Below are 72,089 nucleotides of genomic sequence, written 5' to 3' on the forward strand. Positions count from 1 at the left end.
TGGTGGGGACAGGCTTGGTGCTGCCTGTTCGACCAGCGCTGCTCTGGAGCAGCTCCCTGACAAGAGGAGTGGGGTGGGAGGTGTGCTGAGGTCACCTGAACCACAGTGAGGTAGCCCTGCCCCTTCCCCTGGAGCAGAGGCACAGGCAGAGTCCCTGTGCTCCAGACATCCTGCTGGAGCTCCCAAGGGCAGAGGCTGCTGCCCCTCCGGGCTGCTCAGTGCTTGGCACCATCACGTGCACTCCACCTGCAACCTGCCTCTAGATTTTCAGCTTCAAAAGTTAAGCTTGGTCAGACATGAAATTCAACTTTTAGTGGCTTCAGAAACATTATTTTTCTAGTTTGTCAGAATTGCTTGGTCCTGATTAAAATCCACAAAATATCCCCCAAAATTAAGTGTCTTGGTGCAATGCAGGAGGAGTTCAGACAGAGAGGAGCCTCCCAGTTCTTGCCCGAAGCTGGCCTGGCCTCTGACACTCTGGACTGAAAACATGGCAAGAGGCCAAATGATATTTTGTGAAAATATGCAAGTCCTTGGGAGATGAGATAAACAACCTTTTATATTAGATTCCAAAACAGCTTCCCTGGAGAAGTGACAAAGAGAGTCCCCATTTTGAAGAGTGGGGTATAAAAGATAACTTCTTGGAGGTCTGTGTCAGCCACATTGATGAGAGGAAGATAAATATAGCTGCAGAAATGGCTGCTGTACTCCAGCCCATCAGATTGGCTGTGGAAACTCTGCACAGCCTCCCTTCTGTCGTCTCAGAGATGATGTTTACAAGGAATAAAATACATAATTAGGCAAGCAGTTGGCAAAAGACATAATTTATCATATTAAGCAATTAAGCAGCACTGGACCGATTTGGCTGCAGCTCTGAAAAATCCGTATAATGAAACAGTGGCACTTGACATTAAAGTTGAACTTTCCTTAGGTCTAATTTTGACTGCCATTCATAGAGACAAAGTTTTTTGGACCACTCGAGTTGGGAACGTGGGCAGCACAGCTGCAGACCCTGGCTGTTTGTCTGCTCAAGCTGCCCTGGCTGCAGCAGGGCTGTGCCAGCCTGGAGCAAGTGCCAGGGCAGCAGGGAGGGCTGCGAGCAGGAGCAAAGCAGCCCATGCTGGGCTGTGCTTGCAGGGCTCTGCCACCAGCATAACTCTGATTTTCAGGGCCTGGGGAGGTCCCTGTGCAATCACCATTCCCTGCTATGGGGTGCTCCCTTCCTGGGGTCCCTCCCTGCAAGTGCCTGCTCACAAGCCTCTCAGCACACAGGGTGCTGGCGTGGATACTCCTGGGGATTGACTTTGTGGCAGTGCAGGGAAGAGGGAGGGCAAGCCATGGGCTCTGCTGGCCCAGCAGCTCTGGTGGGGGACTTTAGCTCTGGCTCAGCAACAGCCACCCCAAAACTGCACAGACATTCCCTGTCACTGCACACCACTACACACCCGTCATGTTTATATCCACAGAGGCAAATTGACCCCACCTTAAACGGGCCTGAATCCATCTTCTCCTAGTTTAGGGAGAGAGAAGGACACTAGCTAGGACAATGAAGCACCCAAAGCATCATAGCAATGCATTTGTAGTTTGCTTTCTATTTTTGTTGTTTCAGTGAACACCAACATTGGACTCTAATGGAGCCATTTGACTTCTCTCCATGATCCTTCATGATTTTGGAGCAGAGAGAAAGAGATCAAAGCACAACCACAAAGTTGCATACCCGCCATTCATGCATTCAGGTGTGCTGCCAACTATTTCTCTTTTAAAAAAGATACCAGCTTTGATGTCTAACATCCTCTAGTTAAAAAATTATCCATTAAATATAACTTTCTTATAGCTTATGCTGTTTAACTCCATCCAGTTTAGTTGACTGAAGTTCTTTGCCTCCCTACACCAACACAACAGTTCTTTGCTTGTAGACTCCAGTGTTGCAAGCTAAATATTCAAATAAACTGTTCAAGCCTGGAATTGTTAAATGTTTGAGAAGTCTTCTGTACACAAGAGAGCTTGAAAACCTTTATAAAAACAAAATGTGTCATTATTTTAATCAATAACTAGCTAGTAATGGGAGGAATTTTTAAAAGCCAGTGTTTATTTCATGAGTCTGACTTGAGATGCTGTAATGGGCTTTCAATTACAGGAGCTTTGTATTAGGTTTAACTCCACAATCACTCTTCAGGTTCCCTGGTCATTACTGCTGAGGTGAAATGCTGAGGAGATGGGGGATCCCCTGTGTTTTGCCTGCAGCAGGTATCCATTATCAATACTGCTATTATCCCTACATACACAGACAGAAAGGATTTTTTGTGCTGTCAGCAATCTGCACATCAAAACATGCTCAGTGCAGAATGAAAGTTAATGAGCTGCCTCCTTTGTGCAATTTTATCAGAGATCAACAGACCTGGGTATATGAAAAGCCTTTATGTAACTGAAGGCAGCAATGGAAAATTCAGATTTTGTGAAATATCATGAAATTGTTTTTTTAAGCAACACTTCTGCTGTTTGGGTTTTCTTTTCTAGCCCTTTCAGAGCTGCTTAGCCAACATAAAACCTCTATTTTTATCTTAATTTCTACTTTTTTCCCCCTTAGAAAAAAGAATAAAATGAAGGCCACTCCAGACAAACGTATTTTTTTTTACATATTTGTCTGTAAATTCCTTCTCAAAGCTCCCCTTGCTATGATGTTTCCAAAACATGACATATCAGTCACTGATACACCTAAAGCAAACTTGCTACTTGCTATTCCTAGAGTTTTGAACCTGTTGTCACCACTGTTTGCAGCTCTGCTGCCCAGCATGCCAGATGTCTGACCAACAGGCTGTTTCTCAGGGTCGAAGTGCCCTTGCTTATGGAAATGCAGTGTGAGCTAACCACCCTGGGACTGCTTAACCCATGTCTTAAAATTACACCTTGCACTATTTTGTTTCATGTAAGAAACATACCTGTGCACTCAGGTATGTTTCTTACATGTCCCTTTCCTTGGGTGCTCAAGAGCAAGAAGAAGAGGGATGGATGGTGGGGGGATGTTCCCAGTGATGCTGGGTGCTTGGCAGGGCTCCTGGGAGCAATCAGAGCCAAGGTTGTGTTCACACTATGGGAGGATGCTGGAAAAAGCCATGAAAGGGAGAAACGTCCCACTGGATTCTCAAAATAATACTGATTTTTTTTGCAGCAAATGTCAATTTGGGTTTTTTTTAATAAGAAAATAAAATAATGATTCTGAAATATTTGTATAGCTCTGAGATAGCTTAAAGACTCTTCTCAAAATAAATATGATGCAGTGCTGATTTTTTGCTGATACAAAAATACTGATTTATAGGCTAAAAGGTTATGTCATCTAGTTTGGAGCACTTAGACCTCCATGCATGCACTTATTCCAGGAAATAGGAGTCAAGGCTCAACCTGAGAAGAAATAATCATGTTTCTGCACTTACTTGATCATACAAGACTCAAAAAACATATCTTCTTTGGAAAAATATGACCTCATTTTGTTCCTTGTGTCTTACAAATTGACTCCACCTTACAGCAGGTCTGGAAGCTAATGAACACCATCTTCTTGTAACTATGAGAAACTCTTTCCTCCATGGGCCTCTTTGCAGTAGGCAAATCTGTTGCCTGGGATGTGAGACTAAATAACAGCTCTAGGCTGGTGCCACTGGAGGGATGTGCAGTTTACAGCATGGATGCTTTTCTGCCTTGGCTTTCTGTGCCAGCTGCTGGGGTGTAAGATGCACCAAAAGGAGGAATTTATCCCCTAGCAGAGGGTCCCAAAAGGCAGGCACAAAGCCTTCAGACACCCTGATGCTTGCCTGCATCTAGTCAACACAGTGAGATGTATCTCTACACATCTATCTCCCTGTCATTTCCTGAACATATGTAACCCTGCAGGCAAACCCACAGCATGCTGTGGCCAAAAGATGAGGTTATCATCTGCAAACCCATATTCAAAAGCTCTGGTCTCTCAGAGACACTCAGACAAATGCCTACTGCTTGCAATTAAAGTTATTTTCTTCGTGACCATCTCCAAAAATTTGAAATAAAAAGCCAGCTTGTCCTCCAACAAATACCTCCCAGGCCCACACAGGTCTTTCACTCATGCTGGTGCAGCTGGTGTAACTCCAGGGATTTATGCAGGGTAAACCACAGATCTGGATCAACTCCCCTCTGTCTCAGCAAGCTCTCATTACTAACAAGACTAACCCACTTTTCACTGCACACGTGGCCAATGCCTCTGCTCCTCTGTGCTGTCAAGTCTACACTTCACTGGAGTTTATCACAGCACTAAGATTACAAAACCCTGCAGCTCCATGATATTGTACTGGGATCCCCCCTGGCCTGGCCTCCACGATCTTCCCCTGCCCTGCACAACTGTTCCATCTCCTTTTTTCCCCCTCGTCATAACCTTTGCTTCTATTTTGCTCTTTTTTAAGGGATCTTTAACCTTTCCATTGAAGCCATACACATTTTCTGCCCTAATCAACCTGGATGTCACTGCTTCTTTCCCACCCATTCTAGTGTGTATGCTGGAGATGTGGTTTAGGGATCTTATTTGAGAAAACACTCAGCTGAACCTGTGCATCATTTCCACACTCGTAGGAGCCCCTTTCATCCTAATGCATCACCATCGTGAACAGTTAATTAGGATGTGTGTGTATCTAAAAGGTGGAAACCTCTTTTTCTTGCAGAGTGGCAGAACGTGTGTCCCTTATTTCAGTTCCCCGCCATGGTCCTTGTCCATTTGCAGATTTTTGGCTCTGTGCTCCCCACGTGTTAGTGATTAGCTCTGCTGTTACACCCAAGCTAACAATTTCACTGTTAAGGCTGAGATCTTGTGGGTTTGAGCAGTGAACCAGGATGCACTAGTAAATATATGCACCAGTAAACTAGCTAACCAAGACTTCTTAGTTATTTGTTCAAAACCAGAAAATCAGACATGAAATGAAGTAGTTAATTAACATTTGGAACATATTTTTACCTCCATCTGGCCTAAGGATTAGCCAATAAGTGGGGTCTTGCCAGGTTGTTTCCACTACAATACAACGGATGATCCTTCAAGCATATCCTTGGTGCAGCAATGTTTATTTATCGTATGAGACATACACAGAGTCTTGTTTCCCTGAACACAGAGGGCAAACAAACAGGAGCAGGTTCCTTGCTCAGCAGCCCAAGCCTGCCTTTCCAGGGAGCACTGTGCCCAGAAGAAGCTCTGTCTCTTGGCTCGCTCCCAAAGGCTGCTCCTGGATCTCTTACTACAGCCTTTAAATGACTCCATAACAAATACATTCCTCTGGAAAGTTGCAGAGCTATTTTTAAAACCCCTCACACACAGCTGTAATCAATCCATCGCCTGGCCCTGCGTTTGCCAGGACCTCTGGGGAAACCCTCCACCCACACAGCTTGGCTTCTGCTCAAGCCTCACAGGCATGGCCAGGTGCTATTCTCTGATTACACAGAGGTGTGTTAATTGTGGCTATTACTTAGCCCACGTGTGCCCAGATAAATGCTTGTGGGGCTTTCAGCAGCCTAAGAGATGAAGGGTGTGGTGAACACCTTGCAGGGTGAGGTGCAGACAAGGCACCAAATGTCACACACTCAGGTGGGTCTGTGCTCCCATAAAGAGTGTGTGAGGACAGAGCAGGAATTCACAGCTGATCTCCAAAAGTACAAACCCATATTCAGTTCTGTGGCACCTGGGCCATCACACTGCTGGCCCAGCAGGTGTAGACAGCCAAGTAGGGGGTGCTTGCTGCCCCTCCTATTGTACTGACTCCTACCTTGATCCTTAACCCTCCACTTACTTGCACTGCTCTGCAGACCCGTTGCAGACCCTTCATGGCTGTCCAGCCAGAAACACATCTCTTTAGATTTAGATGAGCCTGTGCTTGGTTTTATTTCTGCAAGTCACATAATGAGAAAGTCAACTGTGGCCTTCTCTTTGCTATTTTTAATGTTTAACAGAGCAAATTAATGCTTTAAAGCAACTTCATAGTCAAAAGTCTTGAAGGTCCCTGAGAAGACAAAGTGTTCAAGAAAATAACAAAGATTTTGGAGTCAGGATAAATCAGTAAGAAGACACTGAGAGACCACTGTAGACCTGCCTGGGGAAACTGCATGTCTCACACAGTGGGAGAAGGTGTGCAGGGGCTGGAGAACTCCTCCATCTGCGTTCCAGAGGAAAGCATTAAAGTCACTGACCTTTCCACTCACTGCAACAATAACATCTGAATGTAAACATTTATGGAAAGAAATCACGTCTGCAAGAAAGGAGGAGCTGTGGTCCTTTGGGAGGGACCAAGGCTGCAAAAGAGAACTCAGTCCAGAACAGACAATAACACAGCTGCTTAAGTACTCATCCTTGATACTTTAAACCAAGAGTCCAAAACTCTTATTTTAAGCTCTCCTCCAGAAGGAAATCCTTGTGTTTTCATCAGAGAGAGCAAAAATCGGCACCATGTCTGCAACAAGGCAGATGCCAGCTTCCTCCCCAGCAGGCATTTCTCCCTCCTGCGCCATCACCTCCTATTCCTGCCCCACCACCCCTTATTCCTGCCCATCCAGGGCTGGCTCTTGCACAGCCCAGTCCAGAGCCAGAGCCTCTGAGCCAGCCTGAGCAGACCTGTGAGCTTGTGGGGCTGCAGCAGTGTAGGAAAGAGGAAGGCAGGGAACGAAGCCACCATCCCCTACTGTGAACCTTACCTAAGCAATTGGTGGCTGTGTGGGCACACCATGAGCAGAACTGGCAGCACCAGAGGCTCAGCTACAGCTAAACTGAAATAAAGGATGATTCTGTTCCTTGAAGCCGCAGGAGAACTGAAATCATATTGTCTCACCACCAGCCTCCACAGGGAGCTCCTGCTCCCCTCCAGACAGTCCTACTGGTCCCCCAGCCCTGCCATGGGAGCCAAGAAGGGGCTGCTGCAGGAAAGACAACTTGTACCCACTCCTGGAGATACTCCACCTCTCTTTGCAAGCAGAAATCCCACTGAGATGCAGAGGGTCGGCTGCTGGCTGAGTTACTCCTAGAGTATTTCCAGCCTCAAAACACACACAGTGCCTTTAGAAAGGGGGAAGAGGATGGTGGACTCCCTGCTGCTCTGTGACAGGGCAGGCTGTGCTTCTCTTCAGCACCAGCTGCACTCAGGCAGGCTATTAATTAATTTTATAGGCCTTTAAAATTTGTTATGAATCAGAAAACGGTTTTCAGGGAAAAGCAAACACACCCTGTGCTTTCTCCCCAATTAAAGCTGATGAGCTACACTGGCTCAGCCAAGACATAACAAAACAATGAAAACAAGGCAAAAGGTTTCAAAGTGCAAGTGGTCAAATCAACAAAGAAGTGTTTTCCCACGTAACAGAAGAAAAATAATTAAATAAAGTGTTGCTCTTCAGAGCTATAGAAGGAAATGAATGTCTAAAGATGGAGACGTGGCAATGGTAAAATACTAACCCACAAGCAACAGAACATCTAGGTCTAAGAGAAGGATGTATTGACTACAAAATCAGTGGTCAAAAAACTTCTCTGCAGCAAAGACCATTACAAGGCAATTGCCAAAAATATCCAAACTCCATATTTTAATACTAAACAGGTATGTTTAGGGGCAACGGAAATTTTTCTAGTGTCTCTACACATAAGAATAATTATTGCCTGCAGTAGCAGGAAGCTTCATGAAGAATTTGATAAATAAAACTGCACAAAACTAAAGCCAAAGGAAAACATCAGTGAAAAGATCCCAGTGCAAGAGACCCCAGATTATGCAACTTCATGACAAGTGCAAGAGAAGAGCCAAGTTATGAGACTGAGTGATTCAAAGTCAAAAATACCCCTAAGGACAGATCCCAGGGGCAATGTGAAATTTGATGATCTTGCTGGGTCTAAGACAGGAACTGAAATATCAGCAGAGATAAGGTTGGCCTGTACAATGTCCAGCACTGGAATAACCCACGGTTTCCATTCAAAATTGCCAAAGCCCCAGAGAGGAAGATATTTTCACCACTGTATGCTGGGGTGTTTCACAGTCCTCCCTCTGATTTTGCACAGATGGAAACTGGAGGGACGCCAGGAGGGTTGCAGCAATAGGGGAAGAGAGATCATTTCCCCCATTGCCACTGTCCAGAATTGCTGCTCCTACTAATGCTCAATTTCTTCCAGTGCAAAATGACAAGAAAATCCTTTCTAATTCAAGATCCAGCAAGGAATAAAGAGTATAGGTGGTCAGGGCTGATGATTGAAATCATCCTCTAAAAATTCAAACACTCAAGTGTTCCTGTTTTGGGCAGCCACTTACAAAAAGCAATTGGAGTCTGCTGCGGAGTAACCCTGTACGCCTTCAGACCCAAACCCCCAAAGGCACAGGAGGGAAGGGAGCAATGTCTGAGGGGCAGCTACAGCAACTGGGATTGTGAGCCTGCTCACACCCAGCACAGTGTCTTCTACAGACACAGAGAGAAAAGGATTGCAAAGGCTGATTTTGAAAAGAAGGAACCAGTGCTTTATAAATGTCATGTTTTACAGCAGCACAGGATTCCTCAGCACCAGAGCCTTGCCTTGCCAGCCTTGGGCTGGAGCTTTGGGAGCACAGAGAGAGCAAAAGCTGCAGCTCTGCATGAGAAACATCTTGTGCATAAAGACCAACTGTGAGGAAATGCAAATCCAGACAGGCTCTCTGCAGGGAAAACTTAAGAATATTGACTTTTAAATTGATTTTTTATTATGTGGCATTCCTAGCAATGTGACTTTTATCCTGGCCCAGCAAATTAAAGAGATTATTTTTGGATGATTCAACCACAAAACCCATGTGGCTTAAAACCTCCCATGCTTTTAAACATCCAGTCTTTGGTTTCTCACCAACATTTACACCAATAATACAATGTGGAAAACTCAAAGTGCTCTCGTGCCTTCCTTCCTCTGCCAAAGCAGACAAGCAAGCCCTATTCCTCCAGGCACAGAGGTGATGGGAGGAAGGCAGGTGAGGATGAGGAACAGGCAGATGCTAAGATGAATATCAGCAGTGCAAGTCCCAGGAGCACAGCATGGGGTTGGACATGGTTGAGTCAGGCACAGGCAGAGCTCTTTACACACCCACTTCAGATTCTGCAGGGACACTGTCAGGGGTGGGTCACAGGTACCTGCTGGGAAAAGCTACAGTCTGAAAGATTTGCAAGTGACTGTGTGTGAATAGTCTTGGACAGCCAACAGACCATCCCTGCAGCTCCAGCACATAGTGGTGCCGAAGAGAAAATATATCTTTTTAATTAACACCCCATCCCCTAGAATATAGATCTGCACTGCACAAATTCCCCTAGAGCTCCATTAGTAACTGCTAAGGCTTAGAATATAATGAATAAAACCCAAGAGGCTGTTTATCCTCTTCCTTTTCTCTTTTAGGGGTCATTCCTTCTTTCTATCGCCCCCAGCTATTTTTTTCCTACGTATCAAATCATTTTACCATGCTGAAGTTGTTCCAGTACAGATGCTTTGCCTCCTACTGCTTAGAGCCCATCACACTGCTCTGTGACCACAGCCACTGAAAGGAAATAAACCTCGGCAGCATCTCAGTGGAGGAGCATTTGGAAGCTTTTAAAGAGCAGCAGTGCCTGTGGCAGAGCAGCCTTTCCCACTGCCACTGACAGATGGAGATGGAATAGGCTTTCTTAGTCTCTTTTTAGAGAACTGATGTAATGGCAACAACAATTTGCAGAGCAAATTGCAACTGTCTTCCCTAGTTTATGTCTCAGCTCCCATCAGGCAAACCCCTCCTGAAGGAAGAATCTTGGTCCAGCCCCAGATATCCACATGCAGGTGCCCTGCTGAGATCTATTTTCTGTCATCCTTACCATTTGGCTCATTTCCCACACTGCTCCAGTCACTCCTTCGTGGCATCATCTTATTCCAGCAACAGCCCTGGCCAGAACATTTTTGTAGGCAAATTTATCCCTGCCAACAACCATCCCTCAAATGTCAACTCTTACCCCATCTGAAAGGATGTTTGAAACCTTTGAAAACAAAGATCAGAGAAGGAACTGTGACAAAGAAAAGTGACTTCTTTCTTCTCCATTTCAATCAGACTTACTGTCTATGGTAGCAGAAGACATTTCAGGCCAAAATGGGATTTGTTGAAATTTACTAACATCTCTATGTGTCCTTTCATTCCCACGAATAACTCATCTTCCTTGTGGCCTTACTATACTCTTGAAGTTTGCTGTATCTGCAGACAATTCTTCCCTAGATGAGCCAAGCATGTTTGTTGGTTGTGAATATACAAACCCTTAGCTTCCTCAAATATTTTCTCATATTCTGATACAAAGTGAACACAAGCTTTTTTACATACATAGTGGTGTGAGTCCTGGAGGGGTCCTGTGCAGGGCTAGGAGTTGCATTGTGATAGTCCTTGTGGGTCCCTTCCAGCTCACTACATTCTGTGATTCTATGATTATTTTATGTATCTTTATTATCTTTGATTCAAGACATATATATAAAATTTTACAATTTTCTGTTTTACTGCTCCCCTTTGTAAAAGAGAAGCTTAACAGTCCACCTGGGCTCATTTCTGCCCATTAATTATTTATATCCTTTCCAAGAAGGGCTGAGCAGACTTGAGCACTGTCAGGTAGCTGCAGCACACTTCCAGGTGAGTGCCCACATTCCTCCATTACTTATCTTTCTGCAAAAGTGCTGGTTGCCTTTTAAATTGCTGCTGCAGTGTGAAGCAAAGCCTGTCCTGTGCACACAGAAGGACGGCCAGAAATTTGTCCTCCCCAGCACACCTCTCCCCAGCAGTACCTATAATTTAGACTTCAGAAAAGGATGCAAGTATTTCACATTTATTCCCTAAATAGGGCAAGCAGGGATTGTCTGTCCTTTCTTCAACTCAGCAGTAAGCCACTTTAGTACATTTACTGACAGCTAAAAATAGACTGCCCATGCCTCTGCTTCCTCTACTGAGTCACCAGCGGTTCTCTGACCAATCCACAGTTGTACAGCAGATGGTTGGGCTCCAGTTCAGAAGGTGGAGGGTGTTTCGGCATTGGCACAGCCACAGACCTCATCCATTGCCTTACAAGGGTGTGCTCCTTGGGAAATGATAGACAATGCTCTTCCTAACAGAGACCCTGGGCATCAGGGAGCACCAACATGGGCTCTGCATCACCTGCAGGGCCGGTAAAAACAACTCCTCAAGTCCTCACATCTGTGCAATGAAGCAGAGCCTAAAGCGGGAGAAAGTCTGCAGTCCAGGGAAGGGGGGAATTCCCAGGATGCAGAGAGGGCACTTCCAGGCCTGAGCTCGGGGACTCCTGCTGGAATGCAGCCAGTTTTTGCACAAGGCAGCTATAAGCAAACACAGCCAGCACTCTCCAAAGAGCTGAGCAAACAGAGCACTGTGCAAGGCTTTGTCCCAGTGCTGCCACAAGGCAGAAATGTGGCAAAACCGCCTCACCTGAGTGACTGTGTCTCCACAGCCAGCAGCCCGAGGGATGGGAAGGGTGCCTACAGGAATAGATGCTGTGAAATCACGCAGTGCCTCGTCCAAACCTCTAACCTGCCACCCTCAGCTGCCCTTAGCTTTGATGCCTTGGTGGTACACCTGCGTTTGGCAGAATGAGGGGCTGGCATGGCGTGGTGACCCAGCAGCAGCTCCTGGTGCCCTGCACAGCCCTTCACCAGCTCCAGGGATTTCCACAGGATGTGCAAAACCCAGGGAGGCCCGAGGCAGCACTCTGCTTTCCACTCTGCTTTCCACTCTGCTTTCCACTCTGCTTTCTTTCAAACAGCTGACAAGCCACAGCCATGTCCCTTGCCCATCCCCTGCACCAGCACAGGCCGATTCCTGGCACCTCTCCTGGGAAACTGAGGCAGGGAGTGCTCCTGGGCAGTGATGAGGCCCCGGTGCCATGCACACATCCCTAACATGTTAGCACAAATGTCTAACAACCTCCTTTAAAACAAAATGTTAATTAGATTTCTCTGATGGGACAGCATGTTTTACTGGCTGGAACAGGAGACAGGATTTCTGGCTTCCTTTTCAGGATTACCCAAAATGAGTAATTTTCCCAACTTTCTCTTGGCTTGAGAATTATTTTTAATATATTTGTTTATTTAAAGTCTCTTCAGATTTTTGTTGTTGTTTGGCCTTTCTGGCCTGTTTTTTAAATTAATTGAGTACACTTTCTTTTTCTTTTTATTTTTTTTTAATCCCATTTTAAATATTCCAGGCTGGTCTCAGTTTGACAGCAAGAAGGTGGGTGTGGGGATGTCAGAAAAGTTATTTATATTGGGTAACTTTGTTGCTAACTGTTTCTTCTGGGAGTTTCAAGAAACCAGTTAGCCATAGGTTGGTATTTTTATACGGCATTACCCTATTTAAAGGAGGAATGAGTTCAGAAAAGTGAGACCTGGGCTGCCACTGGCATGGAAGAAGAGTGGTAACACACACTGGGTCCAACATCTACTGCAGGCTGGAGCAGAGGCAGTGCACCCAGGCTGTGTCCCAGGATATGATAGGGAATGCTGACCCCATGGCATCATGCACCAGAAAACTGCCCAGTTTCACCATGGTGCAAATGGGTTGTTTTTCAGGGCCACGGGATGAGGGAGCATGGAGAATGTTCTGGCTCAGGGCAGAAAACATATAAGGTAATCACTTGTCTCACATGATGCTGTAAAATCACGAATAAATTGGTGCAAAAAAAAAATTTCTTTCATAGGATGGAGCAGGGGGTCAAATCTCCAGCCTTGCTCCAGCCTGTGCAATAAACCTGATTCCCCAGCCACTCACTTTGATTTTTCCACCACCTGCAGCCTGGCAAGGAGAAGCAGATGTTAAGAAGACACAGGATTTCAGAAGGAAATCTGATTTCTCTCGAGTTTACCACTTCTCCCTCCTGGCTCTGCTTGTCTTTTTGGCAGCCAGCAGCAGCTCCCATACATGCAGTACACTCCCCTCATTTCCTAGCTGTACCAGGAGCTGTTGTAGTAGGAGGTTCAAATAATTGTTTTTGCAAGAGCTGCTTTCCATAGATCCTTTTGAAGGTCGTGCTGATTATTTCCTCCCAAGCAAGAAAAGCACCATGTAATTATTGCAAATGTCACCTGGTGAAAAATCACTTCCAGTCAATCATCTCATCCTGAAGATAACTACTTCAGCTCTTTGCTACTGCAACAAGTCAAACAGAAGTGATGAGGGGTCTCACATCTCTCCTGTCAAGGCTTATATTTCCATGCAAACACTATAAATTGGTTAAATAATATTCATGAGAAGCCAGTCCACAGACTCACTGCTCAGCAGGATCTGCATGCTGGTGAATCATGCAGGATTTTGCTCTTGCTATGGCTGTTCACACAAGACAGAGCAGGTTGTGTCTTTCTAATTCAAAGTGCAAATAGATCCTGTAAACCTACTGCCTCACAGCTGCTGCAGAGCAGGTGACTCAGTGACAAGACACCAGTCTGGCTCTGTCAGGACAGTCAGGAACAGGAATGCCACTGGTCCCAGCCTTTTCCACACTATTAGAGTCCTAAGCCAAAAGCAGGGAGTTTATGGCATTATATAATGATGGTGCAGAACATTTTCTGCTGTATAGCTCTGGTTCTAGTTAAACTTTATTTGTGATGGTCACTATCTGGGACAAAATATTTCACACTTAGTTAATGCTTGAATATGTGATTGGTCTTTTTAAAAAACAAAGCTTAAGAGCAAAGGTGATTCAGTAACATCAACTGCAATTAATGTGTTTAATAAACATGGAGGCCTCAAATCTATATAATCTATCTATATCTATATCTATATCTATATCTATATCTATATCTATATCTATATCTATATCTATATCTATATCTATATATATAGATATATATGCTTATCTGTTTCAAGCATCTTGGAAAGACAGCATCTTGTTTTATCTAAAAAAATCAATTGTTATTGAAAAAAATTGTTGAAAATGAGCACTTAGCACACAATAATTATGAGCACTGATCTAAACCTCTCAACAGTTAAATCTCCTGGTTCTAAAAGCAGATGTTTAGATGTGCCTGAGACAAGGTACAAGCCTCATATTTAAGTGAGCAGAGAGGAGACTGAACTCCATACACAGGCAACTATCAAGCCTCTATCAGGGATGCAAGGCAGAGCAGAAATACATGAAGCAAATTAAGTGTGCCTTGTCAGAATTACTGGCAGAAGTAAAAAGGACACAGTTGACTAGAGAAAAAAAATATTAATGGCATCTTAATTTACCAAAAGATTGAAAAAAACTTGTAAGGGCTTCACAAGGGACAAAATAGAGAAAAGAACATGAGTGCTGTACTGTGCCACTCAGCTAAGGGCACACACCCAAAAATGGGCTACTGCCATTACTCCCATTCACCAAATCAGCAAATACAGCACACACACAGATATATATATATATATATAGATATATATATATATGTGTGTATATATATGTTTTAAATACTTTGTTTTGGCATTAGCAGCTGCAATCTAAGAAGTAACAGTGAAGTTCTCTCTTACCAGAGCTTTGAATAAAGCTGACATGAAGGGGAAGGATCGTTCTGCAGAAATGCTGGAGGAAAATTAGTTGGCACAGATTCTGTCTCCCTAAGTCTAAGCAGTGTTCTGGTCCACTTACTGAAGGTCTCAAAGAAAACATAATTCACAGATGCTAAAAAATACAGTCCTAAGCACCAGCCTCACACAGCAGGACAGCATCAGAAATAAATGCCCTGGCACCCACATGCTGATTCATGACCAGGCTGGTGTTCTCTGCAAACTGCTTTAATGTAAGTTCCATCTTCATCAACAATTTTAATAGGGATATGAGAACAAAATCAGATGTGTTTAAAAAACCCACCATTCATTGGGCAACTCAACGGCCATAGAAATCTTGTCAGAACAAAGCATGTACTGGAAATCAATACAGGCATTTTACCTATGGGAAAAAAAATAAGGACTTGTGACCAGCTGCTGTGAAGTCACAGATCTGTGACCTGGTTTGGAACTGGTCTGTCACAAAATGTGGAATAACCAAAGAAATCTTTAAGGAAGTTCTTTGGTATTTTCTAGCTGGCAAAGGACAGGCAATGGAGCAAAGTTTCAGCACAGGGTTAAATCCAGCCTTGCCCAGAAGCTGTGTCACTCACAGATCAGTATGTACATTACCTGGAACATGCAGGGTTCCTAATGGCATGGAGCTGAGATGCAGTAGGATGCCTTGTCAAAAGCAGTGTTCTTTTGGGGGTCAGTGTCAGAAATCACAGAAAGTTCAAAACTGCCATGCTTCAGGATTCCAACAGAACCATTCCAGAAGACTCCGTATTTCTGCTCTGACCCAAGGACTCTTTGGTAAGTGACTGTTCATGACACACAGCTGGCATCCTGCAATACTACAAACAACTCCTGACACCAACTATGATGTGACCTAAAGCTGGTGCTGGGTTTCCTTGTGGAGGGCAGAGGGCTGCAGGGTGCTTTTCTCTGCTGGCCAGGTGGGAAGTGGGGTTGTCCTGGGTTACAATGCAAAAATGTGTATTCTATCACCATCTGTTGAAAAGGGGGAGGGGTGGCGATCCCTCTGCTGATGTGCCATCTGATAAAATCAGGGGGAAGGTCATCTTTATCTTTTCCACAACCCATCCTTCCTCAAGAAGATATATTCCGTTAATGGGCCATTCAGTCTATTGTGTGACTGATAAGATTACATCATCCCATTGGGAGATGCTCCAGCCAGGGGCAGGAGCCAAGCCTTTCCTACCTAGATAAAAAACTGGGATTTGGGATGCGAAGGCAGCCCTTTCCACTGGGTCCCAGAGGAAAGTCGGACCTTTTTCCACATCATCGCTGGACCTTCGGAGGAAAACTGCACCTTCTACAGGAGCACTGCTTCACCTGAACCACATCTGTCATCCAGGAGGATGCAGCCACCATTTAATGGGACTGCTACCAACACCCTGACTGACAGGGTGTCAGGCTGTATTCTGACTCTGTCGGTGGTTTTTCTTTTGTATTATTGCATGTATTTTATTTTTTCTCTTTCTTCCTATTAAATTGTATTACTGACTTGGAGTCTCTTACTGGTTTTGCTTTCAAACCAGTAGAGAGGTCCCCTCTCCCCCAGCACTGATGTGTCCCTTTCCCTTCCAGCATCCTTCTACCTCAGGAGATGAAGCAGCGTGGTGATGGGTGCCTGGGGCTCCGACAGTTTATTTTTAGATCAAAGGAAGACAGATGTTCATCAGATAGAAGGCAATTTCACCTCTGCAAGATGCAATTTCAGTGTTGAAAATTATGAGAGTTTAACAGAGCCCTTGAGGATTTCAACATTTGTCTGAAAATTGGTTGGCAAGTCTTGAAGCAACAACATTGTCTCAATGTATCCCAGACTCTGATAAGATATAACCTTAGCAAAATTCCTTATTTTTAGAGGAGTGTCCAGAACTTGGTCATATTGACCTGAACCATATTTGCCATTTCTGCTTTAAAATGAAGACTACTGCTTTCACCTGGTCTGTTTTCCAAAATGAGTTTTTGATACTGATCTTCTTGCTGAATCAGGAAGCAAGCTGTGCATGCTTAATCACCCAAAACAAAATACTCCCTAACAGACAAATTATATGTTTTCAAATAATTCTCTCAATAATAGCTAAGCTAGTTTGTGTTTGCTTTTGACTGGGTAGCATTTTTATTAACAATTTGATAACTATGTAGCTGAAGAAATATTCCACAGACATGTAAATCCTCGGCAGAGGATCCACTGTACATTACTTTGGAAGATGCAATAAATCTCATTTAAGAGCTTCAGTGCTCAGCAATACTTTAAAATGGCCAGGAGAGAGCTACCAGTTGCTATTGAACTCATTGGTCTTTTCTCTCCTGGAAAAAGACAGAAGCCTAAAGATGTCATCAGACATGAAATCTGGTTTTCATCTCAGACTTATTCTGGCCTCCTTATATACATTCTTGCTTCAGATTAGGTTTTTTGCAAGTATAATTTTTGGCCTCTGGGATTTAATTCCCACAGCTGCAAATTCTCACTGTCACCTACAAGTCAGATCAACATCTAAATTATTTTTAACTCTGCTATAAAAAATAATGGATCTTATAACAATATATGGGTTGGTTTTGGGGTTTTTTTTGAGAATATGATTTGTCCCAGAGCATTTCAGATTTCATTTTTTAAGATGATTTTTTTCTTCTGAGGTGACAGGCATAAAAACTTCACCTTGGTAGCAACCAGCTCTTCAATTATATACATTCAATTTCTTTTCAGACAGAAGTGAGTAGACCACAAGGTAGAAGTGAGCACGTTGTAGGATGGAAATGAGAAATACTGCAGGCAGCTGCAAGAAAAACAAAATCAAAAGGTCATCTTCCCCTTTGCCTGCTCACATCACACCACAGGTTGCAGTAACTCTATACTGCAAACAAGCAAATATTCCATGTCCTCACTTTGTCCCTCAGTGTCCCAAAGGTGTTTCCTCTGCAAACACAAACACAGAGGTGTGCTCAGTAAGAGATCTTAAAAAGGATCGCTGGAAAATCCTACCAGGATTTGTCTCTTACACATATTAAGGATCTGGGGATTTCACCTAGCCAACATTTGTTTTTAATGTGTTTCCAGGAGCATTTACAATCCTACTGATGTCAGAAATCACTGAGTACCTATCCCAGTTCTCTGGTAATACAACTTTGGTCGGCTCAAGGTCAAACTTCCAAGCTGTGAGACTGGTAAAATGTCTCTAAGATCAAAAGAAAGCAGTGTAAAGAGCCTGTGACCTGAGTTGGGAAGGCAGTGGAGCGCCAGGTGTGTGTGTTAGCTCTTCTAATCATCAGCTGCTAACAGGAAAGGACTAAGGAAAATGCACTGGAGGAGCTAGATTTTGTCAGTCTCAGAAAGGCAATACTGTGGTGGGCACAGAGGAACAGGTCTCTGCACAGTTTCAAATAAGTTGCATTTTCTGCAGTGGCAGAGCAAAGAGGACATGCAGGTTTACCCCCAGAGAGGGCACTGGGCGCCTCCAAGGCACCTCAGCTGCAGGGACTGACCACCAGAGCAGTGATGCAGCAGAGGCAGAAGGACAGAGGAGAATGCCAGGGAAGGAGCTGAAGTCCCTGGATTTGTTATTTTGTGCCTCCTCAGCTCTCACTGTCATTATATGAATGTGGTGGTGGTTGTGAACCTCCTCCAGTCCCAGCAGGCACTGTTAATGGCACAGCCTGGGTGAGAAAGGGTCCCTGAGGCCCAAAAATGAGACAATTTAGAAATTGATTCAAAGCAAAGGTTGCTACTCAGATTCCAGAGTCAGTGATGCTTGACACCTCACCAGCCCACCAACAGCAATGGCCAAAACACAGCAAAGAAATTATGTTTGGAAAGTGATTTCAGCACCACTATCAAAGCAATTTTGGACCCAAAACTGGGGATCACAATGATTTCAAAGAGCAAGTGGGAGGGAGCATTGAGGCAGGTGAGTGTTAGAGTGGGACTTGAGGGATGATGCCTCAGCTCTGAAGTGTGACCAGCGTTAGGAGAAATGGCAGGCTTGTACCAGTAATTCTTCAGGACCTCTTTAAAAAATTTGTTGATCAGGAAAGTTTTCTGCACAAAGGATCATTCTGCAGAAGTAGAAGCAAGCCGGAAATTGTAAGGAATTCAGCCAAAAAGTCTCCCCAAAAACCACTAATGAATGTGTTTAATTAATAGAACTTATTTTCCCTAAATAGAGTCTTTCAAGCAAGAAATCCTTCCTACCCACTTTTACCTACCTAGCATATTCTGTAATTTACCATACAGCTTTAGAGAATGTTCCAAGCAATCTGCATTCACAGAGACACGCACAAAACACACATACACACTTATCCCTGCCATTTGTTCTTAGCAGTGGGTAGGAGAGAGTCTATTGCACTTCCTCACTGCCAGTAATGCAATAATTGGATAAACTATGAATGCATGAATGGGCAAGGCTGGACTGACAGCACAGCCAAAGAAGCTGACAGATCAAAAAGAAAGAGAGGAAGGCAAGAGCACATACAGCCTTGAGAACAAGTCCTTGGGCACTCTAATGATCTCTCTTTCTGTTTTCTTCCCCAGCTGGGTTTGATGCAGTATTCAGCACTCTTACATGCAGTAGATAGAATTAAGTAGCACATTCAAGGGTGCATATGTCTACTCAGAGAAATAAGACTTAGATTTTCCATTGGTGCTGCATCTTCTCAGTATCCTCTGAAATAATCTGCATCATTGCTACTTTCTGGTGGTGGGCATTTGGGTTGAACCCTTGATGACAGCCCATAGCTGCCATGGTCATATCTGCATTTGTTTCTGGCTGGGTGCAGTACTGAAGTTCTCCAAAATCCACCAAGCAGGATTTCAGCCAAGATATAGTCATGAGCAAACAGGAAAGAAAACCAGAAAGAACAAGAAAAAACTTATTGACAAACTCATCCATGCTGGCAGACTGTCCAGTTGACTTGATAATGGCATTTTTTATCTGTATTAGGAAATAGCTCTCTCCTACACCCAGCATTGCTCTGGGACATTGCCCACACCGAGCAGGATTACAGCAGATGGGGTGCACAGGCAAGGGACAGGCTGCATGTTCAAAGCATGGGTGCACAGGAGGAGGAGCAAAGGAGGCTGGGTACTACCTGTGGTGCTCTCTGGTATCTGAAGGCTCAAAGCTGCCACCTTTCTGCCACCTGAAAGCAGTTATCAACCTCACCCAGCATACAGGGAAGTGGGAAGGCAGTGACTGAAGAGCTAAGCAGGATATAGGCTGGATGCTGGTGGTGGGGCAGAACCAATGAACACCAGCTGGGGTTGCCCTGTCTGTACTTTCTGTTTTCTCCTTTGAAGAGTACAGCCCATTCTGCCCCAGGTGGGAAGGACAGGATGAGGAGCAGCAGTTTTTTTGAAAGTCCTGGAAATAAAATCAATGCACTGGTCTGACTCGCTGTTTGCTATCTCCTGCACCTCCTTCAAGATCAGTGCCTTCCTTCTGGCACTGCATGGTGTCTGGGAAAGGAAGAGTCAAACTGCTTCTCCTCTTTTGTTTCAGGACTCTGGGGTGCCCAGAGCAGCACAGTCTTAATCACTGTGCAGTCCCAAAATTGGGCAGGTGTCCATCATAATTGAGAAATCTCAGATGCTTCAGCTGCTGGAATGGGAGTGCGGGCACAGGCTTGGTCTTATTTGAGTCCTTGAGCTGTGGCAGGCAGAAAGCTGCTCCCTGACACATGGTGGAATGGCAGAGATGGAGACCTGGCTCCCAGAGTCAGGTTCTAGGAGCCACACAGAGGAAACTGTTCCAGAGTTTCTTGGATGGGCAGCTCACCTGAGTTCTCCCTTTACCTCATTCCTTCACAATAGGAACACATTTTTTGGCTGAAATTTTTTATATTATCTCAGCCTGAGACAACCACCTGGTATGCAGAATTTTGGCCCCAACAGTTGAAAACTGGCAAAGTCAAAAGAAAGAGAAACTTTAGTGGGAAGTGTTAGGCAATGTTAACACTCTACCACAGTTTCAGCTGTGTCACTCTCTGGTTTGGGATGCAAACCCACAGGTCAACCCAGTGTGTAGTTATGTCTCTAAACAGCCACAGAGATTACTGATATGAAGTTGTCAGTTTTGCCCTAGGACTGGATCTACAAGGAGATATGCAATTACAAAGATCTTATCTAACTTACCCACTGGCAGTGTTTTCTGTCTCATTAAGATTTCTTAGTGTAAACTCCAGGCTTTCTGTTCCCTGTGCCATTGTTCTACCCATTGAACTAATTGGCAAAAACCAGATGTTTTACTTCATCTGGATTTTCCCAGCTTAAACACAGCTCAGCTGGCTCCTACCCAGCAGTGATGAAACCTGAGGTGGGAGAGGTGCCCACCTGCCCAGCATGGTCACTCATGGGCCAGCATGGACATCTTCAGGTGTGCAACCTGAGGATGTCACAGGGAAGAGTTTGCAGAGGGGGACACAGTTTAGCAGAGCAGGAGGTCATGTGTCTCTCTGCAGCTGGTGTACCAAGTCTCAGCTGTGCCAGGATTTAAGCCTTTTGTATCCTATCCACGAGCACCCACAATGCCAAGTCCTTGGGCTTCTCAGCTGATCTGGGGCCTCTCTGCTGGATGCAGCAGTGCAAGCCCTTGTTTGGTGCAAGCGGGTACCAGCTCTGCAGCAGTCACATAGATTTAGGTCAGATATAAACCTTGACTGATTTTATTGACATACACTGGAGAGTGAAGCAGTTGTTGCTAAGTCAGCTTTAAAAAGTTAGAGCTAAGCTTCTGTCAGTGATCCCTGCTGCCTGCAGCAAGCTCCCAGCAGCATGGACCTTGCTGGGCTCCCTTAGCTCCACTGCACAGCAGGCAGGGGCAAGCCATGGGCTCCAGCACCTGGCACAGACCCCGGGCTGTAGCACACACTTTACATCACCCATCCTCCATGAAACAGCCCAGTGAAGAAACCTGCTGGACTTTCAGAAGCCACTGCAGGGTACTGAGCACTTCCCAAGCCCACAGAGGCAGTGAGGGCACTCAAAACAGTGAAAGAAAAGTTCCAAAGGGGACTTATTTGAAAAATTAAATCAAATTGGTCCATGGGGATGATGCACCCAGGAATGAATACCCATGTTGTGTCCTTCACCAGGGACCTCTTTCTGTTTTAAAACTAGTCAGAAATAGCATGCCTTTTTCTTGCTCATATGCTGCTGGATGTTTCACAGGCTCCAGGGAGGGAAAGTACAGCTCTGATTTATGTAAAGGAGAAAAACACATTGCTAGATCATGTGGAGCTTATAAGCCTGGGTTTGCATTCCTAAAATAGCTCCGTTTTAGTAACCCTTGAAATTTAAGTCCCTGTAGCAAAGACACACCAACTATCACCTTGGGGTTTCATATTTGTGAAGCTCCATGCTTTTGAGTTAGATCACTACCAGGAAAAAGGTCAAGCATCCTCCTAGCAGCTGGTTTCACAAGAGAAAATGTAAACAAACTCGGCAATCCAATATGCAGTAACTCTGGTCTCCAGACACTGCCAATATTTCATCCCCTATGTAAAAAGCAGTGGGCTGGTATTACTTGTAAAGGAAGTCAAACGAGCTGATATAAATTAAGGCTTTTTAAAGAAACAGGAAGCCTACCATCATATCTACACTTATAGTCTAGGCTCTAGACTAAGCCCCATCTTTTAACCATTTAGGATTCTGGCAATAACTACCAAGAGAATTTTAAGTTGGTATGTAAACACTTAAACAAATGTCAGCAGTTCTAATACAGTGAAATAATGTTTTTGTGACCAAGAACACATAGATATTAAAACCAACCCCAACTTTTCCACTGACTTCTCATTGCAGATAGGACTAGAGAATTTCTTTACATCATATGCATACTCTGAACCTCAGGTAAGGTCACAGACTGTGTCTGTGCACCTGTTAGAAAGAAACTTGTATTTGGGGAAGAGAGCCCTAGTTTGGCACACAGGAGAGGGAGATAGGATTCCCAAAACATTTGTGTGACCTTGCTTTCTCTTCCTTCTGGCCAGGTTGTCTTTAACTTGCAGGGACCGGCCTGGCCCTTGTGCAGCAGCAGCCAGTGTGGTCTAGTTCTGATACAGTCATTCAATATTAAATCAAATAGTTGCAAAATAATTATTAAATAAATTATTCAGATCAAAAAACTATCCTGAAATATTGTAAGTTATCTTCATCTCAATTTCAGAGGAATTAAGAGCTCAGCACCCTGCACCATTGCATCCTGGAAGAAGGAAACCCTCTCACGGATAACATCTGGTCTCACACAATGCCACCAAACACTGTCTGTCACCTCTGCTTGCCATCTGGCACACAATACAGGTGGCATACAGAGGTATGTAATAACAAGACAGGCACCTAAAGCCCGTGGCCAGGCTGTAGCAATAGCTGGTTGTGGCATGGTCAGAGGCAGGACACTCCCAGTCTTCCCAAAGCATGTAGAGCACTGTGCTCCATGGCAGGGGCATTCATTAGCCACATACAGGAAATCCCAAATCTTCCCCTGGATCAAGGAAATCCCAAATCTTCCCAATAGACCAGGTTGTATCTAACTTGCCAATCTTACACACAAGTGCTTGAGTGGTGCCGTAATGGGCTGTGATGAGGGGGTCCCACCAGCCATTGTCCCAGCAGGAAACCTCAGCATGCCCTTCCCTGCAGCATCCTTCACCCCTGCAGAACACAGGAAATTGTCCAACAGCCTCAGGCTGGTGGTTTTCTGGGAAAAGATTTACTTAGTGATGAACAGATTTTTCTTGCCAAGAAATTTTTTGGCATTTCCGTCTCTGGCAGTGACTTCAATATTATCTAAAAATTCATTTCATACTTCCTCTAATTATTCTTGGCAAATTAGAAGTCAGTATTTAGTACTGTTTAGCTCAAGGCCTTCTGCCCCAGGCAGCTGCAGACACAGGTAACCATGGTGGCTCTGGTGCAGAACAATCTAGAAGACTTCTGTGAGCAATATTTCCATGAGGGATGAGTGGATGTAGAAGTCATAAGTTCAACAATGGCTTTCTGTACCCTCTTAATGTTCAGCCATTGTGCTTCGTTTCACCAAACAAAACATCTTGCCCACCAAACAAAAAAAATCCAGTCCTCAGAGATGTGCCTTCAGGAGCCTGAGCTTTCTGCACCTTCCTCTCACTCAGATTTATCACCAGAAATGTATCTAAATAACAGCTTTGGCTCTGACAAGCCCAAAGCCTTTCCTTCATTTCTTATTTGTTGAGGCAAGGGTACAGTTCTTGACATCTGCAGCCATGGAGTTTTGTACCTGGGCCTCATCCCTGCCACGTTGTATGTGCCACCACAGGGTCCCAGCCCGACCTCTGTGCCTGCCCCTGGACCTCCACTCCAGCAGCAGCAGATTTTATTTACACTCACTCATAACTTCAGGAAGCAGTTTCAAAGCTGGCATCCAAGATCATCTCATGAATCCTCCCACTGTAAGCCAAGAACAGGTTTGGGACCACTTGATGAAATTGAATAGCCCCAAGTCTGTGGCATCTGATGACATGCATCCTGAGGACACTGGCTGATATAGCTGCCAAGCCTCTCTCCATCACCTTCATGTCATGGTGATCAGATGAAGTCACTGGTGAATGGAAAAAGGAAGGAAAACATCAATCCTATTTTTAAAAAGCAGAAAACAGAAGATATGGGGAACTGGAGACTGATGAGCCTCACCTCAGTGCCTGGCAAGATTGTGGAGCAGATCCTCCTAGAAAAATATGCTGAGGCATATAAAAGACAAGGCTTAGGGTTAGGTGAACTGAGGCAGCCAGCACAGCTTTACTAAGGGAATATTATGACCAATCTGGTGGCTTTCTATGATGGAGTGATGGCAACAGTTGACATGGGAAGATGGCACATGTCATCTATCTATGCTCTGTAAGGTCTTTGATACGGTCCCACATGGCATCTTTATTCTCAAATCAGATAAACATGAATTTGATTGATTGACTATTCATCAGATAAGGAAATGGATGGATGGATGGATGGATGGATGGATGGATGGATGGATGGATGCAGCCAGAGTGTTTTGGTCAATGACTCTATGTCTAAGTAGAGGCCAGTGACAAATTGTGTCCCTCAGAGCTCTGTCTTGGGACCAGTGCTCTTCAGTGCCTTCATCAGTGAGTGCAGACTGTGAGAAGTCATTGAGAGCAGCCCTGTGGAGAAGGACTTGAGGGTTTTTGTGGATGAAAATCTTGAGCCAGCAATGAGTGCCTGCAGCAGGGAAGGTGTATTGTATCCTGGGCTGTGTCAGCCTGTTACAGGATGAGGATGGTTCACCTCACAAATAGGGACAGAGACAAGGCAGAGGTCTTTAATGCATTCTTTGCCTCTGTCTTCAACATGGATGGTGGGCCAAGGGATATCAGTGCCTGAGCTGGAGGATCATGACTGTGAGAATGATAACTCCCAGCTGACCCTCATCACAGTCTACAACTTCCTTGTGAGGGGAAGAGGAGGGGCAGACACTGATTCCTGCTCTTTTGTGCCCAGTGACAGGACCTGGGGGAATGGCCTGGAGTTGTGTCAGAAGAGGTTTAGGTTGGTTATTATAAAAAGGTTCTTCACCCAGAGGGTGGTTGGGCACTGGAACAGCTCCCCAGGGAAGTGGTCACAGCATCAGCCTGACAGAGTTCAGGAAGCGTTTGGACAATGCTCTTGGGCACAGGGTGTGACTCCTGGGGATGGTGCTGAGCAGGGCCAGGAGTTGGACTTGGTGATACTTGATAGTCCCTTCCAATTCAACTTATTTCGTGATTCTGTGAAAAGAGCGATGGCCAGCAGATTGAGGGAGGTGATTTTCCACCCATTGTCTGCCATCATGAGACTGATCTGGAGTGCTACATCCAGACCTGGATACATAAGAAAAATGTGGATCTGTAGGAGTGGGTCCAGAGGAGAGCCACAAGGATGCTCAGAGGGCTGGAATACCTCTCCTATGAAGACAGGCTCAGAAAGCTGGGGCTGTTGTCTGGAAAAGAGAAGACTCTGGGGATACCTTACTATGGCTTTCCAGTAACTAAAGGGGCTTATGAAAAAGAGGGAGAGGGACTTTTTATATGGGCAGATGAACACAGGACAAGGAACAATAGTTTTAAACTGAGTGAGGGCAGGTGTACAGTAGATGTTAGGGAGTAATTCTTTACTGTGCAAGGGATAAGGCACTGGCACAGGTTGCCCAGAGAAGCTGTGGATGCCCCATCCCTGAAAGTGTTCAAGCCCAGGCTGGATGGGGCCCTGAGCAAATGGGCCAGTGGAAGATGTCCCTGCCCATGATAGGGGGTTGCAACTAAGTTACCTTTATGATCTCTTTTAACCCAAACCATTCTGTGATTCTGTGATTTTATAATGAGGAGTGCTGAGGCTCATGCCCATAACTGAATGTTGTTCACAGGCTTTTAGAAAGTGGTTAGCCATATGGAATCCCAGGCCACATGGAAGGAACTGCAAGCACTCTGGTTCTGGAAAGCTATAGGCTTGTATTCTCCATTGCTCTCACTCCTCCTTTCCCTTTGCTGCCCATTATCATGAATCCAGTGCACCTTTGTGCAATAGCATCCTTCATAAAAGAAGTCAAAAATGTGTGGCAGAATATTTAAACACAGCTGCATATATTTAATTATGTTATTCTGTCACCACTCTTCAGTCAGACTGAGGGAAACTGGGCATTAGACAAACCTCTTGATTTCAAATGTTATTTGAAGGATGATTTTTTTGAACCACAAAGAATTTTATCAACTTGTGCCATTCCTATGAAAGCATTATAATTCAGTGCACATCACTCAGCTAAGAAAATAATACTGCATCTCTATGGCAACCTGCAATGAACAACATATTGACCATCCCCAAAGACACAGGGAATTGCATTATTCTTGTATCATAATGTTTCTACTTAGAGCATGCCTTGTGCTTATACATCTTTAAGATTAAAAAAAAATAAAACTAAGAATTGTGAATCATCAAGCTTCCAGCAAAATGTTTGATGCAATAAACATTAATTTTACTTCCTGTAGTTCCTGCTTTGCACAGAAGTGTAACTTCATTCATGCTGCCAACATTTCTCTACACAATTCCCAAGGAAAATACAAAGTCAACGACAGTATGTGCACTACTGATGAAAGCATGAAAATAAGGCCAACTACTTCTCTGCCCCTTTCATGTCTGATCATTTACACTGTTCACATCTCGTCAGCTGTTACAACACTGCACCATCACATCAGATGCTCCTTTATTCCTCAGAGCTTAGCTCAATGAAAGGGAGAAAGTATGCATTTAAAAAAAATTTAGATGGGTCTGGTACAAACTAGAAAAAACCCCAGAGGACAGTGTAAAGGAAACTGGCTGCAGAGCATGAGTGGGGCACAAAGAGGAGTTGTGGGGAAATGTGGCTGCTCTGCTAGACAAGGACAGCAGAAAGAAAAGCAGGCAGAGAGCAACATGCTGGGAAAGGCAGACATTGATAACACAGCAGTGGAAATCCATCTCCAAAGTCCTTTAAACGTTTTTCAGAAGGTTCACAGCAGGCTTACAGTGGAGAGGTGCTCACTGATTCACTCATTATAATGTCTTTCAGCAATATTGGGACTCTTTGGCCAGACATGATGACACTGTACTCACTTTGCATGGTTGTAAAATTGTAGCCTTGTTAGAGGCAGCACAGTTTTCTCCAGCTCCTTGCACATGCACCTCAATAAAGCTTCAAGCTTTAGGGCATAAGTCCCTGACAAGTAATGAAAGCTAGAAAGACTCCTTGCTGAACAGATTATTCTGACTATTTCATGGTTTTTCTAATTTCTCAGAAGCATATCAACCTAGAAGAGATGATGCTGGAATAAAAAGACTGCAATATGTGTGTGTAGTATGTTTCCTCCCCTTTCCTATTGTTTCTACATAGGAAAATTCAGTGGTTCTGGCCACATTTAAAATATTTTACTACAGAATACTCCCCAGCAAAATCAAGAGGCAAAGAGCAGCAAACGATACTTTAAAAAAACGCTTGGCAATGCTGAAAAGTAGCAACATGCAGCATAATTATGTGCCTTCAAATCCATATCCAGGTTACAGTGCTTGTTGCTGTGCTGTCAGCAGAGCCCAGGCAGAGCAGCTGGAGCTGGTGCAGCAGCAGCAGAGCCAGGGGCAGCTCAGCCCTGCCACACCACTGAGGAGAAAAACTGTATTAAAATGCAGGAAAACTTCTGCTCTGAAACAGTTTGATTTGATAGCTGATTTAACTTCTTTGTGCTCACCCAGCACTCAGTGGCTGAGTTTTGTATTCCATGTTCGCAGAGAGCAGATGACCTACTTTTCTTGTATTATTATTCCTGGTTTCAGCAGCCTGCCTCCCTGGGAGTGGAGGAGGAGTGTTGGTGGTGTGTTTGTGGAGGATATACAGCCAGCACTTGGTTGGTGAGTGATTTAGAGAGAAAAGGGGTAGAGCTTTTAGTATAGTTTCATGGGAAGTGAAAATGTATTCAGCCTGCTACACCACACCCTGCAATGGGGAAGTCTGTTTACAGAGGGCTTTGAACCAAAAATGAGCAAGATGCAAAGTAAGTAAACTTCCCAGCAGAGATGGGGTGGAGGAAAATGTGTGAAGGGTGGGAGGAGTGGAGTGAGGGGCAGCAAGTGGGGAGGGTGGTTTGACCATGGGTGTCCAGCAGGGAGATGCACAGATTGAGCCAGTGCTTCCAGAGCCCATTCCAGAGCCCCTGGCTATTTACAGGGAGTGGGGTGTGCAGAGAGAGGCTGTTGTGGGAGAAAGGACGTAAGGAGGGATGTTGGCAAATGTGTTAAGTGAAAGGGGAAAGGATAGGATAAGAAAGAAAGGGACAATATGCCTGAAATTAAATTTTTTGCCACGTTAGGTAGATGAGTAGTTCAAATTCACCTCCTATGCAAATGAGCAATCCTTGCTGATTTTGGGTAAACGTGACTCTTAACAGGACCTGTGCTTGCAGGCCTGTTGCTGCTGAGACCTTTTTGCATGCCAGGCTTCATCCCACCTGAATGAAAGATGCAGTCAAAATCGTCTTGTAGGATACAAAAACCTAAACCAAGGAACTGCCTCCAAAACACAGATCACACACAGGCAGGTGGGGAATGTCTTAGGTAAAGGCAGGATTCTTGCAGACAGAGAGCAGCATCAGGAGGTCATGCAAGTGAAGAAGACTTGGGAACCTATCTCAGACAGAAAACAAAGTAAAACATCTTTAGGATGAGGATCTGTTTGGGACAGGAGTAGGACCTGGGAGCAGGTGCAATAAAACTGACCTCTGTTCCTACTTCATTTAGGAAAAAACAAACCATGTGTATGTTCTTTTTAAGTAAACATTTTCATCAAATGCTTAAATCCATCATTTTAGTTGCCTGATGAAGCAGAGCCCAAATAGAAGCCAACTTAAATGGCCAAAGCAAATAAGGAATTATTCTTCTTGTTAGTGCATCTGAACAGCCTTTCCCACAGCCCTTTGGGCAGTCTAGTGAAAGGCTTTTGCTGTTGCTGTAACAGAAGCAAGGTGCCTGCAACCAGCCCCAGAGTCAGCCAGGTATAAAAGTCAGGTCTTTGCCCTGGATCAGGAAAAGCTCAAGACCTGCAGCAAGCTGTGTATTCCTTAAAGGACGTCAGCTCCTTTCCTGCATTTTCAATATTTGCACACTGAAATGCATTGGTATTCATGAGATTTGATGGAAATAATTCCACTTAATACAGCATCCAAAGGTAAAGAACAATTCTCTCTAAAGGTGTAGTTTGACACTCCAGCATACCTTTTCCAATACACCTAAAGAAAATGTCTGAAATATTACATAAGCAATTGTAATTGAAAGATCCTTGGTTTAATACTTCCTTTCAGTGCTGGTCTCTTAGGGCACAGGCAGGTCAATAGGCCCTGACAAAACACAGTACTTACATATGTATTATCTCACACATTTTATGTATAACTTCTTGAGGAGTATGAGAGCTAATTACAGCTATTAGAAAAGCACAAAATAATGATGCACATAGCAATGGTAAAACCTTGTCTGAACGCTTCCCTTCTCTTAGAAAAGGCTTTTCTAGGCCTCAAAGCAAGAAATCAAATTACATGATTGCTGGAGAGCAGGGAGAGAGAGAATGCTTGGAGCTAGACAAAGGGTAAATGGCCATTTGTTTCCATGTCATCCACTGAACAGGAGGAAAACCCAAAATATCCACTGAAGCAGAAAGGCAAGAGATGAGTTGTGTCTCTATTTTATTGCTTAAATATTTTCATGCTAATGAACCCCAGATGACAAGCAGTGCAGATAATTCATGAGTGAATTGATTGCTTATGGCCCTTCAACACCAGGGACACATCAGCACTGCTTTCTGGAAAGCTCACCATAAGTTGCAGTCTCCAGAGACCAATAAACACTTTGGCAAAATTGAAGAGAAGAGGGCATTTCCCATAATTAACAGGCAGAGAAAATGTCACCAGCTTCTCACCTACCCAGAAACTTGTCATGAATAGTCAGGTTCACATCTTGATTTACTGAAAAGGAGTCCAAAAAATGTATTCTGTATTTCTGCCTCACACAGGAAAATGACTTGTTAAGAAACCAGAGGACAACATCTTTTGCTAACCACAATTGCAGAACAGCCATTGATCTTGGTTGTGCACAGGAGAAACTGTGGCTGCTTGCTGTTTATCATCCTGCAAGGAACTGATGTCTGTTGCCCTGAGCTACAAAAAAAGGCCAGTGAGAATTAATTTGACATCAAAAGAAGAGCCGAGCCATATAAGCCTTCATCAAAGGAGTAAAGCAGTCATGTAATTGGGTGCTCAGAGGAGTTTGGTTTCTGCTCACTCACCACAACTCTGCAGTGGATGGATCTGCTCATGTCCCCAGCCCTGGAGTGACCAGCACAGGGGGTCCCTCCCAACCCCCCCCCCCCTCAGTTATTTCTCCTTTTCTTCTTCTCTTATTTCTCCCCAGACAGAAGCAATACAACCCTTGTGGTGTCTACACTGCTATTCATGGCTCGACTTCCTTCAGGTTCCTTATCAGTGGGAGTAATTAGTGTGATCACTAAAAGCCCCTGGCTGGGAATAAAGGGTCAACCCCACATCCCCCAGCACAGAGCAGAAGCTCATTATCTTGCATGAATTCTCCATAAACTGTGGAAGCATATTCAGCATATGGCCTTGTTCTGCTTCTCTCCCCAGACAGAGAGCAAAAAACCGTATATTTTTGTTGATAATTTTCTCATATAAATTTGATTGGGAGTAAGAACACTTTTTTTTAATGGACTGTGTATTCTGCATCTGTGTTTCATGCGTTAAAGAGAAAATTCAATCATTTCAGTGTAATTGTTTTATTTACACCAGTTTAACCAGAAAATAAATGGCTACAGTAATCTTCTTCTGAGTAAGAAATTATGCAGTTCACACCAGGAGGGTAATCAGCAAGGAAAAAAGTTTTATTTTCCTGACAAAGCTGGGAATTCATGAATGCTCCCATCATGGGCAAGAAACTAAACATTGAAATTACCTCAAGTCACTTCACATAACAAAATAACAATATTTTCTCCATCTTCTCCTTTGTTTTTTCACTTCAAACAAATGCAGGTCAAATGATTAACTTGCATTCAAAATCCTCAGAAACAAAACAGTCTTTACTCCAACTAAGCCCAGCACTGAGAGATCTCAGGCATTCACTTCAGTTCTCTTGCAGGACTTGAAGCAGAAAAATTACTGAAGGAGCTCAATGAGAGGGAATGTCAGTTGTGTCTTGTCATTTGATAGATTTGCTAAAAGAAGGATTTGATTAGACACCACACAGTAACAGTTTGTGTAATTAACATGCTGAGGAGGAAGCAAGCATGGCAGAGCAGCACTGGGAGATGTACACACACCAATCCCCATAGCTGTGGTGACTTGTTCCCAACCCCTCATTTCCATACTGCCCATGGAGCACATACCCTGCAACTCCCTCTCTTCTTGTCAGGAAAATTAATCCACAAACACCAGAGGCTTATGTCCAAAAAGGAGACAGAGGAGTCCTTTTAGCTTATTCGGATAAAGGGAGAAGCCATGGGGCATTCCCCTTGGATCTCTCAAATTTTTGGAGGACGCTGCCTCTTTTTTATCCTATTTTCCTGGGCTCATTTCCCTCTCTCTTTCCCCATTGGCTGAGGTACTTGAGAGATACAGACTTCCCAGAACACCTGATGCCTAAGATTCCCCTCTAATGTATATAACCCTCCCTTTTAATTTCTAATTCTTGTAGAATTCATGGATTTCCCCCATTGCTCCTTTCATCTTTCAATATCCAATCTCATTTATCAGCAAACCTACAGTTTGTTTGTAAAGGCAAATATCTTTTCCATTCATCAAGCAGTGGATTCCTGCCCACTGTTTCCTTTATCTCTTAGTGCTAGTCTTATCTACCAACAAACCCACAGCTTGTTTGTAAAGACACATCCATCATTCCTCTCACTTTTCAAATTACCTTCCAAACCAGCCACTCACCAGGTGCTGCTGGCTAATGCTCCAAACCCTTCCTGTGACTTCAGACTGGCAGCCAAGCATTTCCTGGGATGCACCAAAGGGACTCTGGGCTGGGCAGCAGGGAGAATTCCAGAACCAGAGCTCTGGGGATAGATCCATTATCATATTTGACTTAATGCAGAGGTATGAGAGGTATTCTCTTCTGGGTATTTTCTTTTTTTCTAGAAATTATGTCACCAACCTAGGAGGGGCCTGTGGAGTGAGGCAGGGATTAACTAAAATAACCCAACTCAGACAGGTTTAATAATGTGGCCACCCAACAAGGTCCTCCTTTTGTTGAAGGCCAGGATGCTGTCCTGCAAGAATGAAGAAGCTCAGAAACATGCAGCTGCCCATGGGAATGGTGGAATCAGCAAAAAAGGGACACTGTCACCTCCCGTGGCACCTGTATTGAACATCCTGCACTGCAAGAAGAAGTTCCTCCAAAGCAGCAACTGTCCAGTTGCCAGTGCTGAGCATGAGGTGAGCATTGTCCCCCAGACGGGAAGATGCAGTGGCCAGGCCAGCACAGAGGCACCATCACAATGCAGGTGTGTACACGATCCCTGAGCCCCAGTGCTTTCCAGTGCCTTTCTCAAGGAAGTCTGATTGCTTGACTTTACTTTCAGATAACTTTCAGATAACAGCTTCTAACAAGAAGTCAGAGAAATCAATATAAGTTGCTCAGTGGTACCTCTGGAGTAGCTGTAAAACTAATTCAGCAATATTATAACCTTGAAAAGCCACCTTGTCTGAAGTGGGATGGGTTATATCCAACACTTTAATGACTTCAGACATTTCTGCAGAGAGCAATACTGCAAAACAGAGCTGGCTCAGGGGTGCATATACTGCCAGTGCCTCACAGCTATAAAAAGGTTTTCATCTGCTTTGTTAAAATAAGGTTGTTTACTCAAAATGCCTTTGAAACAGAGATGAGGAGTAGTACAAATCTCTCTAGAAAGGAGCACTGCTATTTATAATAAATCTGGTTGGAAATAAAGGTGCTAACAAGTGTTTGTGATTACACTTGAACCATGTGGACAGGTAAAACTGTGATGGTTTTGATGTCCCTGCAAAGAGCACTTTTCAGGCCAGAATTTGTTTGCATCCACAGACCTTAGCATAGCTTTATGACTTCCTAAAATTATTAATCTTCAATGATAAGATATTGAAATCATGGCCCAGAAAAGTCTTGAAAGGAAACAAGGAATGGCTGTGTGAACTAAGGCTGTATGGACACTTTTCCATAAAGAAAAGTGGAGTGCTGAGAGGTCCCACCAACACTGATTTTTTAAAGATGACATCCCAAATCAGAGAAGCTTTGCAAGGCTTGAAACCTGTCCCTTGCACTAGGCCTGGCTGAAGGGTTTAGTTGGGTCAGCAAGTGGAAGGCCACTTGTATGGTCCAGGCAGTCAAAACATGCAGAACCAAAGCCAATGGGCTCTGTGTGCAGCTGTGCAGAAGCTCCCACTGCCTGGGACTGGGCATGGCAAACAAGGTGCTAATACCTAAAGACTGGGCCATGCACTCCCTGAACCTCTCAAAGCACCTCCCTACCATGGCCCCATCTGCATGAGATGTGTAGGAGCTTACAGTGTTTCCATATCCATACTTCCAGACATCAAAATGTGTTTTAAAGACTGAACCATTGCAACACTATAATATTCTTAATTACAGGAATGACTACTGATGAAATTGCAGTGGCCCTGCACAGCTCTCCCACAGGAGGTGTCACTGCACTCTGTATTATGGGGGTGCAAGATCCACAGATTTATAAAACCATCATCCTGCCCTTGGGAGCACTTCAAAAAAGGCTTTAAAGAAGAATCCAGGAAAGTATTTGAGATAAAAAAAGCTCAAAAAAATGTTCTGAAGTGTCTTTGCTGTTTTACTCCTACATTTGCCATACTGTATATCCAACTTGTTTCATGCTTAAGCAAAATAAATTAATCAGTAGGGCTGCAAAGAAAACATTTCTAATTGAAAGATAAATAGACTCCAGAGAAACCTCCTCCAGGAAAGAACTGACAAAGTAGGAAATAGCAGCATAGGAGTAACACAACACTTGAGGAATAAAAATAACAGAAACATCAACAGTGGTGTAATAAAAACAAACACATCCAAACATTGTGTGAATGACACAACCATTCAGAAGTCATCATTTTTCATCTGTTTAGGAAGAACTAAGATGTAAGTATGCAATGCCTATCTGCAGGGAAGCAAACTTGATTCTAACCTAGTTTTAGCAGATAAGCATGATACATATCAAATTTCAGATCTGCAACAGTTAAATCAAGGGAAAACTGTTAGTGGCAATTACAGAAAGTGAATGATTCTTTCACATTCTCTCTTTCCTGTTCTCCTCCAAACACCTTAACTTCGTTTTTTCCAGATACTGATACTCTCAAGCTTCAAATCCTGTCAGCGGTTTTTGTACACACCTTGTTAGTTAACAGACCTGTTCACACAGATGAAAGATACTGTTCCATATTTTGCTGGCTTAGAATTATTATCTCATGTCAGTGGGAGAAACACCCAGCTTTACCTCCCTCTGTGCTTTGTGTGGCAGCAGAGAAGGATGTAATGGCTTTCTCAGAAGCAGGACCCTTCAGTCCTGTGGTGCTTTCTTGCACATTGCTGATGCTGTACAAGAGGAGTTGTGATTCCCCACAAGGCTCCCAGCAGCAACCTATGGACAAGGATCCCATAATCAGGACAGTAATCAGAGAGGATCAGCACCTCATCAAAATGTATGTTTTTAAACTGTATCTTAAGGAACATGACAAACATCCAACACACTGCATTTTTCACCAGTCAGCTAAAGACATGAGCTAGAATAGGGTTCTCTGCCAATTTTTTATTTTCAAGCACCTGCTACAGAAACAGAAAGATTTTTCATAAAACATCTGTGAGAGAAAACTCAGCTTGGTGTCAGAGTTCTTCTTTCCTCACCCATATTTCTGCAGCTATGGCTTTGGGACGTACTCACACTTCAGAAAGAGCATCCACCCTTGCAGTAGGAAGAAATGTGCAAATAAAGTAAAAAATAACTAAAAAAGAGATTGGATGAGGAAATGAAAGTGACCCATTGGACTAATGACTAATTACAGCATCTATAGCTTAGAGAGGCTGACAGATGTAAAGCCAGAGTACCTAGCAGTGTTAGCCAGTAGGCACTGTTTAAAAGTAATGCAGGATGTGGTTACCCTTCCTTCTTCCTTCTAATACTCAGCCACAGAGTGTTACAAAAAATGAGTACTTATTGCTGCAGAAGAAAGACACTAGATTAAGCAGATAGAGAGTTACAATTTTGTGATGTTAATGATAAACATGTAACCATTTGCAGTGGCAGTATCCTTCATTTCTTGTCTTCTACACAGATGTGTATATACACACACACATTTTCCCGTAGAGGGAAGGCAAGATAAGGCATCATGTACTGTATGGTAGAACATGCAAATATATAGGCATAATTAGTGTGAAAGTACATTAATTACTTGAAATTTAGAAACATAAACTGTATGACTGAAAGGGACCAACTTAGCAAGTCTGCTACCTTGCATTGCAGCTCCTATCTTGCAAAAATCCTTGTTGCAGTGTCAACAGTTTGGGCAGCTTGCTCTGATACTCACCAACATGCCTCTAATGTCTGCTTTACTTAGAGCAGCTCATACACCAGTGGTCTTGGGCCAGCCTTGTCCTTTCCCAAATGATTGTAGTTCACTGTGATCTCTGATCTATTTATGGACACCATCAGTGTCCCTGTCATTTTCTGGTCTCAGTGTGACTGAGCATTTGACTTGATTCCCTCTATAGGTGAATGTGTGTGTGGATACATGCATCTGTCTGAGGACATGAATCCAAAATGATTGTTTAGTTGCTTGGTTTTCTCGTCCCTGAGGTGGAAAACAACTTCCTCTGCAGAGAGTTCAGAACTAAGAGTGAGCTTTCTCACTGTCACCAAGCAGTGGCTGGACTCTCATATTGCTCTGCAGGCTGGGATCAATGGCCAGATTGCATTCCCCCCACCTGAGTGGAACCATGCAGATGTCAAAAGATACTTCCCTCCATCAGAATTTCATATATTTTTCGTACTTATAATAAAATCCTGACTAGACAGATCTTCCATCTAACTTTACAGATAAAAATAATATTTTAAGCTCTGTTAACAGCATTCTTTAGTAGCCATGTTGCAGAACTACTTGTACACTGGGGAAGCAGACAGCAAAGAGTTTTGGCTACAGTTATGCCAAAACATTCACTTCTTAGACCAAAGTGATCTCCTCCTGCCTGTTCATACATCAGTTAACTAATAAATACCCTCTTTATTTTCTTCTCTTTGTCATATGTGGATAGTTTTGTTAGCTTTTTTCATCTGTCTATAAGCGGAATAAAAAGAAATACGTCATGAGAAATGGGAAGTCCTGCTTTGAGAAAATAATTACTTGAACTTGACTTTGTGGGAAAAAAAACTTAGCTAAAGAGAAGATGCTGTGAGGAAACTTGATAGGGTTCTACGAAAGATTGATGCTTCTGAAAATTACTGAAAACAACCAAAAATTAGATTCTCAGGTTTTATAGGTGTTTTCACAATTCAAGAACTTGTGAAAACCAAAGCAGATGATACACAATTCCCCAGGCAGCACTGGGGTAGAAATGATTCATACCTGTCCCAGCTGCTTACAGCACTGTGGTCTGCTGTTGGGCTGCCACCCACCTTCTTTCACCCCCTGCATCCCTCAGTTCCTCACTGCTGGATGCTGCATGGATGAGAAACAAAGTATTCTGTTAGGATTTTCTCAGGTAAATGCTCAGCCCCAGCCCCAAGGTGGGGGAGAATGAACCTGCATCCCCTCCAAAACACGCACTGCAAGGCCAGCCAAGAGAAGGCACTCCATGACACAAGATGCACTCACTGTGGTCAGTTAAATGCTCCTGAGACTTTGTTCCCATGCTGGGAGGAGGCACCATTTTCATCTAATAGATCTCTTAGTCCTGCTGTTTTCTCTTGGGTCTCAGCCTGGCTTCCAGTGGAATCAGCAGTGATATGTGCTCGTATCCCTGGGAGCAGGATGCCCACAGTGTTAAATAAACCATTTGGCTACACTGGCCTTGTGCTGCTCAGAAGCTATTTGCAGAGACAGAAAAGGTAAGACAAATGTATGAGGGCTACAAACACAGGTCTTATTTATGAAAAACTGCAAACACTTTTTCTGCTTGCTGCTGCATACAATAGAAAAATAGATGCCACTTCTCAGGTGTATTATGGAAAGGTGAAAATTCAGGGTTGCAAGTCTTTCCATCAGCAGGGCTCCAACATACCCTTAGGAGTGACTACACACTGTCAATTGCTTTTAAAATGTGAAATTTAGAGCTTCTCTTGTCTCCATCGTGAACTCCTGGGAAGAGATTTCCCCTTGCTTTCCACCCTCTGATTTACAGTGTGGCCTTGGACAAATACGCTTTTACTGACCTATTTTGACCAGACAAATTTGTCATTCCTGCAGTCACTCAGCATTTCTGCAATCAGCTGGCAAACCTTTGGATAGATGGCACCGAGGGTAAGCACCCAAGCAGTGAATTTTGGGGCCATGGGGATTTGTGCTGGAAACCTCCACAGTCCTCCTGCAGCTGCAATAACTGAACTGCAAACAGCAGAGCCAGAGTGCAGCCTTGTGCTTCGTGCTCTGTCCCTCTCTGCATGTGTGCTTTCATCTGCAGTTGTCCTCCTCTTCAGAAACAAGGTCAAAATCAACACAACCTGAGAGCTACCAGCAGAACCGAGCATGGTTTTCCCCTACCCTCACTCCTTATCCACTTTATACCCCTTCTCAAATGGCACTTGATGCTTTTTTTTCCCTTTCAACTTGATTATCAGGGTTTTTTCTTTAGAAAATATTCTCTCTAAATAAAAATTTGGTAGGAAAAAAGGATTACATTATTAGGATTAAAGGATCTTTGTGTTGCTAAAGCAAATTTTAAGTTCTTAGCTTTAATAATACCAGGTATCTTCTTTCTGATTTTGTTCAATCAATAGATACAAAATATTTTCTGTTTGAATTAGGAACTTAGATTTACTTGAACAACAGAAGCCCAGTCCCAAACTGGTAGTAGCACTGATGTAGTGATTATGTCTTAAGAAAAGAGAGAATAACAAAAATAATAAAATTCTACAAAAACCTAAAAGTCTGGGCCCATTTTCTTTAACAAATGCTGTTAGCAGCTCAAAGCCTCACTGAGCTGGTGGATTGGTCCCTTCCATTAATTTAGGTAAATTCAAGCAACAGTGTTAAGAAGGGCATTATGGAATTTTGCCAGTCACAGAGATTGGTAAAAACTCTATTCCCCTCAAGCCATTATTAACTGTTCTTTCTACAATTACACTTCTTCCTTTGTGTGGAAAAAGGATGCATTTTTGTCATGTACAAACATAGTTTTATGTACAAGCAGAGAAATCTTTGCCTAGCAGAATAAATTACAATATTGTTTAATTGCTGGAAAAAAATCAAATTATAAGTAGCAATAATTGTATACAGCCATCCAGCAATCACAGGTACAGAGCAAAGTAAAATAGCCTGAAAACACTCAGGAGCTGTTGGTGTCACAAAATGCCTTTTCACTTAGTGTGTTACAGACTGCAGCATTAATTATTAAGCTCTGCTTGGGAAAAGTCTTGAAAGAGTATAAATTGCCTTTTTTTGTCTACCACAAGAAACAAGCAATCATTATCAAAGATAATTAATTCCCTCTCACATGGCTGCAGAGGCTGCTCATTAAAAATAGCAACCAAAATCAAAACAGTGGAAACCAAGAATAAATTAGAAGGTGTCATGAGCCTTTCCAAAGAAGCTTTTAGCCAAGTCTGGAATTGCTCTTATTACAGGTACCAGGTCAAGAGCATCTGAGCTTGATGATGCTTCAGCAAAGGCATCAGCAGAGATTCTTCCCTGTGGCTGTGCTGAGCTGCAGAGCAGTCCCTGTCCTGTGCAGGTGGCACGGGCAGCAGGGAGCCGGCTCTGGGGATGCCCACACACGCTGGGTTTGCAGGGGATGTGGCAGGATTTTTAACCCCCTCTACCACAGAGGGCTGGTGCATGTAGGAGAGATAACCCAGGGGCTGAAAGGTTCAGCCAGCAGGGATTTTGGCATCTTCCCTGGGCCAAAAGGGTCAGGCCTCAGCTAAGAATCAACATCTTAGTCTGGAGAGCTGATGTGGGAAGAGGCAAAGGAAATAAACACTGTTTTACAAACTATAAAAGATAAACAAAAGTTATCACAGAGGCAGAAGGCTTCTACACACACACCCTGAAAGTGTGGGAGACCTCTCCCCAGAGCCTGGACCTGGGTGGTGTGGTTACTTCTCTGGGGATTGAGGAAAAGGCTCTTGATGTGTGCCCTACCAACCATTGGATGAAGGGGCACACATATGTAAGATACATTGAATCCTAAGTTTTATTATTTCTTCACGAGCTGTAACGTTAATAGGTACCTTTAACCTCGAGCTGTGTATATCTACTAGTAGTTTCCTCTTTTTATTTTTGTTCCTGTGTGACATTAATTTAAGTCTCATGTCTGTGAGTTTTCTGTCTATTAAATAAATAATTAATTATATAATAGACTGAATCAGCCATTATTAAAGAAGTTGTGAATGAGAGTGGGTTTTGGGGTGCTGGCCACCTCGATAAAGCTACTGCCTGCTGCCAGAGGCCTGGGCAAAAGCCAAAGATTTATCTAAACCCCCACATCCATTCATAAGAAGAGAGGATGAGAAAAGACCTCTCTGGGGACCTGAAACACCACAACTGCATTTCTGAAATACTCCAAATCACACACATTGCATTTTAATAAAAATTACTCATTTCCTTAAATAAAAGCAAGAACAGTAATCTGCTACACCATTAACACCAACACTTTCCTCCTAACTTCAAGAGATACATGCTGGCATAAGCTCAGATTTTTTCTGTTAAACTGCAGTTATTTCATCTCAAAATAAAAGTCAAGCAACTGCATTTTGTACCTCTGATCAGGACCAACTGCTAGACTGACTCCTGTATTACACAGGAACAAGATGTTCTGTCAAAACTATTAATACCAAATCTTTCAGGAAAAGGTGGGCTATTTTGGCAGCAAATCCTCATTTCCAGTGGAGAACAGTCCAAAAGGAAGTCAAAGATCCGGGCTCTGAATGCAAAACAAGGAGCAGTTGTAAACAGTCTAGACATATTTCCATGCAATGGGGCACTTTTAAAGCTTTTTCTTCCTTTACTCAGGTATAATCTCATAAACTGCAGTCAATTAAAAGCTTAAAAAAACGAAGTAAATATTTTTTTAAAATATTCCTTACTTAACTAAAGCCAAGAGCTGGGTGATTTTTAAGCAAAGCAAACTGTGTTATAGCACTCTGCAGGCTCCAAGGCTGCTCCTGCTTCTCCCCCCGAGCTGGACCCTCCTGCAGCCCACAGCTGGGGAGTGGGAGCCTGGCTGTGCCACACCAGCATCCCACGTGTGCAGCCCTGCACTGCTGCCCACACTGGGCTCTGGGCTCCAATCTGCCTTTTCTCGTGAGCTGAGATGGAGCTGGAGGGCAGGATGAGGTGATCTATCGGATAGAGGGACACTGACATGTGTCACACCACCACACAGATTTTCTGAGCAGTTTAAAGCTCAAGCCATGCTTTGGCCATCTAGGCTGCAGGGTGAATCCAATGGGCTCTTTCAGCTCTGGTGGCACCAGGGTCCACCTCAGCTCTGCCAGGACATTTTTCCTGGGCTGGGAGTGATGCCTTGAGAGGCTACCTAGAGCAGAGGGTAGACAGTGTTAAAGGAATAAAGTAGGTATTTAATAAAAGGCCTTCAAAGGATACCTTGGGCAGTACAAGAGCCTGACTGAGGCTCCACCCAAGATGGATGACAGGTCACACGTTTTCACACTTTTGTAAGTTTTGATCCATTTACATATTGGGGTTAATTGTCCAATTACATCTCCAGGTTATGAAGTCCCATCCTCTCAGCTTGCTCTCCTCAATTCACCATTGTTTATACTTTTCGAGCCTGAAGTTGCAACAGTATCCTTGGCTCTCAGGCTGGAAAAGGATTGTTTTGTCTAACTAAACTGAAGAAAACTTGCTAGCACTTTATATGAAGTTCAGAGTTATATAGTAATGCAGTACACAATCTGGATAATATGAAAGCTAAAACTTAAGGTATCAGGAGGAGTATAGTGCCCCTCTTGAAGAAAAGAGGTTCAAGCTGATGAAGTCTCCACAGGCAACACCTGCACTTTATTTCTACTTCAAGGGGAGAGGGCAGTCGGGTGTTGCATTTGAACACAGCAGCAGAGCTCAGTTTGGGGCATGAACTGTGAGGGAGCTTATCGAGACAGCTCTCAGTTGTTCCCAGTCCCCAGCAGGGGCTCATGTCTCCATGGGATCTCTCAGCCTGCAAGCACGTCACAACTGGCACAGAGGCTGCAAAATGGTGAGATGTTCTGGATATAGATAATGAAAGATAATTTCTGCTGTTTTTCTTGCTCTCCAGCATCACTAAAGGACAGTTAATCCTTAGCATAAAGGAAAATAAATGCAGAGAAAATAGCTTGTTTTCTGTTTGAAATATCTGTCCATTATGAAGGTGTGACCACCCATCTGAAGGAGTCAGCAAGGCCATGCTGCAGGTAACCACTGCTCAGGCAGACACAGAAAGTGACAGATGTTGGTTGCTGGCTTGGACAAGTTCTTAAAGACTAAAGGGTTCTTTGTTTTGCATATTACATCATCAATCACCATCCAAGAAAACAATGAACAGAAGTTTCTAAGAACAAAACCGAGCAAGACTCACATGCATTGTGGTTTAACCCCAGATGGTAACTCAGCCCCATACTGCTGCTTGTTCACTCCCCCCGTGGGATAGGGAAGAGCATTGGAAGAATAAAAGTTAGAACACTCATGGATAGAAATAAAGACATTTTAAAACGGAAAGCAAAAGCCACATGCACAAACAAATCAAAACAAGTCATTAATTCCAAAGTGGTTTCTATGGACAGGCAGCTGTTCAGCCATCCCCAGGAAAGCAGGGCTTCCTCATGGGTGATGGGAGACTTGAGAAGACAAATGCCATCAATCTGAACATCCTCCCCTTCCTCCTTCTTCCCCCAGCTTTATATGATGAGCATGATGCCATATGGTGTGGGATTTCCCTCTGGTCAGCTGGGGTCAGCTGTCAGATGATATTCTCACTTTGTCCAGTCCATACTACGCATAAAAATTGTAATCTGCCTTTACAACCAATGAAGAGAGCCTGCACTCTGCTTGCTAGAGCTGTTTTGAGCAAAGCACTTGTTTAGCACTCCCATTTCCAGCTGACAGCCTGCACAGCACTTTTCCATGGTGCCATGTCCAGCCCCTTGCCAGGACACCACAGGGGGACTGGCTGCAGATATATACATTCCACCAGCAGCACAACTCTGCATCCTTTCACCAGTGGGAAACCTCATGTGTTCTTCAGGCCTGAAAACCATTCATTCCAGTCCATGAGCACTATAGACCTTGAAAAAATTACTCTTCTTAGCTCTCAGTATTTAGCAAATGCTTCTCACTAGTTTGGTATCTCTTGATCAAACAAAAGCCCTACTCATGCTGTTGACAATCATAATACGTATTGAAACAGAAGAGAGTTGTAACTAATCAAGCATTGTTCCATGGGTGGGTGTAAAACCAATTTGTTTAATTCATTTTGGAAGGCACAGAGGCAAAGCATTAAAACTCATTTTACAACATTTATATAATTGTAATATGAAAAGCCATTCTCCTTTTGATTTATCAAGATTGAGTTTAGCCATTTGCACTCCCAGCTGGCGGGTTTTTGCAGGGGCATGGCAGCAGTGCCAGCACAGCAGCAGCACACCAGGGCTGGGGCAGAGCAGTGCATTGCCAAGCACCTTCCAGCACCTCTGCAGGAGCTGTCCAGGGCTACACAAGAAAAACCTTCTCCTTCAACCTCACCAGGGACACTGAGGAGGGTCTCTCAACACAGAAGAAGGGAAAAGACATGCCAAGGAACTTGCCAGAATGTTCACCTCCATCTGCTCTTCCAGCTGTGGCCAACGTGAGACCTGCCCAGGCTCAGATATGAACACCAAACATCATTCTGGTCCTTGAGAACTCTTCTATTTTTGTGTCATTGAACTGCCCATTCCATCCCATCTCCCAGTCATGCCTCATCAGCAGCCAAATCCTGCACCAATTCTCCTACCCTTGTTGGCTCTGACTTAGCTGCACCCATCCCTCCCTCCATCACTCCTGCTCCCCATCCTCCCCTTCTTTACTTCCATAAACCCCTCCAAGATCCTCATCTCCTTTGACAGTATAGTTATTCAGCCTTCTGTGCATCCCTGTGATATCTGTCAAAATCAAGTTGGATGGGGCCCTGAGCAACCTGCTATAGTGGAAGATGTCCCTGCCAATGGTAGGAGGGTTGGAACTGGATAATCTTTAAGATCCCCTCCAACCCAAACCATTCTATAATTCTGTGATTTTTCCCTCCTTTGCCAACAGCAGTCAGCAACTGAAACCTCCTCACAGGGCTGGGAAAGTACCAACAATTCACATCATGCCTTACATTGCTGCATTTACATATGGCTGTGGGTTTCCATCCATTGCAAGGACGAGGAAAGCTAGAGAAGGATTTCACACCAGGGAGGGAGAAGAAAAAGAGACAGATAGTAAGTTCATGAAGCTTGTGCTGCAGTACCATATAAAGTCAGAAACCCAGTACCAGATGTCTAGAGAAAATGCAGGCACTGAAATCACGAAGCAGCACAGCTCAGAGGACAAGCTTCCACCCACTCCCAGCAGCCAGTGTTAGGAACAAGTGTTTGGATTTCTGCCACCTTTACCCTTTACTTTCCATTTTAATTTCCCCCTTTCACAAGATGTTCTTCAAATCAGCTCATTCAGGATTATGCAATGGTTTACCTGTGGCTGGGGACACAGAGTCTGGATGGCAGAAACCATCCAGAAACACGAGCTCACCCACTGAGCAGCACAGCTCCACTGCAGCCCTCATTTGTGCACTACACAGGTTCTCCTGCTCCAGTCCTAGCTGCCTTCTCCTGGACTGGAGAGTGCCAGCCAGTTTGAAGACATTCACTGATTCATTGAAGCTTTCATACAACACACCAGGCAAACACCAGGCAAATACCAGGCAGCACTGCATTGTTGCTTATCTCACCTTTCACAATGCCCTGGACATATCACAGCAGAAAATCAGGAAAAGCAGAGGACCATGCAGGGCTTTAAAATCAAATGTACATGGACTTGAACACAGATACAGTTTTTAATTCAACGTCCAGTCTTCTGCAGAAGTGCCTTTGTGCTGCCCACATTGTGCAATGATTTTGTGCAGAGCCCATGCTCAGGCCTGGCCCATCTCCACCATCTATGCTGTAGAGTGGAAAAGGCAGGGAATTACAGACCAGCACAGCAAGCAATGTGTTGTAGAGTTTGTTTCTTTGACTGGTGGCAGGAAAGAAAACATGCACCAAGCACCCTCTTCCTTCCTCTCTGGGGCGAACTCACAGCCCTGAACATGTAGGTAAAATCAGTGATCAAAGAGAAGCTTTTAGTCTTTCTACAGAAACCAGCCCTTTTGCAGCTGCTCCTGACTCCTAGAATTACTAGTGCTGGTAGGCACCACTGGAACCTCAAGTCCATCCCTCTGCTCCTATGAAGACAGGCTGAGGCAGTTGGGGCTGTTCAACCTTCGTGCTCTAAGGGGCTTATAAGAAAGATGGGGAGCAAATTTTTAGCAGGGCCACTTGTGATAGGACAAGGGCTATTGGTTTTGAAGTAAAAGAGTATGAATTCAGACAATGAATAAAGAAGAAAGTTTTTATGATCAGGGTGGTGAGGCACTGGAACAGGTTGCTCAGGGAAGTGGCAGATGCCTCATCCCAGGAAACATTCAAGGTCAGGTTGGACCAGGCTCTTAGCAACCTGAACTAGTTAGAGATGACCATGCCTATGGCAACAGGGTTGGACTAAACGATGTTTGGAGGTCTCTTCCAACCCAAAACCATTCTATGGTTCTATGATCTGAAGAGGCAGAGGCCATGCTGATCTGGAGGCAGGACTCCAGACTTCCTCCCCTGCAGCTGCAGAACACAGAAGCATTGAGTTTTCTTGTCTCAGGGCAGGCTGCAGGCCCTAGTGCCTCAGAAACCTGCTTGAGGACTGTGAAACCTCATTGCAGGGAACATGGGAGGCAAGTTTACATGGTAAGTGCATGTACATTGTTCTGGTCCCAAGGCATGGAGCCTGGAAACGCAGCTGAGTGCCAGATCAGGAAAGATGTACTGTCTTATCAAACTGCTTATCTCAATTCAGGCAAAGCTCTCCCAGAACTTGTCTTCATTTTATTTGGTATTTCTCAAACCAAAGGTACTGTGAGTGAGATAATTTGGAATGAATACAAAATACTAGTAAATATGCTGCAAAGAGAAAAGCAGAGGTGGCAGAGGTAGAGGAACATTTAGATACTACTAGGCAGCAGTTTCCAAGGAAGATCCAGCACCTGAGGTGAGGTCCGTGCCATGTGCTTGCACAAAAGGCCTGTCATAGTCCTGCAGAGGAAGTTTCCATATGAGCTCTGTGTATGTCAGTGTATGTGTAAATATATATACATACATAGGTCCAAAATCATGTTGGATTTCTGTTAGCATCAGTTTACAGACTCCAGTTGCCCTGCAAAGAGGTGTTTGGTGAATGACTCATTCCTAAGTTTTTCTACTTCTCCCTGAATAAACATTTCAAACTGCTTTGCCCTGGAGCCAGTTTAGTGCTTTCAGACATGAATCCTGTTTAATTTTTGACCCACCTTTTCATCTTTTTAGTATTTTAGTAGGGTGCTGCAATAGCTACTGGTTATTGCATGGAAATTTGACTTTACAATCCTTGAAATGTTTGGTTTTAATTATGATTAAAGATGCAGAGGTAGACAAAACTCCAGTCTCTTTGGCCAGTCCTTGTGGCTTATTTCACTGCTGCTAATCACTACACATTGTTTACAATTTCTCAGCCAATTTTCAATCAACGAGAAACTGCAAACTGCTCACATAAAAGCCAGTCTGAATTACTTCTGCAAGCGAGATTTCCTCAGATGCCCAGCCAAGCTCAGCTCTTACATAACCCAGCTGAGACTGGTGGATTTATCCTAAGGATGAATTTAAACAGTGAATCAAATTCCAGAGACTCTGACAAATCCCCACAGTCTGGCATCACTGGGTGCAGGACGGGCTGCCAAGCCATGGCAGTTCGAGCACACGTGCAGGCAGCTGCCTGTGCTGTCTGTGGCTCCTTAACAGGGCTGCAGCCATGGCTGGCTGTGACAAATGTGGCACCTCATCTCCTTTCGGTCAGTCTCCGTCTGATGGGGCAGCTGCCCCAGACACTGCTGTCACTGCTGCTCCGGGCACAGCTGTCACAGCTGGCACTGCTGCCCCAGGCACTGCTGGCACTGCTGCCCCATGCACTGCTGTCACAGCTGGCACTGCTGCCCCAGGCACTGCTGGCACTGCTGCCCCATGCACTGCTGTCACAGCTGGCACTGCTGCCCCGGGCACAGCTGTCACAGCTGTCACTGCTGCCCCAGACACAGCTGTCACAGCTGGCACTACTGCCCCAGGCTCTGCTGTCACTGCTGCCCCAGACACAACTGTCACAGCTGTCACTGCTGCCCCAGGCACAGCTGTCACAGCTGGCCCTGCTGCCCCACACCTTTGCAGAGCCGGACAGTTGTGCTGCTATCAGTGGGAGAGAAGGGCAACACCTTCTTCCCAGCATCTCCAAGGGCTGGCTGTCTTCCTCACCCTGCCAAAAGAAGTCAGCCCCACACCCAGATGCTTGCCTGCAGTAGAACCTGCTTTGGTAATTCTAGCCTGGACTCTGTTGCTGCTCACAATATCTCTCCATACTCTCCCCATTGCCTCTCCCAGTATTTGGCTTGCAACATAAAGTAGGGCTACCATATCAACATAACTTTTCAAGATAACTCTTTTACATCTTGGAAAATAAAGTTCCATGGAAGCATGGAAGATCCAACACTGCTCATGAAGTTGTATTTATAGCACTGTTGTTTCCATGGGGTGGATACTGCCAGACATATTTTCAGGGCTTCCTTTTCCAGGACTGGTTTTAATGAGTTTTAGTAATTTTACAGAGTCTTTGTTCTGCCCCAGTCTTCTTCTTCCTCCTCCAAAAAAGGCATGCACCTCCTTTAAGATCACATTTACATACCTGCTCATGAAGAGACCAACTGGACCAGTACCTCCCTGCCCACTCCGAAACAGATCTCAAGCAAGGCATCCAGCTTCTTGAGATTGGTGCTATTCCTTTTTCCCTGGGGTCCTTATGCAACAAACTTCTTTCCAAAAGTCCTTAAATAATTCTTGTCTACTGTTGATCTCTCTCATCCTTCTTCCTCACCATTTTTGGCTGGCCTTTATATGAACATGTTTGGGTAGGTCTCAGTAGTATGATGGTTTACATCTGGAAGGTATCTAAATTGTCCTTTACCTCTGCCACAACTGCTTTTCCCTTTGCAGCATATTTACTAGTATGGTTTTTTTATTTTTGTAGATGTGATAAATTTACCATGATGAATTCATATCCTTTCTCTTCACCATTATCCTATCTTTTGTCTTGAGGCAATTTCTGAAGTGAATTTAAAGGTGAGAAGCAGAAAACAACTTCATGGTGTGTGTAACAATATTTAGGACACACTCACAAATAAGGACTAAGGATTGAAAGTACTCAGCTCAATGTTCCCTGGAAAAAAAATTCCTCAAAGGTGGCCCTAAGATCTCATAAATTCAGTAGTGAGATTGCCAGAACTGATCATAACCCATCTGCCTCGATAGTTTTAAATCTATTTACAAAATGATTAATCCAGTTCTAAAGCATTTCTTCAAAGCAGGTAAATATTATCACTATCATAGACATTATACATTTTTTATGAAATCTGTCTTGAGCTCAAAGGGAATATATAGGACATAGATTAAGTAATAAACCTCAGATCATGAAACTTTCTGGGACTCAACTACAAACCCATTCTTTCCTGTTAATAAATGATTAAGTCTAATGTGGATGGATTACTGATTTTGTTAATGAAAAATATCTCCTAGTAAGTCACAGAGTCTTTCATCATCCCTCTTCCTGTTTTAGGGGGTTTATTTATTTATTCTGTATTTTTTTATATAGTGCCAAAATATTATGGCACTACCCTACTGCTAAATTCTCTCCAATTTTACTTGGAAAAGAATTGTTATGGTTCTTCGCTTCTGCTTGATGTACTTTCACATTAATCCTTCACCTGACCTTTTCCCTCCTTATCGTCAAACAGAGAGACCAAAGCACAGTTTTAAAAACTCAGATTTAAATATAATTTAAGCAATGTATATACAGGGTAACTACACAGCTGGTCATAAGCAAGAACAAAATTTTCTCAGTTTTAGGAATTCCAGTTTTTTTGTCCTCTGTGATCAGTAAAAAATGAGAAACAAAGATACCTTTGTCATATGGTATCAGTAACACTTCACTATTTGGACACTCAAAAAACTGATGTGTTACAGTAGAGTTAGACCACACAGAAAAGTTTAAATAAGTACAGCTGCAAAGGGAATTAAGGATAGGAGAGAAAAGGAACCAAGAATCAGTTACTCTAAGAGACTGATCATCAAAACATTTAATTTCAGTGTTTTTAGGATGTAATGTCTCATTTTGTTGATTATTAAGTTGACTTGACTTCATTCAAAATGGCAATTTTCACTTAAAATTTTATTTCTAAATTATAGCATGGAAAAAATAATTTATTCTTTGACTGAGTGATGCAGTTCAAACCAGTCCAAAGTGATCTTTCAGTTTTCCCTTCTACTAAAAAACTAGGGAGAAGAATTTCTCTATAAATTGGAAAGGAATTACATTTTCCAGCCGGTAGGCTTTTGGGCTTTGTTGGGGTGAGGTAGAAGGCAGCAGCTCCAAAATAATAAATCCATCATTTACCAAAATGCTCAGGTCCTGGAACAACTTGCACCTCTGTGTGCCTGAGCACAGACTATTTATTTCTCACTTACCCTTTTGCCCAGACTGGTCCTCCCAGCCCCTCTGCAGTGACAGCCCTGTGTGGGGCAGCCTTACCTCTGGGCAGCACAACCCCACAAGGCAGCCCACCAGGCACCAAATCTGCAGTTCATACCCTCCAGAAGCCTGGCATCAGACTGTCACACAGGTCTTGCATCCAGCCACAAATCACTTTTGTTTCTGTTCGAATTGCTTCACCCCTTCTTGTGAAGGAACAAGACCCCACCTGGACCTGCCCTGGAAGCACCATCCTTCACCAGCTCAGTTGCCCAGAAGCTTCAAGCAAATCCTCCAAGGACCCACTGCCTTTTTCCTTGGCAGCCAGTTTAATTACACTTTCCTATCCCTGGCTTTTCTCCCTTTTCTTCTCCCTTTCGAGCCAGATATTTCCCTCCCCCGAAATCCAGCTACTTCCATAGCTATCCCTGAGTCCTTCCTTCCAGCAGGGTACCCACCAGATGATTGTCCCCACATCTCAGATTTTATTTTAGTTTTGTTTTTTTCAGCTTGTATACGGCAAAAGATAGCTGTTTTCCCAGAGGGGAGAGGGGAGGATGGTCAGCATTCACTCAAACAGAGCAGGAGAGTTCAAAAGCCTACGGGTGCAGGAGCATACACAAAACCAGAGAGAGTGCTCTGCAGCCATATCTGCTGCCCAAAAAGAGCCTGTGCTCATGGACAGCTCTGACCTGGTGCATCTGTGACCAGGGACAGCTCTGGGGAAAGAGGTGCAGGACAAGGGCTGGATGACCCTTGGGAATTGCACTCCCTCGCTTGCTCACCTGGCTGGGTCCCTCACTGCCCTGGCTCCATAGGCTCAGCATCCCATCTGCTTTGGGCACAGCTTGGACTTGCTTGTGTCCAGACAAGATAAAATCTTAAAATTCATACACAAATTCAATCACACCAAATTGAAACACATAGACAAGTCTCCATGGTAACTGTATATAAAACAATTACTAGAAATACCTCTAGCCAAGGTTCTATATCTAGCAGCAGCAGATTGTTCCCCTCAGGTTTGTTTAATCCAATCACTAACATATTAATAATAAGCAAAATAAAGAAAAAAAATAACTATGAAGATGGTAGAAACAAACATTATTCAGGAAAAATTTGCACATGGGGAGAGATCACATCACCAAAGAGTCTTCTATTAGAAAAATATGTAAGATTGGAGCAAGTCTTAAACCCCATGCATTTTTTTAAAAGATGCACTCATTACATATCATTGCACAACCCACAATTGGAAAAATAAGTGTTTCCAAAGTCTAATTCCTTCCTTGCATAAGTGACCTACTTCAACCAGTTTATTTACTTGTTGAAAAAGTACCTGTCATCTTAACATATTTCCTATTGCTCTCTTTATATGGGAGGATCACTCTAAGGATCAGAAGTGTTTTTCTAAACTAACATGCTGTAATCTGCTAGCTTTTTAAAATTCATATACTACATTAGGCCTTATTAGATAAGAAATCTGTCTTCCTCCCAACACGTTCATCCTGCCAATGACTATCATCCCTGGCACTTTATGATAAATCAGGGTTAGACATAAGGAAAGCAGTATTCCATTGAAGCTGCATCAGGAAGTTTGGCCCAGCAGCATCTAATTACTCAGATCAAATGGGACAGAACATCCTGGTTAAAGACAATCTGAAATCTCACTACCAATTTCTATTTATTGATATCCAGTAACTAGACCCATGAGAAAGAAACTCTACATAACAGGAGACAAAGAATCTTCCTATAGGCTGGAGAAAATGGTTTGAGTTGTTAATTAAATTATTTCCTACTTATTGTTTGGCAGAGTGTTTTGGGATATTTGAACAGCAAATAACTCCACTATTACTGCTTTCATTGTTAACAAGGCATTTTTCTCCTAAGTATTGGGAGGCAGCAAACAAACATTGACAAATAAAGCTGCAACAGAAACTCAAAGCTGGTTGCAGTACTGGGGAGGCAGCTGAAGTGCAGAAAAAATTATTATTATTATTATTATTTCTGATAGCATTGTGGTTTTGGTGTGGGCTTTTTTATATATAATATATTTTTATTTAAATGGTTACAATTCCAGGAATCAATCTTAAAAGACCTATATTAACCTCCAAGGCTGTGAAACCCATCCATAACTCTTCAGCTGGATTTCAGTTCAGTGGACACTCCAGATTCAATGGCTATTCTTGACTCTACAAATCACAGGCACAGAGGATCTGCATTTCTGTAAAAATAGATCATGTTTAACATGCAGCAGCTGAAATTTCAGGAGTAATTTTGAAAAGCCAACCGTAGTCAATCTGCAAAAAAGTTCATGCAGAGATGCAGGGGCTGGGGCCCAGGGTGGCAGGCACTGCTCCCAGGACACTGCAGAGTACATGGTGGGAATAGATTGCATGGGGTCTTCCACTCAAACACTCAGTGTATCCTTCCACTCACCCTCAGATGCCTTTTTAAATCACTCTCCTGATTGAGTCAAGCAAACGGGAACATGCATTGGTGCTTTAACAGATTGCTTTTGGTACATTTGCAAATATGCATTTATGCTGGAAAAATGGCTTGAGAGTACTCCCTTAATGAAGCACTTTCTTAAAATATCTCCTTGTACTGACATGTTACTTTAAGCTCTCTCATTTCCTCACTTTAATTACTTAGTCTTAAGGAGCTTTGCTTGCAGGAATTATAGTGGAGCCCTTGACTATAATATTAACAAACTCAAAGTCTGTGGTTCATAGCCACACTTTCTTCAGGCATTGAAGCAGCATCACTGCAATTTGCAGCAGCAGACACATGCCATGACTTCTACAGCACTACAAATATTTTTCTGTCCCCTCTTAGCTCCTCTATTCCATTCAGTTCCCCTCTGCCCTCCCCTTCATCTCATTGCTGTACTACTTGGCTGCTTCCTTGCCAAAGCATCTCTCTATAGATCTCTCCTTTTCATGAAAAAAATTTCTGGTAGGGTATTAAAGTCTATCTTTAAGTCAGGCACCTCCATGGATTGTGATGTAAGATGTAGTGAGGAAAAGCAGCAAGATAAATAATTAGAAACATTGTGAGGAACAGCTGTGGGAGCTGTGTTTGTTTGGTCTTGAGGAGACTCAGAGGGACTTCATCACTCTCCACAACTCCCTGGAAGGAGGCTGTAGTGAGATGGGGGCCAGGCTCTTCTTCTGTGCCTGCAGTGAGAGGATGAGAGAAAATGGCCCTAAACTGAGACAGGAGAGGTTCAGATTAGATAGTAGAAAAAACTTCTTCACTGCTAAGGTGGCCATGCATCAGAATGGGTTGCCCAGGGAGATTGGTGGAGTCCCCATCCCTGGAGGTGTTCAAGAGGAGTCTGGATCTGGCTCTGGATGATGGGGTTTAGGGGTTACAGTGACAGTGCTGGGTGGACAGTCAGACTGGATGATCCCAAAGGTCCCTTCCAACACTAATGACTCTGTTATTCACTGCTAGCATCAGTATGAACACTCTGCTGTAGTATTATGCACTCATATTTCTGAAAACTCAGCTGTGCAATCTAACCTCTACCCATCCTCCTCCACATCCCTTGGGAATTAATGGCAGAGCTTATGAGAGGAACCATGGCAAATCTAAAGAGCTTGTGGAGATGTGATACCAAAGTGCACAGAGCTGTGCTCTACCACAGCTCCTGCAGTATCAGTGAGGGCAGCCCAGTGCCTGCCCCTCTGCAGCATCTCCTCCCTTCCTGCCCAGTGAGCACAGCCTCGTTTGTGGAGGCTGTGGGGAAGGAGAAGACTCAGGATCTTCTGCTCTCCTGGCCATGCAGTGCAAGCCCTGTTGTTCCCAGCAGCTGCTGGGCAGGGAGGACAGGAGCTCTGAAGGTCCCACGAGGACAGTGGTGAGTGATGCTCCTCCTCATTTTGGGTAAGGGGTGATAGAGAGAAGTAGCACCTCCAAATCTTGCACTGTGCTTTCCATCCCAGAGGTAGGCAGCAGCACATAGCAGCAAGAGACAGGCTGGAAGTGGGGCAAGAAAGGAGAACAGAAAAGAACCTCATCATATGAAGGATCTGGGGGCTTTCTAACCCTTGTGGATACAAATCCCACCATTTGGTAGAACCAGTAGGCTACCCCCAGCTAAGGAACTCCAGCTGCTGCATTTTTACACAAAGATAAATGGAATGTGTTCACAAACACAGCATCTTGTTGTTCTGTAAATACCACTGTGTTAGCCTTTTAAAAAGAAAAATGAGAGGGAAAATCAGCAGCATAATTACTGAGGTATCATCAGCCAAGGAGCACAGATAATAGGGGGGTGTATCAGACTCAAATTACGACCCTCACTTCATTGGAGAGTTGAGTTTTTCTATTTGACATAATTCAACAAGTTAAAGTTTTTAATTATGGAGCAAAGTATTCTAAATGATATGATCATCTCAGCAATTTTTTTTAATTAAGAAAATTAAGGAAAAAAGGTCCTCATCAAAGTGTTCATTTATGTGGCAAAACCAGAGTTTTTCAAATAAATAAAACTAGGAATTCAATGCAGAATTATTTATTACCTCTATCATTCACACTCCCATTGGTGCTATCACCAAGTGCACATATAGGTGGAATAATAAAGAATAAAGAATAAATAGCTACAATAAAAGCAAATAAAATTAAAAATAAAATATAATAATAAATAACAATATATAAAAGGAAATGGGCTCGTTTTATGATGTGACAACAGTTGTCAGAGTTTTTAGGTCGTGTTTCCATGTAGAAAATGCACAGAATTCTGCTTCACCAGTTATAATGCCACAAGGCCTAATTAATATATTCCAATTCTATATCTGCAAAGGTACAACTAAGACAGAAAAATGTATTTAATTCATACAAAATCTGGATAGAGTTATTCATTCTTATCAGTATGTAATTAAAGATAAATCAGCTCATTAAAACAACTGGCAGCCCATTCTATCCTGGCATTGTTCTGTTTCTATTTAAATATTTGAAAGGCAACATACTCCTCAAAAGACTTTATTTTTCCCTCTTTAGAAATAAAAGCCAAACTCTAATTTCTTAGCTGTCTTGACATGGTGATGACAGCTCTATAAACTGGTGTAATTATATAAAACTGAGTTCTGGTGTTTGATTTTAACATACCATTGCAAAGAAATATTATGGAACAATTTTTGAGAGCTCGCTTGCTGTGGCTGGGAGGGATGTGTTTGTCATGCTGCTCCCCACAAGCCACCAAAGATCAAACCCAAGGGTGTTCCTGGGGCTGTCATTGGGAGGGGCTGTCCAGACCCCCCCTGCTGAAGGAGCTTTTGGGCTGCACACACAGAGATGCCACGGGAGTGGAAACCCTCCTGGCCAGGCTGGGGCTGCAGCCCAGGCAGTCTGTGGCATAGGTGGGGCTGGCTGGAGAAATAACTCAGTTTGGGCATAGAACACCCTCTGATGCATCCCAGCAAACACAGGCAAGTGCATAATGAGAGCTTGTTCAATTTGGGCAAAGTCTGTTTTGATCAAAATGAAATTCATAAGAATAATTTACTACTCTAGAGATATATAAAATGGTAGCCTTTTTTTCCCATAGTGTTTAAGAAAATTTAATTTCTTTTAACACAAGAAATCAGGGAGTTAATTAAACCCATCCTTCACTCCACAGTGAAAGTTAAAACAGACACTAATGTTAAATAAATGTACTGAGAATTGCCAGGCTTTGATTTTGGGCAGCATTCCTCATGTAATTAAATTATGTCCTAACATAATCAGGTTACTTTTTGCCTCTTACTGAGATTTTAGGGACATCAAACACCCCTTCAGTAACAGGGTTGCAGTGCTGGATCCATTCACCCACTGAATTAGTTAAAATTGTGTTTGGGCTGACACTGATGGGGTGCTTCAGCTTCCTCCTCCTCCTCTGCATGTTGAGAGCACTGCCAGGGCAGTTCAGCGCTGCCTGCACCTCCTCTGAGGTCAGTGGTATTTCTGGGGACTGGCTTTAGAGGCTGCAGAAAGTCAGTACCACATGACTCTCCTCCAGAAGCATCTTCTGCAGAGTAAGGGCACTGCATGCAGTGCTGAGGATGTGGAGGAGAGCCATTACAGTGCCAAAATATTACAGACTGCCCTGCTAAGTGGATGTGAAAGATCCCTGCCAGGAGATTTAAATCTTCAGAGACTGCCCTAAAATGAACTTGAGAGAGCACTTTCTGCAGTAATTTAATACTAACAGGATTTATACATTTATTTTAAAAAATCCTTCTGCATGAAGAAATCCCCAGTGCCTTAGTGACAGCATGTCAAGAAACCATCCTCCAGCTCCCAGCTCTCAGCCTCATTGCTGAGAAAGGGGTTTTGCAGGAATCCAGAGTCAATAATCCCAGCACAAAGTGAGGTTGTTTGCTTTTTTTCCTATAGGAACAGCAGGAGAGAAAGAGGAAGAATTTGAGGGGAAAAGGAATACAGGAAAGCAACAATAGGTGCTATTTAAAGCAGAATTCAAAGTAATAAATAACACAAACACTAATCCAAATACCTACGTGGTGGAGGTAAATATGTTTTCAGAAATGCAGAAAGTGGAATATGCCATCATACATAATAGCATATTAAAAGCATAAATGCTTTCTCCTCATGTGTTAAAAATAGTGAATATAAGTTCAGTCTCTTCATGGCAAGAGGAGCAATATATCCTCAGCACTTCTGACAGTCTAACAGACACACAGATTCCTGAACCAGCAGAGATCTTTTCCATTATGCTTTTCCACTCCATCCGCCCTTCATTCCCCCACCCATGGATGTGTGTTGAGCCAGAGTGTGGTGCAGAAAATCGCCCAAATTTCCCCCTAGAAGAGACCAGGCTTTCTGAACAGCCTGTCCTTTGTCCCCATTGCCATTACTGCCAGCTCCTGCATTGTTAGCACAGTTTGCAAAGGGAGGGTGGGGGGCCTGCAGGGGCCATACCCACCACAGCCATTTTATAGAAATCCTAAAGGTGCTGTCAGAGCATCCCTCAAGCCCTATAACTGCACTCCTACAGAATATAATGTCTTGTAAATTATTCAGTGGCTGCCAGGGTAAATTCCTCCACCCTGGGCTGCAGAAGCACTGCCACACACCAGGCTCACTTTACAGCAGCACTGGGGTGAGAGACAAAGCTCCTCGTTGACAGTGCCTTGGCACACACAGCTCCTCCCAAACACCACTGATCAATCAAGGATGTTGTCATTTTTAACTAAAAGATACATGCAATCCTTGTTCCACTGATTATGATTATTCCTATTTCCCAGCTAGGCATCATGTCTTCATCATGAGTTTGATCCCATCCAATTTCCTTGTGTCAGCCACTGCTGAAGTTGTCCTCATGTCATGGCCAGTCCAGGCTTGGGGCCAAGCTTACACTTCTCTACAGACCCAGTTCACATGAATTCTATTTTTAAAATCATCAGGGATTCCCAAGCTCTGCTTTAACACAGATTTCTTGTTTTAATAGAGATTGAACTTTCTTCTCTCAGAGACCAGTGGCTGACACAACAGTTAAAATACATACTTTTGTCAAGGAGAGAAAGGTCAGTACTCCAGACGTCCACCCTGAAAGTGGTGCCAGGCACAAAGACCAACAGCCATACAATTGGGAAAAAACACTGTGTCTCCTTCAAAGTGTGTTCTACATGAACAAGTAAAAGAAATGCAATATACTTAGAGAGGAAGGATAGGGCACAGAAAAAGCAACTGGTTAAAAAGGCTTTTAAAGCAGAGAAGAAGGTGGCAGCTTCTTATGTAAAAGACATCTGTAAAGAGTTCAAAAGTTTCCACAAAGATCCCTACAAGTCTAATTCTTGCCTAGATGCAGAAGCAGTTTAAAGCTTCTTTCAGTCTATTCATTTTCTTGAAGTAGATCCAGATTAAAAACAATCCCTCCAAAGAAAAAAGAAAATCCAAACACCTATTAAATCTATTCCCTCCAATAAATCTCTGTATCAGGTGTCCTTGGTTCCCATAATCCCCATACTTCAGCCTGCCATTCAATAATTTTATTAAATGGTAAATTCCTAAGAGATTAAATGAAGATTTATTATTTTACCTATATTCTTCTTAGCAGAAATGATAAGTTTCTGATGCTCTCTTGAGCCTGAATGGAGGTCAAAGCAATTGTAACTGATCCTGCACACATTTAACTCACACAAAACCTCTTCTCTAATATTTGCTAACTGTATTCACTGACACCCTGTGTGAGCCACCTGAAGGAAAGCTACCCAAGGCTTTAAATCTTTTGAACAGTGCAGCCTTGTCCCCCTGCACAAGACAGGACAAGTTTCCAGTGATGTTCTGTGCCATAGTTGCAGGTAGCCCAGCAGCATCCCCTGCCTGGGGGCCACCCAGGCACAGCTGCTGCCTCTGCTGCATTTGCTTAGCAGCTAGCACTAATCTATCTTGCTATAAAACCCCCTCAGCTCGTTCTGCAGGGGCACTTTTACCTAGTGTGCTGGCTAATATTCAAAAAATATGGCCATTGTGGAGCTGGTAATAACTTGGAACAGCTTTTTAATGGCAAATGACACTGTAGAAATGAAATAATTTACATCCCTTTAAAAAAATTGCATTGTTCCATGCTAAATATTCGTATATTCATTATTATATTTGAATGTGATAGCGCATTTTTTGAAATTACTTCTACAAAGCTAATGTCAAAATAGTCCAGGTCAATTCTCTTTAGTCCCAAATAAATATTTAGATATTTGCAATTTCATTCACCCTGAGAATTCAGGGGACTGTAAACAGCAAATTATTTTACAAAAGGCACAATTATTATTATTTTGCCTCATCAGTCTTCATACCAATTAAATTGACCTTATCCTGAGCAGCAAGCTCTGAAAACTTGGGCTGCTGTATACTCAGAAATACAGAGAATTTTAATTAGCCATGACATACCCAGCAGTATCTGTCTGCTGGCATGGAGGAAGCTGCCTAGCAACAATGCAAAGAAATCCTCCAATAACCCCAGTGGATCACAAAGAGTCTGTTAAAAATGGTAATCTCTCTCATAGACAAGCAGAGATGGTTTCCATTAAGGACAGCAATTCTCAACTTGTTATTTATATGCACTGAACTAAAATAACATTCATACAATATAAATACAATATGAAAGGCCATGCAAAATTACTTAGAGATTTAATTTGCAGTACTTAATTTGATATTCACATCTGTAAGTCTTTTGTTTTGCTTAACAGCCAAAACATTCCAGCTAGGTCAGACCTACACTGAAGCTTATTCAAGACAGAAATCTCAGCAAATAGGGCTGGAATGGGCTCAAGGAGTTGTTTAGTCCATCCACAAGCACCAGGTCAGGATAAATTATATATAAACTGTTCCTATCAATAACACTTTACTTGTTTCCCAAAACCTGCAAACCTAAGCAGTAGACAACTTCCCTTGGCACTCTGCTCAGTTGTCTGACTCCCAAAAATTAGAAAATGTTGGGAAATCTCTAACATGGATAGAATAGAATAGAATAGAATAGAATAGAATAGAATAGAATAGAATAGAATAGAATAGAACAGAATATGTTGGAAAGGACCTTAAAGATCATCTAGTTTCAACTTCCCCTGGCCAAGGGAAGGGACACCTTTCACTGGACCAGGTTGCTCAAAGCCCCATCCAGCCTGACCTTGAACACTTCCACAAATGGGGTGTCCACAGCTTCTCTGGGCAATTTGTTCAGTGCCTCACCATCCTCACAATAAAAAATTTCTTCTCACTGGAAACCTCCCTTGCTCCAATCCTGCTGGCTGTAGTGGAGCAGACATAAAGAACAATACACATTCTTTTAGGAATTTCTGATGTACTTGGAAATGGCTATCATATATTAATCTTCTATCAGATAAACAACTCCAGCATTGTTCAGGCTTTCCTTGTACAGCTCATCCATCTTTACTGGCTTGCTTCCTATTTCTTTTGGATTCTTTCTCCATTTCTTTATACTCCTTCTTGCCTTGCATGTTGAGTAAAAGCAGCCTCCCAATCCAAGTTGGCAGAGATAGCTCTAGGTTTATAGCCATCGATTTTCTAAGCATTGCAGGACACAGAGGACCTTTCTCTCTTTCTCTGTTGAATCCCAGAAACCTGGGGTTTTTGAGCTTTCTGTGCTTTCTAGCACTGACTCCCTGGAGAACACTGCTTTTGACCTGAGGACTTGAGTGATGAAGTTAAAACCACAGATGTGTAGTTAAATAGAAATGTGTGCTTTCACGTGGTGAAGGGTTTTAAATTTGAGGTTTTTATAATATAGTAATAGGTATGGGACAAGATGGAGGATTTTGGGTGGTGTCTCTTTCAACGTTCATCTTCCTTCTTCCTTCTTCACGGGTTTCAGGCAGTAGTTTCTGGTTGGTCAGTCAGTGTCACACTGAGGGTCATGGGAATTTAGTTATTGGGTTAAAAGTATAAATAATATAGGTGTTAATTCTCTATTGGACTGTTTAGCTTTAAGAGACCTTGTAGTAGCTGGATCTGGCCCCATTTCCCTCACTCCTAGCAGGTAGCTAGAAGTGCTGCTGAATGTTCTGTACTTTTTGATAAGTTTTAACAAACAACCAAGACCAAACACGAGAAAAACTGTTTCCATCGTGTATTTGTTAATCCTGGCTCTGAGTGAAGGCAGAAGAGACTGAGACAAACCACTAATTAAGTGATGCAAGATTCCCACCACTGTTACATTTTCTTTCTCTTTCTCTTTCTCTTTCTCTTTCTCTTTCTCTTTCTCTTTCTCTTTCTCTTTCTCTTTCTCTTTCTCTTTCTCTTTCTCTCTTTCTCTGGGTTCACGTCCCTTTTGTTGCTGATGCTGTTCTTGTCCCTGGTCAATCCTCACCTCTGGCCTTTCTACAGAAAACTGCACCAGCAGAAAAACAGGAGCTAGCAAAGGCTGGGGTTGCTCACCCAGGGTGGACCCTCCCCTTGTGTGACCCCATTTCTCCCCAGCAAAGGGCAAATGTGGGGCTGGAGGCACCAAGACCCTGTGTGGGCTTTTGCCTGCAGCCCTGCAGTCCAGCCTGGTCAGGCCATGGAATGAGCTCAGACCAGCAGCACTGTGGCCAGATGTGTATCCATTCCAGCCAGTTCATCCTCTGGATTACAGGCACTGCTTCTATGCAGATGGAGCCCTGGGGTCCCAATGGCCTCAGTCCAACAAAGCGCCAGGACACCACGGCAACCCTCGGCTGCCCTGGGCAGTGATGGCTGCAGGCAGCAGCACCCAAACACAGATTTTGGTTTCCCCAAAAGACTAACTCATTAAAGAATTAAAATTGAATGCCTTTAGAGATTGCATCCTGACAAAACAAAGTCCCTAGTCTGTCCTCAGGAACAACAAATCACTTTTTTTCGTGATGAAACAATAAAAGAACTCAGAGTCTTCCAGTGGATTAGCATGAACCTTTATCCTAACTTGGTAGAGCTGGAAGCAACAAGGAAAAGAGTCCAAGAAAGGAATAAATAATAGAGACCCTCAGTACCTGGGGTTAAAACACTGGGAAAAAGGTTTGTTGCTCAACACAAGCTGTCAACCCATCTCTAGAAACACCAAATTCAGAACAAAATGCCAAAGAAACCACTTTAATATTTTTGACTAGATGTTTACATTTTGTTGATATTTTTAACAGTCGCCTGACAACAATTAATTCAGTGCTTTGAACAGGGGTGTCACTATCTAAAGTCCTGCTTTGGGGTAATCATGAATGGATTTCACTGTTGAGTTTGGTAAATCAGGACTCTTCTAGATCCTACACAGCATGTGCATACTTACTGAGCTGCTACAAAGTCTGCAATAGCGTGAAAAATTAACTTTCAAATATATATATGTATTTGTATATATATATGTGTTAGAAGTTCTTCCTAAACATACCAAATACATGAATATATACACATATAAATGTATTTACATATTTTGGTCACATTAGATAGTAAATTTTCACCAAAAGTCTGTTTTCCTTTTTATGTATTAATGTGCCTGATTTCTTAGCTCATTAGTTTTTATTCCTCTGTTCTTGCTTGGAGTGGACTTTTGATTGTGTCACACTCTAGAAGCAATGAGAAAATGTGATCATTCTCAAAGGTCTCAGTCAAATCTGTATCTCTCTGTATCTCACACTTGTCAATCAAGTCCAAACCTTCAAATTTGACTACAAAAGGCGAAACTTTCCTACCTGTCACTCTCATTTCTACCCTTCAGGAAGCTATGCCCTGGTGTGCTAACTCTCAGCCTTTGTACTAACCAAGGTGGGATTTCTGGGTTTTAATACAGCTTAAGCAATGGGTTACAGACCTATTTCTTGTATCTGTGTATTTATTCCAGCAAGGGGAAGCTTTATACTCAGGGGCATTCCTTTTGTTGCTGGCAACATAATAACATTTGCTTAATTGTGTTTTATTAATGTTAATATACCCACAGGCTCAGACTCTGCCCGCACATTTTTGTAAATTGAATTAAAGGAAGAATGAATCAGAGTTAAAAGACAGCTGATTAATTTTATTCACTTGCTTAAGGGGGTTTAAGCCAAATGGTCTGCACATCTATTTTTCTTTAGAGAACAGACTTTATAGCCACAGGGCTAAGAGAAACATGTCAGTAAGCCATTTTCATTGCCATGTGTCAAGGAGAGCTATTTAAAGCATTAAAAGGAGGGGACATTAGGGAGAGGTGCTCACCCCCTGCTCTGTACAAATGGCAAGGTTATACAGCCATGGTCTGTCCTGCCTGCTGCTGAGATCAGAGGGCTTTCATAAAGCATTTTTTAATAAAGCTCTCAGAACAGCCCCCAGAGCCTGCTGCTTGAGACTGGTGAGGACACAGGCACAGCACAAGCCCACTAAAAAGGGATGTTTTAGTCCACACAAAATCCAACTTATTGGCAGGCCTGCCTCAATACATAGTGTAACTTAAAGACCATTACTGCACTGTTTAATAGGCTTTCAGCTAGTCGCAGTAGAAATCAGTTCTTGAGACAGATTTCTCATTTGGAAAAAAATAAAACTGATTAGAGACGCCTCTACTAGAATGTATGTTTATACAAAGCCCAGGCTGACATATCAGTGAGGATGTGGGGCTGTTCAGTAGGAACCCTACTGAATTTGCCAGCTATTCAGAAGGGTCTGGCCTCAAGAGACCCTGTATAAAAAATATGTTGGGCATTTCTGGTAACCCTCCTTTTAATGATTCCTTCACAACTTCCTATTCAAAAGTGACGTCAGAAAAGATAGCAAGGTAAAAATCTCAAAGGAAAAAGGATGGTTAAAATATATGCAAAAGTGAATGACTTGAGCCCCTCTGTGTCCAGAGAAGCTACAGCAGATGTCCTTTATCATGACTGGGACATCATGTCAGGATCAGGATCTGAATATTTTTTCTATCTGTTTTGTCAGCAAGGGAGTTGGAAATGAAAAACCCTAAGCCCTATAGTAAGGATTTCATGGGATGGTGAGATGGGCTGGAGAAGGGTTCCAGGCAGCAATAAACCATCTTCATGGCCATGGCCAATACTCTGTAGGAGTACTCAGGTCACCTCACACTTCCCCTCCTGGTTAATCCTGATGTTTCATGTGGTTCCCACCTCCTCTTCCCACAGCTAATGACATATGAATAATGAAAATTACTCAGGAGGACAAAATGTAAAATTTCTAGGAATAGAGGAAATTATTAATAATCAAATAACCTTTGAGGGGTTTTGCTCCCCTGTTTGAGGTTTTTCACATTCTGTGCTCCAGACAAACAAGATATATATTCCAACAGGTCTTGCACTTGGTAAATAGCGCATGGGCTACATCCCAGCCCATGAGGTACCTCCCTGTGCCACCAGGCATGATGGGCAAAGTGATCCAAGTCAAAAGACATGTTGAAGTATGGGAAATTTGTGGCATAGCTTTACAGCTAAGGGTGGCAAGTTCCTCCCTTTTGCTCTCTGTGCATGTGTCACCAACACAATATCCTGGTGGATTTTTTCACACCACTTTGATAATCACAGTGTCTACCAAGCCCCCCAAATAAGGTCTCTGGCCACTAGCAGGACATGGGTGCTCACATCATCCTGGACACCCACACCCTGCCATGGACACCTCACACATCCAGAAGAACAGGAGCTGAGCTGAACTGCAGCCCAGAGCTCTTCATTCTGCACCCCCATTCTCACCCTCTGCGTTGCATCTTTCCTTTCACTGTTGTATCTCTATTGCAAAGACAATGTTCAGCCTCGTGTTGGTGAATGAGAGGATCCCCACCAGCCCAAGCAGGGCTCAGGGCTGTCTGACAGAACTGTTCTGTTTGCAGGGCTACTGGGACGTTGGTCAGAGCTTTGTTTTCCCTTCATTGCTTTCCCTTCATTGAAGAAAACAAATTTTGCTTCTGTATACAGAGATTTTCTCCCAGACTTGTAGTATTTTGGCCTGGCCTCTTCTGCTCAAATAATTGTAGGACAGCTGAGAATCTGGAACTGCTTGTTCTTTGACTTCAGAAATCAAAAAACATATACAGATGCATGCACATGGCTTTGGTTTCTCTAACTTAACGTAGTGTCTATTTTAGTCTCTGAGTATCTATTCTGTAAATAGGGAAAAGTAGACTTGGTTAAGGGTCAATCACTTCAGAAGTGCTCATTTTCTAATAAAATATTCAGACAGGCATTTTTAAAGAGTAAACTGACCAGAAATAAGATTTTTATCCTCCAGCACAGAGCTGCATACTACAGAGAAGGCTGAAAGCCATGAATTTGTATGTTGGGATTGGTGTTTATGGTGGTGACTTTCAACTGTGTTGCAACACTTGGGTGCTTTACTGATTTGAATATTTCTGATAGCAATGCTTGCACATCAGAGAAGTCTACTGAGGGTGAGGAGGCATGCAGCTTGATGGCAAATTCAAAATAATGACCAGTGACAGATAATACAACATATTCAAAACATTGTTAATACTTAAGCTTTCAAAATACTTCACAGTTAGGGAAACTTTTGGGGAGCTCTGATTCCTGATGAAAAGTATCAGTAAATGGAGATTAAAAAACTAAACTAGTATGTTGTTCTCTAACTGTTAAATTTAGAGTAATTTTTGTGTAAAGGGACTGAGATGTTTAGGATTCCTTGCCTCACTTTTTTTCCCATTGAAAATATCTGAAGTGGTGTAAGATGTGAAATGAATATCCCATACTTAAGCATTTTATTTACTCACTAGGACCCACAATGGAACTTTGACACTCATATAAAACGATAGCATGAAATATTCCATGATTCCAAGAAATTAAAATGTGGGACTATCAGGCTCTGAATGAAAGAAAAATGCAGCTGTCACTCACATTCCTGTCCTGGCAGGATGGAAACCCTTTGGAGCCTGTCACAGCTGGATGGGGAGCTGACCTTGTCCTTCCTGCCATTCAGCCTGCTGCAGGCACAGAGACCTCCCAGAGCCAAGCGGGGCTCTCAGCACCCACACGGTGAGATGTGTGGGATTGTAGGATGGCTGGTGCATCCCTGTGCTGCTCCCAGCAGACACAGATGCTTTTTAGCATTCTTCCATGCTTCAGGCTGGGGAAGGCAGGGATGGAACAGGAGAAATAGCACTCTGCAGAGGGCTCCTCCTTTTGGCCCTCTATGTCCTTTGGCACTAATACAGTTGCTTTTTCTCCATAATATACAGTGCACAATAAAGACTTATGATGACAAAAATCCTATTTTTAAAACTCCAGCAGAAGCAGTCACTTTTCAGAGAGCTCTGGGCAAGCATAGCTGCTCTCTGGGGTTTCTGGCTGGTGGGCCAGGTGGAGCCAGGCTGTAAGCAGACACTGCTCCTTTGATCTCAGCGAGTGATGCTCTTCCTCCTACTCCTGCTGAGCTTGGCCTGAAGTGCCCAAAGCCCTGTAGGAGCCCATCAGCAGCCTGAGAACTTCCCAGGCCCTGCTGGAGACCCCAAGCATGCATTCACAGGAGGAGCCTCACTTCTGAACTTGTCCTGTCAGGAGGAGAGGAATGGCTGTCATTTAAAAATAGAAATAAAGCTTCAACACATCCTGGGCACACAGCTCCCATTTGCTTGCTTAAATTACTTCCAGCTGAAGAGGCAGTGCCCCCAACAGCTCCTGACTGGTAGGAGCTCGGTGCTGAAAAGGCCATGCAAGCTTTGATTATGTTCAGAAAGATGCTTTAAAACTAACACAGATTTGCTTCTCATAAGAAGACCCCAAGGTGCTCCCTTAGCAAAGGGAAAAACGTGCCATGACAGGACTGCTGTGCACACTTCCAATGCAAATGCTGCTCAAAGAAAGCACAGAGCATATGCACGTGTATGAGAAACCCAACTCATCTGCAAAGCACTGCCACACCTCCACTGGATCTAACCAGTCATGGTCTTTGGAAGGGTCTGCCCCATGTAGGAGAGATGGTGCTTACAGAAAAAGGCTTTAAATAAAAGCGATCAACAAAACAACTGACTCCTGAATTTACATTACCTGAACTGCAATCTTGGTGGGGAGTTATCTAGTCTCACAAGACCTGTTTGCTGTTGAATGCTGGGGAGCTCAGATCCAGAGGTACCTTGCTCCTCCTGTACCTTCAATCCACTGCATTGCACCATAGGAAGAAGATGAGAAACAGAGCAAGGCCCAGCTTTAGATATGCATATCTGCATAAGACACTAGCAGTGTCTCTAATAAAATGTCAAGGAAGTGTCTCTGAGTATCATAAGAACTACAAATGGAGTATAAGTTTTCTTCAGCTAATTTACCAAGGTCTATATATGATTTGGGAGATTAATTATACTGTAACCTTTGATGCCTTATGCTTTTTATGTTTTTCAAATCCTGTACTGCTTTAGTGTATAACTCTAAACTCCATATGGAGTCTTCACATTTTGGTCAGACAAAACAATTCCTCTTGGCCTGAAACTCCAGGAGACACTACTGCCTCAGGCCCCAAGAAGTATAAACAAAAGTGGGTTGGGGGAACAAACTGGGGGTATATGACTTCATAAAGTTATTACTGATATGTAAATGGACCAAACTTATAATTGACTGAAAAACTCGTGACCATCATCCATCTTGGGTGCAGCCCCATCGGAGGCTTTTGACTGCCCAAGGTGTGCCTATCTAAGACCTTTAATAAATACCTGTTTTTATTCTCTTAACCTTGGCTAGCCTCTGTTCTCAGTAGCCACTCCAAGGCATCACCTTCATCTGCACATCACATTATTAATACACTGTAACATATTCCCTGGAAAAAACTTTGGTCTATTCTGGAAAGCACCTCATCCACTTTTAATATTGTAAAATATATTTCACACAGTTATTTTTAAGACTAAGTCTCAAAAATTAGATTTTACTTATATCAACAAACCCCAGGCTTTAGTAACATATTATTAAGCTTACAAAACAACTGTGTACATACATATTTTAACGGGTCAGTTATGCCAGTTACCTAAATGAAATATGACTAATTACTGAAAAAACACATTTAGATTTTCAAAATACTGCAGGCTGGGGAGAACATCTTAATGTTGTTATGAATAATCTGTTGATTTTATTGACTACAGTGTATTTTGTTGACTTCCAACCACAAACTTGTAAGGAGTTTCAGAGGTCAGGAGCAGTTCTCACTGTTTTGATAAATGTCAGAGAGAATCTAGTTCATGCTTTTTACTAGAAAACATCTCTTCAGAAGCGATGATTAGCTTCCACACTGACCTGTGCTGGTTGTTGGAGGAAAATCTCTCACTCTGAAATACCCTTGACCTTGTACAAGAATGGCAGGCAACAAGAAACTGGACTAGCTCTACCTATGCATGCAAAATCCTAGGTTGCCACCTTCTTTGAAAATCCCTCTCAGCAGTAGATTAATGTATGGGGAAGTAAAGAATTAAATTATTACTTCAGTTTGAAGACTGACAAAATATTTTCTCAAAATGTATTCAGCTCCAGGATTTCCACCTTGTTTTCTTCAACCTTGCATAGGTTGAGGACAAGTCTTTAGACAAGACCTTCATCTTAGAGTGAGCATGGATTTAAGACATAGCCTCACACACCAGTTTTCTCCCTGGGTTTTTGGTTAGGTACAAGTCTTTCCCACTCCTCTGAGACTTTCCTGTGATGCAACAACAATTCAATGCTCCATTATAATTACCTAGTTTGAATTCTTTACAGTTTTATTGGCAGCTTCCATCTATCTTCAGGTACTACTCTCCCTTGGGCATGCCAAAATGGAGCCACTCTCTGGCCAGAAAATAAACATTTCAAATAATTGATCTGATCATTTTACACAGCTTGACCAGCCATTGCAAGAAAACACTATCTTTTGTCACAGTCAGGTTCAGAATCGTGTGTGTGCTGTTTTAGCCCTGCTACACTGCATCCAGCCATAAGCACTGTCAATCACAGTTCACACTAAAACACACAGAAAGAAGAATGATGCAAATGGTTTGTTACCTGCAATGGAGCAAGTCCAGGCTGCTGGCAAGGAGCATGAAACAGGAGAGACAGCCCCTGCTCCTACTGCACAAATGAGCCTCATCACCTGCCCCTCATGTCAGCAGACACAGAGAAGGATTGTCACTGCAAATGGCACAGCCAAGGCAGGTACTGCTGGGAACAGAGTCTGGACCTCTCAGCAAAGCCTATTCTACACTGTCAACCTGCTCCACATCACAGATTAGCCAAGTGCTTGTTGCTTGCTGCACTTCTGGCTCACTGTATGCTTTGGCACTCAAAAAGAGAGCAGCAACCAACAGCTTGAAGACAGAACTGCAGTATGTATCTGCCAGAGATGAAGCTCAGTCTTGTGAAATGTTGAGTATCTGTAATTTGTACTATAGTCAGCTGGGTTCATGGAAGTTCAGCATCTCCTTTTAAGGATGCAATAAACCACAAAATAAGTACTTAACTAGAAAAACCCAATGTGTTAGCTGGTGTCCCAGCTGGTGGTATCCCATTTACCTTAAATGATCTTCTGAATATATTGCCCTGTTTTAGCATGGTAACATGCTAACTGACGCAGAAAACTCCATGTGAGAATTTTGGCCTTTAATCAAACTAGAGTCCTTTTCCCAAACATTGTCTGAAAATATCTGATTCCAAGTGTAGGGACAGGGACCACAGGAAGAAAGTATTTTTGTTAACAGCCTGTTTACACATAAGATTCTCTTCAAGTTGTACTCAGGTAAAAAATTCAGTGCTCCATGTAGTAATAACTGTGGAAAAGATATGGTTTCTTGAACAGATTCTTAAAGATAGGTGTAAAAGCCCAGAAGGAGCTACTAACTAACACCACAGCTCTGTGACATGGAGACATTCAGTCCAGTAGGGCACTGAGTGCTGCCAAGAGTCATTGTAATTAACTATTAACTATTATTTCATTAACAGCCAGTGGATGAAACACAAAGAGAGATAGGAATCAGTTTGATGACAAAACCAGATGATGTTTCAGAGAGAGAAGCACAGCAGATGATTGGAGCTGAAATTCCAGAAAGGATACACAGATGTGATTTCTGAATCAGAGAAGTGGCAATGTTTTCCAACACCTCCAGCTCTGTCCCAAAGTAGCTGTCAGTAGAGATTTGGCCTGTCCCAACAGCAGGCAGTTACTCAGGAGAGGGTTCTCAAATATATTATATCAGAGAAAAACAAAATCCTACCCCATTAAGAGGTTCGAGGCCCATAAGAACAGCTTAGATCACCTCTGCATGATACAGGTATGTAACCAAGTGCCACTTTAGACAGGGTAAAAACCTGGCCTAGTAAAGAGAAAGACTTTATTTCTCACTACACACTGAATCTCTGTGATTAAAAGCTTATGAGACAATTTACAGGTCTTTGGCTCCAAGAAAGCTGCAGATTTGATATACACAAACTCTTCCTGCCTGTAGCACTCTGATTCCTATGAACTAATGCCTCTCATTAAGGAAGAAAAAGCCCCCAGATTACAGTTTCCATAATTCTTTGTTGATTCAATGAAGAAATAAATGGGTTTGGTAGGTGCCTTAGGAAGCAGAGCTGAATGATGGAGTGACACTTACGTGGGTTAACAAGAATGTCACCCAAAGGAGAAGTGCAATAAGCTGTGGAATACACTGCCATTCACTCCTTCCCATCATCTTTCATTCCTGATCAAGTGTCACACAGAAAGAGCATCCCTAATGTTCACAATCTAAACCTGATTGTTCAGGCCATGCATCAAATTGATTCTGCTGTGCAGAAGAGACAGGGATGGCTGCCAGGCAGGCTTCCTGCTGGGATGTAAGGAGAGCTCATCTCCAGCCTGGTTTGTCTCGCTGTCACAGGGCAAGTGGAGAAGCAGCACATTGTCCCTCCATACCGAGATTCCTGAGAGACCTGGCAGAGGCTCTGCTCTTCCCAAAAACACTCTTCACATTTCTTCCCAGCTGGACAACATGCCATGTGAAGTGACCATAGAAAATTAATCTGTCGAGGTTTCTGCTGCTTAAAAATAGTGCAGACTCAGGCAGATATGTTCTCTGCTGTTTGGCTTCCTGGCATGCAATTTTCTTTTGCTTGAACTGTGGATTTAGACAGATTTGGTCTTATCAGATCCTCAGTTTTGGGTAAGATATTCCTCAGTCTCCTCTAATTTATTTCCTTATGCTTAAGTGAGGAACTCTAATTTGAATTTTTCCCATGTTATGTCTATTAATAATATTTTCCTCTCAACCTCTCTGCCCCCTGATCATGCACATATGCTTTGCAGAAGTCTGATAACATCTTTATTCTTTGCCATGGAAGCATGCTACCAAACAGCAAAAGGAAGCTTTCCCTTGCATTTTCTCTTCCACACTAAAATCCTTCAAAAAGAAAGAAAAAAAAAAACCCAACAAAAAAGCAACTCCAGAAATAATGACTTACCTTTTTTCCTTTGTGTTCAGTAGTGTCAAAACAATGACTATGTACCTGTGGGATAGTGGAGCTCTGTGACAGAAAACAGGCAAAAAATTGTATTTGGGACCTTTTAAATTGAAATCCCCAATCCCCAGCAGTGCAGAAGGTTCAGCTGCTTTGAGAGTCACTTGGCAGATACAGTAGCTTAAAATATTCTGTATAGGAAGATGTTAATTAACTTTTGAAAAAAAGATACTACCTTGTAGTCACTGCTTTATCATTTCCAGCTAAGGACAATTCCCTGCCTGGCTCTGGGGACCACAGGCAGGGAAACAAGCTGCCTGTGAGCATCCAGGAGTGCCAGAGGGAAGAGAAGGAGCCAGGTGACTGCAGCTCCCCACAGCCAGAGCACACCTCACCTGTGGCTCCATGCTGCTCTGTGACACTGGGAGGCACCAGGGCAGACAGTGGATGCCTCTCAGTCCACTGGTCTTGTCATGGGGAGAAGCAGAAGGGAGTGGGAGGTCAAGAAAAGATAGGAAAGAGGAGAGAGAGGCACTGATGGTTTAATTCCTCTCTTCTCCGGATATGTTCTTTACAAACAGGCATGGGGAAGCAGAAGTGTGATGGGAGCAAACATCTTATAGACCTCAGTGCTGGGTAAAGTTGATTATCAAGAAATTTTATCAAGAAATAAGGCAGGAGGTCATCCATTTTTTAAGAAATATATCTCTCAGGCCCAGGGAAACTAAGAATTTGTCAGAGCTCTGGGTCAGTAAGCAAGTAGCTGCCCTTTGCTGCTAGCTCTGCTTTTGCATTGCTACCCACAACTGTTAATACTACATGCTTTTACATTATTCATACATCAACAGATGTGGAGGCTGAACATGGAAATGTAAAAGTCAGGAATTTTTTTTTTAAATTGGCTTAAAATTTTTAAATCATTTTTGTACAGAACCTTCTATGAAAGAAAGAAAGAATTACACTTTAGAAAACAGTAAGTTACAATTCCAAGACCCATACACAGAAACTTAGATAATACACTACATGCATCATTTTAGAATCCAGCCAGTATCTACTCCAAGAAAAAACAGCTGAAAAACAAACTCATATGTGACTGGATACAACCACTACCTGTAGGCAGCCATTGATATTTTTAGTAGTAACTAATGAAAGTCTACCCTTGATGCTATTGCTCAGAACAGGCTGCTTACCTAGCCTCAGAGGCACAAGGAGCAGAGCTGTCAGGAGGCTGCCAAGGCAATTTGTTTGATGCAGAGTGAATGTTACACGCCTGCGTGCACAAGCACACACACACTCAGAGAGCTCGTCAGGCTTAGCTGCAATCAGGAGCAGGGGAAAACTTGCTTGAAATATATTTATGTTGATTAAAGGCTTTCATTTTGCAATACCCCCACTTCTCTTTTTATCATATCATCACACAGACCCTGCTACTCATCCATTTATTCCAATAACCTTTCTCCTAAAGAAGGCAGCATCACACATGATCTCTCAACTGGGCAGGTAGGGATACCCTGCTGGGAGGGGCACTTCCAGCGCTGCAGCAGCTGGTGTGGGGACAAGACATGCCAGAGCTTACAGTGAATTGCATGTACATGCATGCACACATTTGTCAAAACAGGCAAACATAGTGTCTGCTATGATTTCATAGTAGCTATTCAATAAAATATTCAAAGTTGCATTTAGGAGGAAAACAAGAGCGAAGGGATGCACTGGGACTTTGCTCCCCCTTCCCACTTCCCTTCTGCTCTATTGCCCATATACTGTGAACACTCTGTCTCAAGATATATAAACCAAGTACAGACACTTTTATCACCAACACAATGGTACAAGCACATAGTTAGACTGGGTTCTGTGTTTCTTATTAATTTATTTTGGACATATAATGCCTTGTCATACTCCATTTCATGAAGGTTGAATGCAGTTTGTCTCTCTTTGTGACCTGTTCTTCTATGCATCCTTACTAAGTCCTTCTTTGTGCAACTCATATTTGAAAAGTCCAATTTGTTTCCACAGGAATTTCTCCAGCCTTTTAAATCATTTTCACCACCTCCAGTGCAAATGCCTGGAAGGGTTTGGAATGTTT

General features: G+C 43.1%; 2 long non-coding RNA genes across 2 annotated transcripts; both read left to right on the plus strand.

Moving 5' to 3' along the window:
• Positions 1 to 27,886: 27,886 nt before the first annotated feature.
• LOC148225545 (uncharacterized) lies at positions 27,887 to 36,609 on the plus strand. Its single transcript, XR_015808114.1, has 3 exons — positions 27,887 to 27,942; positions 32,346 to 32,593; positions 33,721 to 36,609. It is a non-coding gene; the product is annotated as an uncharacterized LOC148225545 (long non-coding RNA).
• On the plus strand, positions 27,947 to 30,914 carry LOC148225546 (uncharacterized). The gene is made up of 2 exons (XR_015808111.1): positions 27,947 to 28,085; positions 30,092 to 30,914. It is a non-coding gene; the product is annotated as an uncharacterized LOC148225546 (long non-coding RNA).
• Positions 36,610 to 72,089: the final 35,480 nt, after the last annotated feature.

This window comes from Sturnus vulgaris, chromosome 1, assembly GCF_052056855.1.
Source record: "Sturnus vulgaris isolate bStuVul1 chromosome 1, bStuVul1.hap1, whole genome shotgun sequence".
Classification (NCBI taxonomy): Eukaryota; Metazoa; Chordata; class Aves; order Passeriformes; family Sturnidae; genus Sturnus; species Sturnus vulgaris.